General features: G+C 43.7%; 2 protein-coding genes across 3 annotated transcripts; both read right to left on the bottom strand.

Moving 5' to 3' along the window:
* Window positions 1-13,207: 13,207 nt before the first annotated feature.
* asph (aspartate beta-hydroxylase) lies at window positions 13,208-51,005 on the bottom strand. 2 transcript variants are annotated; one of them, XM_085379105.1, is made up of 12 exons: window positions 50,861-51,005; window positions 32,984-33,139; window positions 32,395-32,439; window positions 31,663-31,727; window positions 21,385-21,478; window positions 19,318-19,401; window positions 19,148-19,200; window positions 18,984-19,061; window positions 16,872-17,796; window positions 16,176-16,205; window positions 16,016-16,063; window positions 13,208-15,129 (listed from the first exon to the last, which is right to left on the bottom strand). In XM_085379105.1, exons 1-12 carry the CDS (start codon window positions 50,901-50,903, stop codon window positions 15,122-15,124), a joined length of 1,629 nt encoding a protein of 542 aa, XP_085235231.1. In that variant the 5' UTR covers window positions 50,904-51,005; the 3' UTR covers window positions 13,208-15,121. The 2 variants fall into 2 exon arrangements, with proteins under 2 accessions (XP_085235231.1, XP_085235230.1); XM_085379104.1 differs by lacking the exon at window positions 50,861-51,005 and adding an exon at window positions 34,375-34,629 and having other exon boundaries at window positions 16,016-16,060.
* A 7,069-nt stretch (window positions 51,006-58,074) lies between these two features.
* ttpa (tocopherol (alpha) transfer protein) lies at window positions 58,075-65,637 on the bottom strand. The gene is made up of 5 exons (XM_085377976.1): window positions 65,399-65,637; window positions 63,794-63,947; window positions 62,717-62,910; window positions 61,088-61,198; window positions 58,075-60,994 (listed from the first exon to the last, which is right to left on the bottom strand). Exons 1-5 carry the CDS (start codon window positions 65,576-65,578, stop codon window positions 60,761-60,763), a joined length of 873 nt encoding a protein of 290 aa, XP_085234102.1. The 5' UTR covers window positions 65,579-65,637; the 3' UTR covers window positions 58,075-60,760.
* Window positions 65,638-70,273: the final 4,636 nt, after the last annotated feature.

The following is a 70,273-nucleotide window of genomic DNA, read 5'->3' as shown; positions in this document are numbered from 1 at the left end:
ATTAAGATAAGATGGGGCCTGATTATTTAAGACCTTGTATGTGAGGAGCAGGATTTTGAATTCTGGATTTAACAGGAAGTCAAAACAGGAGAAATCTGCTCTCTCTTTCTAGTCCCTGTCAGGACTCTTGCTGCAGCATTTTGGATTAGCTGAAGGCTTTTCAGGGAGTTTTTAGGACTTCCTGATAATAATGAATTACAGTCGTCCAGCCTGGAAGTAATAAATGCATGAACTAGTTTTTCAGCGTCACTCTGAGACAGGATATTTCTAACTTTAGAGATGTTGCACAAATGGAAGAACGCAGTCTTACATATTTGTTTAATATGTGCATTGAAGGACATGTCCTGGTCAAACATGACTCCAAGGTTCCTCACAGTGTTACTGGAGGCCAAGGTAATGCCATCCAGAGTAAGAATCTGCTTAGAGACCATATTTCTAAGCTTTTCAGGGCCGAGTACAATAACCTCAGTTTGATCTGAATTAAGAAGCAGAAAGTTAGCGGCCATCCAGGTCTTTATGTCTTTAAGACATTCCTGCAGTTTAACTCATTGGTGTGTGTTATCTGGCTTCATGGACAGATAGAGCTGGGTGTCATCTGCATAGCAGTGTAAATGTATGCTATGTCTTCTAATGATGCTGCCTAAGGGAAGCATGTATAATGTAAACAGAATTGGTCCTAGCACTGAACCCTGTGGAACTCCATAATTAACCTCAGTGTGTGAAGAGGACTCTCCATTTACATGCACAAACTGGAGTCTATTAGATAGATATGATACAAACCACTGCAGCGCAGTACCTGTAATACCTACAGCATGTTCTAATCGCTCTAATAGGATATTATGGTCGACAGTATCGAACGCTGCACTGAGGTCTAGCAGGACAAGCACAGAGATGAGTCCACTGTCAGAGGCCATAAGAAGATCATTTGTAACCTTCACTAAAGCTGTTTCTGTGCTGTGATGAGCTCTGAAACCTGACTGAAACTCTTCAAATAAACCTCTGCAGATGATCTGTTAGCTGTTTGACAACTACTCTTTCAAGGATGTTTGATATAAAGGAAGGTTGGAGATTGGCCTATAATTAGCTAAGACTGCTGGGTCTAGAGATGCTTTTGAGTAAAGGTTTAACTACAGCCAGCTTGAAGGCCTGTGGTACATAGCTGATTATTAGAGATAGGTTGATCATATTTAAGATCGAAGCATTAATTAATGGCAGGACTTCTTTGAGCAGTTTTGTGGGAATGGGGTCTAAAAGACACGTTGATGGTTTGGAGGAAGTAAAATCCCCAGTGTGCCCTGGAATGCTGTTGAAGCTCTACCAGCGATGGGAGCTGAGGATTTTGTGGACCGGGGTCTCTGCTGGGTGTTCCCACCCACACCCTCACCGTATGTTTAGGTGCAGCAGGTCTGCCCAGCTCCTCCCCCACCATCTGATGCAAGTCACCACTAGGTGATGATCAGTTGACAGCTCAGTCCCTCTCTTCACCCATGTGTCCAGAACATATGACCACAGGTCTGATTATACGATTACAAAAAGTGATCATCGACCTGCATAATAGAGCGTCCTGGTGCCACGTACACTTATGGAAACCCTTATGTTCGAACATGGTATTTGTTGTGGACATGCTGTGGTTTGCACAGAAGTCCAGTAACAGGACACCGTTTGGGTTCGAATCACGCCGCTCCAGATCTCACTGTTGTTGCCTACATGAACATTAAAGTCTCCCTGTAGGACAAGTCAAGTCAAGTTTATTTATAAAGCACATTTAAAAACAACCGAGGCTGACCAAAGTGCTGTACAATAAAATACAAATATACAATACAATAAAGGGGACAACAGGTGGAGCACTTTGAGGACCCCACCCCGAGACTCCAAGAAGGCGGGGTACTCTGAACTGTCGTTCAGCACAGATGACAGTCAAGATCTGTTTCCAAACCTGAACCCTCTCACCCACAGTTAATACCAAAATCCCCACCCCAGCCCACTGCCTCTCACCGAAGGCAATTCCAGACTAGGACAGAGTCCAGCCCCTCTCCAAGAGACTGGTTCCAGAGTCACCACTAGTGTCACACACTCAGGCTCCTTCCCAAACAGAAAGGTGAATACGCGTCCCAGTCGCCAGCCGGTAGGCGGGGATCAGTCCATATTTGGAAAAATATGTGTTTTTCACAAGACTCCAAGCTGGGGTGAAGTGGTGGTTAGCCAAGCTTCTTATAAAGTAGAGGAAAATAGCTGGCCTTTCCAGGGCTCATAAATCCTGTAACTTATATAAAGTGGACGATCAAAGTCTGTGTTCACAGAAATGTGGAAGGACTTTGTTAGTTAGTTCTTTTGGACAGGGAGGAAATAATGTCCTGTTTCCAGAGTTTCCTTCTTATTGAGGTTTAGACCACTTAGTGCTATTTTACTGTTCGTTCATTACACGAGCCCAGCAGGATCCAAATAAGCAATACCAAAACAAAACTGAAGCTGTAAAGTTATCTTAATCTTGTTATACTTTTAGGGTTTTTTCTATCAGATTTATAATAACTGGAAGATAAAAGATACTAGCTCTTTGTAATGACTGGCAGCAGCATTCATTTCCTGTTTCTATGCTGTACATAGACATTTGTATCTTTTTGCTCATCAGTAAATCTTCTATGCCAAACCGCAGTGTTAGGTTTGGGGTTTTAGCTCTGTGAAAATGCTAAAGTTTAGCATAGACTGCAAAATATTTTGAGCTCGGCCTGGAGACGCGGGCCTGCCTGAACTTTGTAGTGCTCATCATTCCAGTCTCCTCGTGTCATTCTAATATCCTCGGAAGCCAAGCTAACCAAGCTTCAATGAGCAGCTAGGATGAGCCAAGCGAGCACACTATCACTACCCACTTCCTCTTTTTCAGTTATTTTTATAATATAGTTAGGTTGGCTAGCAGCTAAAAAACTGTGAATTGATTGGCCAGTGCTCAGCCTTTCAGCATCAGCAATGCGAATCAGCACAGTTCACAACTCACAATTTGGCAGTGCGCTATGTCACCCCACTTAAAGTCAATAAGAGGCAAGAAAGTTAAAGCCTGAAACTCGAGTGACTCCTGCAGCTGTAGGGCACACTGACATCTGCACCAACCAGATAATCCACATGTCTACAAATCTTTCTGCAGCTAGCACCATCATTTCTAGATGACTGATGGAAAAGGCAGACATAGAATTTAATATCATAGAGAGAAACGGTGTCATGTTCTACATTCAGTGGACATGCTCACGTGTACATGGTATTGTACTGTATGTATACTGTGTGCATGTTTGCTGGGTGGTATGTTTCATGCTCTGTTTCTTTTATTGTTACAGCGTTGCCAAAACAAACAAACAAAAACAACAGCAACACATTTATTATATCATAATTAAACTATCCAGATTTTTATGGGAATAAGTTGCTATTCTTGAGATGACACGACATCGTCACTGTAAAGACGACCAACTTGAATATAAATGTGCGGTGTTCTTCTGGGAAGTTCAATCTTTGTAAAGGTGTGATTGTTGGTAAGCTGGTGTTTTTGTTGTGTCCTGTTTGATTCTGGATGCTCACATTAAACATAATGAGGTCATAGTATGTAGAGAAGGTACAAAAGCTCAGGCTGCAGAATCACAACATTAACACTGCTACTGAGAATAATCAGCATCATTTGTAATTTTAGTATTATTTTCATGTGTTATTTGCTTTGTTGTGTCACATTAGTTAATGCTAAGTGCCAGTTCATGTGTGTTTTATTACCAAATCATTCCCATAACCTGCCTCTGAGACTAAATGTGAGCTCCATGTGAAGAGAATTACTGGACTTGTCGTATCTGTGACTGTAACAACACTTCTAATGAAAACAAGCTCTGATCTGGACTATAGGACTGTCTCTGTGTGCAAAGCAGGTCAATGTTAAGGGTCTGAGTGTATCAGAATGAACAGATATGAACTGAATTTGTAAAGAAGTGGAACATTGGCAGTTTGCTGATAATGATGTTCTGCAGTGGTGTCTCTGTAACTAAATAAAGCTTTGATATCACGCTGCTTGGCTTTCTTTTATTGTACTGGCCTGTTGATGCTGCATCTATAGGACACAACTGTTTCTGCCCACTTTGATTGATTGATTGGTAATTTATTTCAACATGTGAACAATATACAGGTACACTTTTCACAAACACAATGTGTAACAACTAGTGCTGTCAATAGATTAAAAAAAATTAACTAACTAATCTCACAATTTTCTGTTATTAATTGCGATTAATCTCAATTACTTTATTAATAGCCTGGCTCCAATTACATTTTTTTATTCTTTATATTTTAAGTAATTATCGTTGTTCACCGAAGTCCAGTGGTCTCCGGTGAGAGCGACATTCCTTACTTGCACAAGCTTGCTGGACTGCTGAGCCCTCTGGTCCCCATACAAAGTGTGCAGTCTCGACACAATGGTTCCTCTCGAGGGCAGATTGTAACACTCATCTCCTGATGCAGCACGAATGACTTCTCTCAGTCCATCATCTTCTACTATGCTAACTGGTCGGCAGTTTTTAGCTATCCAAACAACCAAGGAATTGGTTACCTTTTCTCTCACATTTTTTGTTATTCGTCCACAAGCACCATACTCCTGAAGCGTAGACTGGCGAGGTCCCGTAGAGGTGGATTCAGTTGGGTGTTTTGCTCTCAGGTGATACGCCAGTGATGAACTGCTTCTGTGGTACTTGAATTCAGCGTTGCAAATTGTGCATCTTACTCTCGTTTTGTCCAACAAGCCATCAGGCAACTTCTTAAAGAGAAACTTTCCACCCAAAAGTCCGCCCTCGTCCATGCTTGCGTGTGTTAGCTAGTGTTAGCTAGATAGTAGCATGGTGTCACTTCTTCTTCTTCTTCTAATCATTTCTGTCAGGCCAAACGCCAGCATAGCACACTGTTGCCCCCTCCTCCAGAGGTGCTCATGAATTTAAAGGTCTTAGATTACAGGAAATTAATAAAAAAACAAAATCAGCGTTAAATTTTTTTAATGCATTAAACATTTCGCGTTGATCTTAACAATTAACGCGATAATTTTGACAGCACTAGTAACAACATATTCAACAGGATGACCTTACCAGGGGTTCAGATACCACAGCAGAGAACTGGGCTCCAGTAACACTGAGAGGAATCTTGGAGTACTACCTTCGACTCCATTAAACCAATCTCAAGGAAAACCTTCATCTGCATGGTTTTCCAAAAAAGGACGCGTCTGTTATCCATCCTCATCCTCTTGATCTTCTGCACCTCACAGTAACCTAGTGTCCTTTGCTGCGAGGCTCTTTAAAACTGAACAGCTTTACTATGACTGCAAAAGAAAACACGTAAATATATATATATGCATGCATCATTGTGTTGTTTAGTAATAATATAATGTATACCATTCTATAAAATGAGCATTGATCATTTAAATACTGGAAGAACAAACTAGTGTTACCACTTTGTGAAACAGCAGCTGGCGACATGTGGGACTGAAAATTGCTGCACAAATCTGTTAAACACTTGATTTCTGCATAAATATCAGTTTTCTTTCTTATTGGTTAAATAATGAAGTGAGTGTGTTTTGTTATAGTTATTACTGTCTGGCAAAATGAGGCGGTGCAGTTGTGGTGGTGTGGAGAGGAAAGGGAATAGAAGCGCGTTTACAAGAGTGTTTCAGCCTGTTAACGGCTTATTGAGCGACAATAATAAGGCCTAGTTCGAACATTTAACATCCTGATCACTTGTGTGTGTGTGTGTGTTCCTGTCTAGCTATCTTTGTGAGGACCGAAATCTGCATTCTACTACACTTGTGAGAACCAACAGTCACTTGTGAGGACACACACACACCGGTCCTCACAAGTTTGAATGTAGTTTTAGTGTCAGCGTTACAGTTAGGTTATGGTTAGGTTTAAGGTAAGGGTTAGGCATTCATTTTTAATGGTTAGGGTAAGGGGCTAGGGAAAGCATTATGTCAATGAAGGTCCTCACTAAGATAGCTGAACGGGCTTGTGTGTGTGTGTGTCTGTGTGTGTGTGTGGGGCCCGGGTGGAGTGGAGTGGGAGCATGGGATGTTTACTGAGGATATTCTCCTGTTTGTGTGGAGTTACAGCATTAGGGAGCATGAAGAAGAAAAGGCAGCAGAGCAGTCAGCAGGAAAGTCAAGACGGTTAGCGACCTGAATACACACACACACACACACACACACACACACACACACACACACACACAACAGAGAGACAATGAAAGGAGGGAGTGAGGATGATGGCGATGGCTGGGTAATCATTTAAAACCATCTCACACTACATCCTGCTTCCTTTTACAGTAGCTCCTCGCCCTCCGTCTCGTCCTCCTCACTGCTGGTGCAACCTTGTAATCTCAGCTGAGTTTCCATGGTAATGCCATGAGGGAGAGGAGAGCAGATAGACTGGGGGTGGGTACTCGATACAGAGGGAAAGAGAGCGATCTGGGCTTTATTATACACTTCCATGCAGACATGCAGTGTGTGTGTGTTTATGCAGTATTTATATAGTGGGTCCAACATGTTACTTGTTATGTGTGTTTTTGCACAAAACACTGAAATATTCTGCAGACAAAACTTTGATTGGTTGGTCAGAAAGTCACCATGGCAACTATGCCAGAGAGCTCAGCATGAATGCAGCACACTGGAGCTCACACACACTAACGAATGCAAAATGGACGTGTGACCGACTCAGGGTTAGTCGACCAATCAGGATTTGTCCCCAGAAGGGAACTGCAGAGGCGTCTGTAGTGTGTGACAGTGATGCACATCAACCATGAGGACCAAAGACACAACTCTGCCTCTTTGACCACATCGTGTGTTTTGAACCTGCACTCACAGATCTTTGGCGATTTGGAGACACTTGTTTTAAATACAGCGGGACGTTACTGAAAACTCATTTAAAAGTCAAGATTTCACAGAATCTCATAAGGTTTGAGTCATTCTTCGATGATCACATCATATGCTGTGTAAAACCATGGACATATCCTAGATCACAGCAGTTTTGCCAAGTGGGGCTAATGTGAGCATTAATACCCATATGCCTGCAACAGAAGGGTTCAACCTTGCACTGGTCAAGTGGTTATATGTTAGTTTACTATGACAAACTCTACATACAACCAGTCACTTTCAACGAACTAGAAAAACCAAACTATCGTCTTTCTTCATGCCGCCTCCTTCCAACATAGAGAGAACGCTGCTGCCACCTGCAGGATGGGCGTGCAGCAGCTTAGCTCATACATGAATAACATGCAGAATTTGCTTCAGCTGACTAGTATATCTCATAACTAGTTGGACCAATAGCTAGTTGTGCACATATGGGGTGATTGGTTCTTATACAGAACTTTAGCTAGCTGAGCACCTAAAGCACTTTACACGACTTGCCTCGTTCACCCATTCACACCAGCACCTTCCTCTGTGCTCTTCCTCTCTAACATCCTCACACCATCATGCTGTGATGGATGCATCAGAGAGAGACTTGGGGTTAGCATCTTGCCCAAGGATATTTGGCATGCAGACTGGAGCAGACGGGGATATAGGATTTCATTTAGGAAGTGGTTATTTACAAACTGAGGAGACACAAAGTGTCATCAGCATGCTGAATCTAGAACAGCGCTGTCTTCCTTTAGCTCTCTTTTTGGTTTCCATCTACTTCTTGGAAAATTTCCCTTTAGCTGAAAAATGCTCCGATGTTTTCACCAGCAAACTGCTGTCTGTGTCAAAAACAGATGGCTTCTGCTCAACAATATAAGTGACCCATTAAACACTGTAATTTGATTACTCTTTGAAGTTTTCAAGTTTCCTGACATCCCAACATTGGTTGGTTGTATTGTGTTGGTTCCACTGATGATTCTAAATTATGTGTGGATGTTGTTTGCAAGTGGCTCAAAAGCAACAGAAGAGGGGCCTGAAAACTGAAGGCTCTGCCTCCCATTCTACTTTTAAATACTCTAGGAACAACAAGTAGGCCTGCAGAGCGAGAGCGAAGTGCTCTAATAGGGTGATATGGTACTACAAGGTCATTAAGATAAGATGCTTATCAAGCTAAGCTCATGTCATGAGCTAAAGTTGATAAAATAACAATAGGTGTGGATAAAGGCGAAAGTGTTTTAGTAGAAATGTCTACCAAAAAGCAAAAAAAGACTCTTTCTCCCTCGTATTAAGTAATAATTCCTTGTTCTGTAAGGTTCCCCTTGTGTCTCTCTCCTCTGACTCCCTCTCTGTCAAGCTCATGTGTCCCAGTTCATGTCTCTCCATGTTCCCTGTTTTATTTTGAAAGTCTTGTTCAGTGTGTTTAGTTTTGCTTCCCCTGTGGCATCATGTTCATTTGTGTCAGCTGTGTTCCCTATGTGTTTCCACTTCCTGCAGAAGTCGCAGGTGCCAACAGACTCACTAAACTGATCACAAGGCCAGTAATGTTGTGGGGACGGAGCTGGACTCCCTCGGGGTGGTGTCTGAGAGGCGGATGCTGTCCAAGATAAGGACGGTGCTGGATTATACCTCCCACCCACTCCATGATGTGCTGGCTAGTCACAGGAGCACGCTCAGTGAGAGACTGAGATTACCCATAATGCACCACTGAACAACACAGGAAATCATTCAATGCACATATGTAAGACTGCGTTCTTCCATTTGCGCAACATCTCTAAAATTAGAAATATCCTGTCTCAGAGTGACGCTGAAAAACTAGTTCATGCATTTATTACTTCCAGGCTGGACGACTGTAATTCATTATTATCAGGAAGTCCTAAAAACTCCCTGAAAAGCCTTCAGCTAATCCAAAATGCTGCAGCAAGAGTCCTGACAGGGACTAGAAAGAGAGCAGATTTCTCCTGTTTTGGCTTCCTGTTAAATCCAGAATTCAAAATCCTGCTCCTCACATACAAGGTCTTAAATAATCAGGCCCCATCTTATCTTAATGACCTTGTAGTACCATATCACCCTATTAGAGCACTTCGCTCTCGCTCTGCAGGCCTACTTGTTGTTCCTAGAGTATTTAAAAGTAGAATGGGAGGCAGAGCCTTCAGTTTTCAGGCCCCTCTTCTGTGGAACCAGCTTCCAGTTTGGATTCAGGAGACAGACACTATCTCTACTTTCAAGATTAGGCTTCAAACTTTCCTTTTTGCTAAAGCATATAGTTAGGGCTGGACCAGGTGACCCTGAATCCTCCCTTAGTTATGCTGCAATAGACGTAGGCTGCTGGGGATTCCCATGATGCACTGGGTGTTTCTTCTTTTGTCATGATGTGTTAATGACCCTAACCTCTCTGCACTGAACCATACTTGTTATTAATCTCTGGCCACGGGTCCTGTGGGGCTTGGCGGTGCTACTGCCGTGGGTCTGGATGGGTCTGGGCCCCCTGGCCTTGGTGGGTTCCAGAGGGCGGGGGTGCCTACTGTGGTCAGCAGGGGAGCTGACCCAGGGAGGGGCTGCTTGCCCCTCCCTTATTTCGATCCCCAACTGCCTCCCTCTACTCGCTCCACCACACCCACCCACACATGCAGGGCCTTGGGGTGCAGGTGTGTCACCAGCAGTGTTGGTCAAGTTACTTGAAAAAAGTAATCAGTAACTAATTACTGATTAGTTCCCCAAAAAAGTAATCCTGTTACTTTACTGATTACTTATTTTCAAAAGTAATTAATTACTTAGTTACTTTTTAAAAACACGATTTACAACCTGAGTAGGTGATAAAGCGATAGATCTTTCAGCCCAATTCTACTTTTTCTGCATAATCCATCACACAAAATGTAATCAAATGGAAAAGTCTCTTTTTAACTTGTTTTATTAGTTTTAATCTTTTAACTTTATGCATCAAGCAAACATTAAATTATATGCAACATTCTCTGACTGGAAGAAATTAGTTTAACATTTAAACCTATTTTCTGCACATAAAATAAAATATTTTTTGTGTTTACACTCAGTCTTTCAAATAGATGCAAGTAAAACACAGCAGAAAATAAATAAAGTCAAAGACTCAGCGGTCCTGTTGCTCTATTTTCACCTGTAAAGCAGGAGTGGGGTAGGCGGAGGTTTACCCTGGTGCAGGTGTGCAGCGGTCAGTGGAAGAATCCACGAGTTTCTCTGTGAGTTTCCCATTACGTCGTAGCTACTCGGTGCTTGTTGGAAGTTTAGGGGTTTTTTCACTGTAAAAAGAAGTTTTCTTCCCACGCACAGCGGACACTAATGTTTTTGTCACTTTTTATGGAATCAAACTCAAAGTAAGGTCAGTACTTCCACGCTTTAGACGCTGCACGCTCATACTCTCTCCCACACTCGATATATGATCCACTGTTGATCTGCACACAGCTGTTGTCACGAACGTCGTGCTCGCTTACGTCACTGTCACGAGACACTCTCGCAAAAAAATCACGGTTTTTGTAACGCAGTAACGCAGCGTTCCTACGGGAAAGTAACAGTAATCTAATTACCGTTTTTGCAATAGTAATCCCTTACTTTACTCGTTACTTGAAAAAAGTAATCAGATTACAGTAACGCGTTACGCGTTACTGCCCATCTCTGGTCACCAGGGTACAGGGGAGACACTCCCCACCGTCTGTCCCCTTCTGGCCACCTGTGCCTCAATTTTATTCCACAACTTAGACATGCACATTACTCACACTCTCATAACACACACATATTAGTGATGGGATTTCCGGCTCTTTCAGCTCCGAACCGGCTCTTCAGGTTATTTTGTTGCTTTAATTAATTTATTATTAACAATAATATAAAATTATGTACAAAAGGAATTACTAATGTAAAAAACAAAAGTGGTTTTATTTATATATGTTTATATATAAATATTTACGGTGGCCCCTAGAGACAAAGCACGTACAAACTCCAAAACACATTTCTAGCATGAACTGAACTTCCAAAACAGAGCTACTAGATCACTTAAATTACACAATTAAAAGCATGAAAGCATATGTGTATTGTTTGTGTATTTATACACAAGCATTCATATATAGTCAAATAATTCTGAGTTTGTACGTGCTTCGGAGTTCGTACGTGTTTTTACGTGTTTTGGAGTTTGTATGTGTTTTGTCTGTAGGGGCCACCGTAAATATACTTTTATTTATTCACTCCACATAAAATTTAATAAATAAATCATATAATACAAAAACCAACTATTCACATTTCAACTTTTAACTATTTAAATCCATCCGTTCGCTTCCACTTATCCTTTTCAGGGTCGCGGGGGCGCTGGAGCCTATCCCAGCTGTCATAGGGCGAGAGGCGGGGTACACCCTGGACAGGTCGCCAGTCTGTCGCAGGGCCAACACACAGGGACAGACAACCATTCACACTCACATTCACACCTAGTGGCAATTTGTATTATCCAATTAACCTATCCCCACAAGCTGCATGTCTTTGGACGGTGGGAGGAAGCCGGAGTACCCGGAGGGAACCCACGCAAACATGGGGAGAACATGCAAACTCCACACAGAAAGACCTGATGGTGGAATTGAACTCAGGACCTTCTTGCTGTGCGGCAACAGTGCTAACCACCGTGCTGCCCCTATTTAAATTTTCGGCAAAAAAAAGTAAATAAATCTGTCTCTCTTCCACAGCATGTCTTTATCCTGACTTCCTTCTCTCACCCCAACCAATCACAGCAGATGGCCCCGCCCCTCCCTGAGCCTGGTTCTGTTGGAGGTTTCTTCCTGTTAAAAGGGAGTTTTTCCTTCCCACTGTCACCAAAGTGCTGCTCATAGGGGGTCACATGATTGTTGGGTTTTTCTCTGTATGTGTTACTGTAGGGTCGACCTCACAATATAAAGCACCTTGAGGCGACTGTTGTGATTTGTTGTGTAAATAGCACTGCATTGAATTTCATTACAGATCACAATGTCATCTTCAAACATGATTGATCAGGCCAACGTATCACCACTGTGAACATGACCGGGCTCAGCGCTGATCCCTGATGTAATCCATCACTTTCCACATCTAAACACTGTTTTGCTGTCCTCATACATGTCCTGCACCACCCTCACATACTTATCTGTTTTTCCTGACTTCCTCATACAAAGACAATACAACTCTGTTACCTTCTCCATACTCCTCCATCAGCAAACATCACATGTGTAGCACTATTTCTTGGTATGAACCCATACTGTTGCTGTGACTTATCAACTTGATTCCTTCTGTAGTTGCTGCATTTCTGTCCTGTTTTTGGAAATCAGCAGCAGCATACATGCTGTCACTGTCCAGGACTGTGTTAAACAATCTGGTCTACAAAAAGCCCACAGTCCCAGATTTCTCCACATGTCATCTGGACCAACCACCTTTCCACTCTTCATACATGTCATCACTTGTTCCTCTGCACTTTCATACCCACCATCTGTCCTCCATCCTCTTGTTCTTCATTCATCGGCTGCTAAGTATTCCTTACATCTTCTTAACATCCCCTCGTCACTTCAGAGGCGAGGCTGCCGGACACTGGCGCCACCGGGCCCTCTGACCACCACCAGTAGGCAACGGGTGAAGTGTCTTGCCCGAGGACACAACGGCCGAGACTGTTGGAGCTGGGGCTTAAACCGGCAACCTTCCAATTACAAGACGAACTCCCAACTCTTGAGCCACGATCGCCCTAATCTGCTAGAGCTTGATCTGCGAAGCCAACTGATACAAGTCATTTTCTCCTTCCTTCCACAGCTCGGTATAAGCCTTTCCCTTTGCTAGACTCCACCTTCTTCAGCTCCAACCAGCCCTTTGAATACTTTCCTATACTAAAACTAAAAACATTCCCATTCTTCTCACGAAATAAAAAAAAAAAAAAAAGTATTGTGCACCTCAGTCTGCTTGATGTCTCCACTCTGAATCATTTTCACTGGGTGAATTCTGTGCACGGTGCTTCCAGCAGTGTTAATACCATTTCCTGTGCAGTCACTCTGCATTAGTAAATAAGATGAGATAAAATACGTCTTAAACCCATTTTTATTCTTTGGCTTTTGGCCTCAGCGAGACTTAGTTTGATTACAGAAAAAACTAATTCATTTCGTACTTTTTGCTTTACATCTTATGTATTTGTATTATTTAGTTTTGATGTACAGCACTTTGCGTCAGCTGTTGTTTTAAAGTGTGTTATATGATGATGATAAAATTCTTATTCTTCTGTTTTTAAACTAATTTCAACAACAAGTTTCTGCAAAAAGAAAAAGAAACAAACAGAAAATTGAACATGGAGGAAAAAGATCATTGAAATTCTGTAAAATAGCCATAAAGCACAGAAACACGGATTTGTTTCTGTGACAGGACAGTGGGACATAGAGCTGTTCAATAATCACACAGTGACCCACTGTGGCCGTTTCACACACAGCAGTCTGACAGCGCTGTGCAGCTCGACGTCACATGTTGGAGGATTTTCTCTACCATCACGGCATCGATTAGGAATACTAAATAAGTCTTGTGTTGTGACGAGGCTTCACACAGGTAAACAACAGGTAAACAACAACAACAACTAAATAAACAGGCACTGCTGTGTTGTCCCAAATCTTTTATTGTAGCTCCCAGAACAGAAAAACTTCCCACTTCAAATCTCCGTCAGTACTTCATGATCATTTAGTCAGCACAGTGTCACACCTGCACACTCAACCATAATCTGAGGGTTATGGCTCAAAGACAGCATGTCATCGAAGACGTGGCCACGCCCCCTCCGCTCCTCTGTCATCATTGATACTTTGTTGCATAGTGTTCATCAGAAGTGGCCTCTGCTTAGCAACAGCGCTGCCTGTGCGCCACAACCATCTGAGACAGGAACGTGACCTGTGACCAGGGCCGAGTACTGAAAACCCAACAGTGTTTCTCTTGTTTGTGCTTCACAGGACAAAGTCAGCAACAGCTTATGGCTTAGTACAAAGCACCGCAAGCATCTTCTGGAAATAAGAATTCTTCTCATCTCTCCAAATTCTTTTTAAAAAATCTATTAAAAAATCTAAAAGTTGTCTCTCAGTAAAGATTCTACTTTTCAATGTTACAAAGGTTCAGTTCACATTGACTCAAAGTTTCAGCAAACAGAAACACCAGCTAGTGTTACAGGAGAAAGAAAAATCAGACATATTCACACGGCTGTTGTTACAGTAAGTGAGGACCACACGTAGTGTTTACTGATTCCTACAGCATTTTCACCGCATCATCATACATCATCATCCTCGAGTGAAGCGAGGTGATTTATTTTTACAGAACAAACAGAAACGATGTTTGAGTCTATATCTGGCCTTCAAAATAAGATTTGACATTATTGTGTGTGTGACAGGGTGGCGTTGCGCCTCTACAGAGAGGCTGGATTTCCACAGGAAGGAGCCACTGTTATAAACGTGGGGGGGCGCTGCCCTCACAGCTCAACAAGCTGAGGTTCAGCTGTGCAAACAGAAGATCCAGCTAGGAGCCGACAGAATACAGTTTGATGTAGTGAGATAACAAAACGAAAAGAGTCAAACACAGTCTGCAAAACTAAACTACAGCTCACACAACAAGAAGGATAAGCAAAGATCTGTCCGCACATAACAACGCATTACTCACAAACACACACACAGTTCATGTGTTAGCATATGGCTCATCCTGGAGTCGACACTGAGTGGTAAATTCACCTGATGCTAAGGAGGAGGGGAGGAAGGAGGTGGGCGACACGCGTCACGCCTTTGCATAGAGTCCTCTCTACACTGAGCAGCAGCTTCGGCTCTCAGCCGGCATTTGATTTGGTTGCTCCGACACTTTAAAGTGTGAAGCTTCTTAACGTGCAGCTACAGCTCTTTTTGCTGAGAGGTACAAGACTGTGCGAGTGCAACACACACTCGCACGTCACAGGGAGTGGACATCAGCCCAAACACACTCAACTAAAACACCCTGAAAACAGGAAAACAAAAGAATGAGCCCAAACCTGAAAGAAACACAACAAAGGTAAAGGAAGCATGTTAGTGAACATCATCTCACACACTGACACTAAAAGGGAGATTTAAAGGGAGGGATGAAAATGGGGGGAGAGGGGCGATTGTTGCCGTGACAACTCAATCATTTCTCTGGAGAGGGGCATCATCATCTGAGCTCAGATGGTGCTGATGCAATGTCAGTGGGTCCCTGCTCCATCACAGCGGTGACTGCCGTGGCCTACGTTTCTGTGGACGCAAGAGCAGAGAGACGATTGGTCAGTGTTCACAGGTGACCTGACAGGTGATCACTCCCCCTTCATCTCTTATGAAACGTACGTTCTGATAAGGAACATCTGCAGTCACACATCTGTCTGCTCCCAGCTGTTGGCGGCTAATCTAAGCTTTACATCACTCCCACTTTCCCACGCCGTCAGGCTGATTGTCACGTCACTGGTCTAGGCCCTCTGGCCTTCTTCACGTACTTTAAATCTCACTGTGCATCTGTCATTGTTCCTTGCAGACATCTTTGTGCACCCCACCTCCTCCCCATCGCTCCATCTTCATCTCCACCCCAGCGTCTGGACTCGGGGGTCCCACCCTAATCCTCATCACGTTCTGCTGTGATGGTTCCCTAAGTCTGACCGCCTCACCTCAAACTGAGCTATGCACATCATTCCTGCTAATGATCGCTCTTTATCGCAACCCTGTGGATGACAGAGGGGCTGAATCAGGTGACCATGAAGCACCCCACATGTGCATTTAGTTCCTCAGGTAGGTGATGTCAAAGAAAACAGACTCAGCCTGGACCGGCCTCTGCCACTGCTCTGTGGTCCAGTGTGATGCTCCGTGCACACAGCTGCAGATTAACATCCTTCTATCACAACCAGCTACAGTATGTGCAGCTGTTTAAACACCAAACAGCTGACCATGACTGCCTCCCGACTCATCAGTGCACAGCTAATGAAAGGTCACACAGCAGCTGTGTGACCTTTCATTAGCTGTGCTAAGACTGATTTCCCTGTTCAAACTACGACTGCAGGGAGTCGGGCAGAGATGCATTTTATACGTTCGATTTAGGGAGTTCAATTCTTCAAATCTTCTAATGGGACGTAGAAGCCATGAAACTGGTTACCTGTAGGCTCGTCTTTCCACAGGTCCTCCATCTCAGGAGCCCTTGCTGGTGCAAAAACAGAAACACACATGCTGAAGTAGAGCGAGAACAACACTGAGTCACAGCCCTCTGAAGGCACAGCGAAGGTCAGCTTTCAGGAATGAGATGTGTACCCACTCACCACCACCATGTGCTGCTTCTTCTTCTGCGACTGTAAAAAACAAACATTGAAACAACATTATTCTCCTGCCTCAGCACTGTGTCAGTGCTGTTGGTCAGCTAGCACACGTGCTGTGAAGCACAGGCTCTCAGGAGCTTGCTGGACTTTGATCTGTCCTGATGGCTCAGCTATCAGTGCTGATGGAGACATGAGACAGGCTCAGGCTTGTTACAAGTGACCTCCATGACCACTCAATAGTTCCACTGAGGTTAAACTGGACCCCACAGACAGCTCACTCTGAGTGTCAGCACCCACACCTGAGCCATGCTGCTGATGCTACCTTAGGCAGCATCATTAGAAGACATAGCATACATTTACACTGCTATGCAGATGACACCCAGCTCTATCTGTCCATGAAGCCAGATAACACACACCAATGAGTTAAACTGCAGGAATGTCTTAAAGACATAAAGACCTGGATGGCCGCTAACTTTCTGCTTCTTAATTCAGATCAAACTGAGGTTATTGTACTCGGCCCTGAAAAGCTTAGAAATATGGTATCTAAGCAGATTCTTACTCTGGATGGCATTACCTTGGCCTCCAGTAACACTGTGAGGAACCTTGGAGTCATTTTTGACCAGGACATGTCCTTCAACGCACATATTAAACAAATATGCTTTCCTGAGTTGTACTTTTTCTCAGGAGCTTCAGTCTTACCTGGTTCTGTTTCCTCCTCAGTTATTTCTTCCTCAGTGGTCTCTTCTGTAGGAGCTTCCTCTACTTCAGCTTGCTCCTCAACAGCTTCTGCTAAAGGAGCCTCCTGCTCCTCTACAGGAGCTTCCTCAGCAGCTTCTTCTGCATGTGCTGCCTCCATTTCTTCTGCTGCAGCCTCAGATTCTTCTGCAGCTTCTTCCTCCTCAGCAGGTTCCTCTGATGGAGCAGCCCCCTCCTCCTCCTCTTCTACTGCTGCCGTCTCCTCATAAGCTTCTTCCAAGCGAGCTGCCTCCTCCTCAGGTGGCTCCTCAACAGCTTCCTCTGTAAGAGCTGTCTCCTCAGCCACCTCCTCGTCTGTGTCCTCCACTGAATCAGCGAGAGACTCTTCCACCTCTGCTGCAGCTTCATCCTCGGCCTCCTCCACAGCCTCTTCTGTGGCCTCCTCCGCGGTCTCCTCTGTAGCCTCCTCCACAGCCTCCTCCGCGGTCTCCTCTGTAGCCTCCTCTGTGGCCTCCTCCACAGCCTCCTCTGTAGTCTCCTCTGTGGCCTCCTCCACAGCCTCCTCCGCGGTCTCCTCTGTAGCCTCCTCTGTGGCCTCCTCCACAGCCTCCTCTGTAGTCTCCTCTGTGGCCTCCTCCACGGCCTCCTCCGCGGTCTCCTCTGTAGCCTCCTCTGTGGCCTCCTCCACAGCCTCCTCTGTAGCCTCCTCTGTGGCCTCCTCCACAGCCTCCTCTGTAGTCTCCTCCGCGGTCTCCTCTGTAGCCTCCTCTGTGGCCTCCTCCACAGCCTCCTCTGTAGCCTCCTCTGTGGCCTCCTCCACAGCCTCCTCTGTAGTCTCCTCTGTGGCCTCCTCTGTAGCCTCCTCTGCGGCCTCTGCTTCTGTTTCCTCCTCCTCCTCTGCAGCTGGCTCTTCTTCAGCTGGAGCAACCTGAATCAGCACAGTCACATTAAACCATATTCAGACATTATATGGCCCCAACCAATCACAGCAGATGGCCCCGCCCCTCCCTGAGCCTGGTTCTGCCGGAGGTTTCTTCCTGTTAAAAGGGAGTTTTTCCTTCCCACTGTCGCCAAAGTGCTGCTCATAGGGGGTCATATGATTGTTGGGTTTTTCTCTGTATCTATGAAGCGCCTTGAGGCGACTTTTGTTGTGATTTGGCGCTATATAAATAAAATTGAATTGAATTATAGTTTTGCTGCATCTTACCAGCAGGCTGCACCAACTATAGAGAGGGATTCCTGTCACTACAGCGTTACCGGGTCTTTAACCTGAGCCGTGTCTTTATCGCTCAGGCTAACGTGGACGCCGGGCCTTCCCTGCACATGGACCAATCAGGCTGTCAGCATGACTCTGGACCACAGAGCTTCTGTTTATGCAGGGAAAGCCTCACATGAGCCGGTGAACAAACGAAGAACATGGCATTCCCATGGAAGGATGAACTGAGCAGAACATTTATTTATTTATTTATTTAGGACAGTGCATGTTAATGAACATAAATGTAAAAAAAAAATTACATGAATGTAAACATACCAGATTATAGCCAAGGGCTAATTTCCATCTGTTGTCCTAGAGGACACTGGCATTGTTGACCAGTGTTTGTGTGTTCCTATGTGCTGGATGTGTGAGGGTGTTTCTGTCAGACTGGTTGGGGGACACAGATCATCAGAGACACACCGAGTTTGTTCTGCATGATGTGGCTCAGTTTCCTTCAAAGCTCGCAGAGCCAGGCCTGCCCTCCTGCAGCCCACCCAGCAGCTTTGGGAAAGACACTCATTTTGGACTTTTTACTACATGTTCATAACGTTTAGAACTTTTTCTGTTAATAAAAACACCCCTGGGTCCATTCATACGCCAACGCAATGAAGTGAAAGGTAAACAGCTACATGACAGACGTTCCTGTTTTTTTACCATCTACCATAGAAACATGGATTTGTTTATATCCATGTTTCTATGGATTAAAGAAACAAATTCTAATCTAAAAGTTTCAAACCGAAGTCAAATAAAAGTGAATAAATGAACCTTTTCACCAAAGTGCAGCTCAGAGTTTCAGAAAGTGAAAGAGTCTCTGCTCGACACACTGACACGGCAGCACACTAATAACAAACACACATCACCTCCTCTTCCTCAACGGCAGCATCCTCCTCTTCTGCAGCAGGCTCCTCCTCCAGCACCTCTGGCTCCTCCTCAATCACCTGAACAACAACAGGTAGACCACCAAAGTGTCATCAGCAGGCAGGAAGCGCGACAGAAATAAGAGTGAAAGGTTTGTCAGTATAACCTCATCGGCCTCAGGAGGAGCCTCAGGAGCTGATTCTGATGCAGCTTCAGGCTCTGAGGAAACAAAGTTCCCACTGTCAGATCGTTAAGCACTGCCTGTGCCTGATGTGCCTTTACACACCGAGTATATCTCACTATGACCTAACAGCTGACTCTGCTGTCCACACATACCTGGTGGTGAGGGTGCAGCTGTGTCTTCTGCCACAGCAGCTTCAATCACATCTTCCACAGGAACAGGGTCAGGCTCCACAGCAGCTGAGGAAGCAAACACACGTGTAGATCACAGAGGGGCCTTCATGTGTAACCAAGGACGCTGTGGAAGTGTCCTTAGTGTTTCAGTCCTCGTCGGTCACCTTCAGGGTTGTGTTATCGCACAAAGGCCAACACAGACACTTATTTAAAGCTCTGGTAGGTCCCGAGCCCGCCGCAGCGAGGTCCCGAGTCTGCAGCGAGGTTATTGATGCAGCTCTCAGTCACAACGAGGATCGACTTCAGTCCTCATCACTCTCCTTGTTCAGTAACAGGAGTGCAGGCGAACGGTCTCACTCCCAAAGCGTCTCATTTTTTACGCTCGGTGACAAATCGTCGCTATATTACGCTTCCAGGCATCAACACGTCCCAATGTTACGAGATCGGAAGATGAGGAAACATGAGAACCGTTTGGAATGAATCTACACATGTACGTTTGTTTTACTTAAATGATGGTGAGGGATAAGGTCGGGCTGGAATACATGGCTGGGACGTGTACGCTACTGGATCTCATCCATAACTCGGTGCGTAGCATAAGAACGCACAAGGTCACCTTTGGCGTTCCTCAGGAATGCCGCGGGACGTGACGAATCGTCGGGATGTCACGCCTCTGGAGTGAGGACGGACTGTCGCTCTTTTGAATGGAACCGAGTTTGTGGTGTTTGATAGGCATATCCCTCGGGACCAACCAGCCGCTCTATTTGGCCCTCGCCAGCTTCTGACACTGTGAGCGATCTCCGTGTTTTCCTGGACTGTTCATTTAAGCTGGATAACAAGCGTCCTCAGTAATCTTTTACCAGCTGTGCCAAACCTATCCATGCTTTAGTGACTTCCACATTAGGTTACTGCATTTCCCTTCACCCTGGTCTCCAATCCGTCCACCTTCATAGACTTCAGCTTGTTGAAATCCTCAGCTTGTCTCCTAACTGGAACATTTGCTTCCATCACTCCAGTTCTTGACTTACATCGGCTGCCCATCAAATATTGTATTGATTTTAAAATCTTGTTGCTTACCTTTAATATTATAAATAACATTGCGCCCAGCTATCTCGCCGACCTTCTTAGCTTGTATACCCCTGGTCGAGCCTTAAGATCATCTGGTGAACTAGTCTTGGTCCAGCCCGGGTCCCACCTGAAGCCCGGGGCCCACCTGAAGCCCAGGGCCCACCTGAAGCCCGGGGCGATCGTGCTTTTGTCTCAGCTGCACCGAACCTCTGCAACAGTCTTCCTGTTACTATTCGTGCCTCAGACTCTATTCAATCTTTCAAAACACGGTTAAAAACGTACCCATTTCATTAGTTTCACTAGTCAGTGCCCTTATTTCATCTATTTTAACTTTTTTACTGCATTATTTCTTATTCACCCAGATAATATTTTATATTTATGAACCGATCTGTGAACCGAGGCCCGATATCCATTGTGTTTAGCCCACTCTCCTGGTTTAACGAGTGCTTAGTATTAGTACTAGTGCTTGATTTTGCACTCTGTTGATGTTTGATAACAATGACTTACTGTATTATTGTGACGCACTCTGGGCTACCTTTGGTTTTAAATGTGCTATATAAATAGTGCGAGTAGGAAGCACAGCCGTTTGCATCCACATACTGACACGCCTGACTGCACAGGTGGAGTAGATAACGTCACACTGGTAACAGCTGTGTGTGGATGCAGTCCAGCTCTATTCAAACCACGTCAGCTGTGTTCCTCTGACCCTGACACGTCCTCCACGTGTCTGCATGGATCCAGCACAGACCATCAGATGTGGGACTTTGGAATAATGTTGTAAATGCATACAACCTTTGCTCCATATTTCAGTCACAGGTGAGTGAAACATGATTGGTGCTGTGTGACCATGTGAACTGGAGGACACGACACACCTCACAGCTGTGTCTGTTCGGGCCCATAAACATGAATAATAATCTTTCTGTGAACTTGTATAATTCTCACTGTGCTCACAGTTGTACTGTCAGTGTGTCTTTTGTGCGCTACCTTCAGGTGTGGCTTCAGGATGAGCGGTCTCCGCTGGTGCAGCGGCCTCCGGGCTGCGGGAAGTGACGACAACATCCTTCTCTTTCAGTCCTACGTGGGATGATGCACATGTGGTTTGCAGGAAGCACGTGTGTGCACAGTGTGTCACAGGACATGTACTGTATGCATATGTGTGTACCCGGCTGCATGTGTCAAACACGTGTATGAATGTGTTACAGTTCGATCAAAGGTTTGGGTTTCATTTGCTGACATATTACAGTTCATCTTAAACTGACAAAAACCTCCAATAATGACCTTTGACCTCGAGGTGTGTATAGAAAACAAGCATTTCTTTGTCCTCAACTTTAACTGGAACCAGCAAAGTTAAAATGTGAACATTAAATAAAAAACTAACAGTTTAGAGCACAGCTCATCAGCAAAGGTCAAAGGTCACGGCTGTTAACCCCAGACGACTCATTAGAAAAAAACATGTAGGTTTAGGTGTGTTTAACCCTGATAGCCACGCCCATTATTCCTGTACAGCCTGTGGTTAACGTGCTACATCAGGGGGGCCCAACTCCAGGCCTGGAGGGCCGGCGTCCTGCAGGTTTTAGATCTGACCCTGGGTCAGCACACCTGATCACATGATTAGTTCATTCCCAGGCCTCTGGAGAACTACACGACATGATGAGGTCATTTAGCCCTTTGAATCAGCTGTGTTGGATCAAGGACACACCTGAACCCTGCAGGACGCCGGCCCTCCAGGCCTGGAGCTGGACACCTGTGCGCTACATTAATGACACTGTCGGTGTTTCTCATCCACAGGTGACAAAAACTATCAGTGGGAAACATGTCGTCCTTTTTGAGCACACTTCTAATGTGTCCAGTATGCTCTCCTCACACTGACTTCTTGACCTTTGACCTCTTACAAATCCACAGACAAGCGTTTGCTTTCACCTTTAAAACAGTGAGACTACAAGGACCCAGACTCTTTATTGACCAACGACAACGTTTGTTACAGTTACACAAACTTCTCTAAACTCAGGGGAGACTTGCATTTTGCAGTACGACACACACAGACACACACACAGACACACAGACACACACACAGACACACAGACACACACACACACAGACACACACACACAGACACACACTCACACACACGCACACACAGACACACAGACACACACACACACACAGACACACACACACACACACACACAGACACACACACACACACACACACAGACACACACACACACACACACACAGACACACACTCACACACACGCACACACAGACACACACACACACACACACTCACACACACACACAGACACACACACACACACACTCACACACACAGACACACACACACACTCACACACACACACAGACACACACACACACTCACACACACAGACACACACACACACACTCACACACACAGACAGACACACAGACACACACACAGACACCACGCTGCGTGACCTGGTCCCTGCTCGTCTGCAGGACCAGCTCACAGTAGGTGCTGACTGTCCTTATTGCAGACAAGCAGCTGAACTATGTGAGGTTAACAGCAGCAGTGCAGACTAAACTACAGGCACACGGCCTGACTGAATAGAAGAAGCAGTGAATGATGTTTGTGGCTCCAGCCGCTGTGAGCAGATACTCAGCATCATGTGACTGTGTTTGAGCACTACTCTACTTTCCCTTTGTCAGGTTTCTCTGCCTTAGTCTTCTTTCTCTTTTCAGCTGCAGACTCTTTGCCTGCCTCCTCCCGTTCTTTCTTTCCCTGCCCCTCCTCCTTTTTCTCAGGCTTCTCGTCTTTTTCCGCTCCTTTCTTTATCCTCTTCTCCCCTCCCTCCTCCTCATCTGTCCCTTTTGCTTTTTCTTTTCGTAGCTTCTCCAGAGCCCTCTCCATCTCTTCTTTCTCCAGCCTGTCCTCCTCCTCCTTCAGCCTCATAGCCACCCTCTCCTTCACCCTGGCTGACATCTCCTTCCTCCCCATCTCGAGCTCCTTCTCCTGCTCCTCTTTGGCTAGGAGCTCTCGGACTTCAGCCAGAGCCAGTTTGGCGAGCTTCTTGGCCTCCATGCGTTCATGGATGATGGCGACCTGCTGCTTTAGAGCCTCTCGGAGCTTCAAGCCCACATTCTTTGGAGAGCTTTCTGGAGTAGATGATGGTGATAGTCATTAAAAACTCATTACAGGAAGAGCCATGCTCAGACTCACTCTGTTATCAGAGGTCACCACACAGCAGGCCAGCACGAGCATGGCATTAGGAACATCTGTCTCAGGCACGCCGCCTCTCATGCTCCCCTCTGAGGAACGAGCAGTATTATATTCTTTGTTAATATTCAGATGAAAACAGGAACTCGAGCAGCTTCTTACAGATGCATTACCACAGGCTAGCTTTGATAATCGAGCACCAACGTATCAACACGTATCTGCAGGATTTTAGTTTGTTAATCCAATAAACACATGCTCTAATGACCACAAACAGCTGAGTAGCTCAAATTTCATTGATCAGTCTGACCCACACTGCAACACAGCACAGCTTCATGCATGCAGCTGCACATCGATACCTTTCTTAGCTCCTCCCCCAGGCGCACATCCAGGTTTTTCATCTGATGTTACACACAAACAAGATCAAAGTCATGGTGCTGCAATGCTTTTAATTGTAACAGTTTAAGTTGGACCTACAGCGTTTGCACTTTACGGACCGTTTGAAACGATCCACAGCCCACCAAAGCTGCTTGAAGCACACCTGACCTCACCTGCCTTGGAATTATGCTAGACATCAAAAATAGATTCAACTTTATCTCACTGTAATCAGTGCTGAGTGTGAATTCACAGCCATGCTATAACAGCAACACTTTCATGTGCAGCACAGGGAAGACAAACAGGTGTAGTGAGGACCAGTCTGAATCTGTTCACCTGCGGTATCAGTGTGAGACTTCTGCATGGCGTCTACAGCTCCTGCCTGCCCTGCAGGGTGACAGCGATACCAAGTGTCCGAAAAGACCGACACAAACATCACAACAACCCTCCAAGTAAGGACAACATAACAAACACTGACGAGACATTCAAAGCATGGAGCAAGAGACAACATTAGCAAGCTAAGCTAACCTTAGCCAGTTATCCACAACACTGAGCATGAACCAGTTTATTAACATTAGCTAGTGAGCTCACGTCTACAGACTACAGGACCACCAAACCCTCCCCCGCATCCTCTGATGTCTCCTTCCTCAACGAGCTCAACAACTTTTATGCTCGTTTTGAGCGAGGGAACCCCACAACCACAACCAAAGCAGACATGACGCCAGACCACCAACCTATGACTCTCTCCCCCACCGATGTAGGAGCGGTGCTGAGCAGGATCAAGGCTGCAGGTCCCGATGGCATCCCCGGGCATGTTCTCAGAGCGTGTTCTGGGGAGCTTGCAGGAGTGCTCACAGACATATTCAACCTGTCCTTGGCCCACGCTGTGGTACCAGCCTGCTTCAAATCCACCTCTATCGTCCCGATACCCAAAACTCCAACCCATCTACCTCAATGATTACCGCCCAGTAGCACTCACCCCCATCATCACTAAGTGCTTAGAGCGACTGGTCCTAGCACACTTCAAATCCTGTCTCCCCCCCACCCTGGACCCCCACCAATTCACATACCGCCAGAACAGGAGCACAGAGGATGCAGTCTCCATCGCAATGCACTCTGTCCTCTCACACCTGGACAACAACAACACCTACGCCAGAATGCTGTTTATAGACTTCAGTTCAGCATTCAATACAATCCACCCCTCACAACTCATCAGGAAACTGACAGACCTGGGCATCAGTTCCCTCATCTGCAAATGGTTACTGGACTTCCTGACCAACCGCCCCCAACATGTCCGGCTGGATAACCGCTGCTCATCTACCATCACAATGAACACCTGTGCACCACAAGGCTGTGTGATGAGCCCTTTCCTCTACATGTGCAATGACAATAAAGTTGAATTCTACTTCATTCCCAGAGTGGACTCCAGGATAAGTCTGGCAACGTAACAGACGGACAGCTAAAGCTAGAAACACACTGACCATCTATGAGCTAAGTTACTACTAGCCAACTAAATGTGCCCTGCTTGCTAACATTATTGCTAGCCAACAATCTGTCTGGAGCTAGCTGATATGCTCCATGATAGTAACTTGTGTATGATGTCTAACAGTACTGATGTTAGCCAAAAAGAAAGGATGTTTAACCAACATTAGCATCTACAGCATTGACCACAGGCCAGTTCTGATAGCTGACAGTGACATACTGAGTCTATTCTGAGGTAAACACTGGAGCAGGAGTGAATACTTAGTGGCCCAGTAAGCACAGAGGGAGTGAACTGGTCAGAGTGGACATGTTTCAGTGAAACAAAGACTGAACTCACAGGTCACTGTTAGGCAGTGTAAGAACAACAGCTGACAAAAGAACCTGCTTATGTGCTCATATCAGATTATCTAAGTAGTTTTTAATCGATTCCTGCTGCTGCCCAGACTGACTCACAATCTACGGTCTGAAAATCACCCAACAGCACAGAAAAAGGAAGTATTGGAAGTAAACTTCCTGTTACTGATTATTTTGTTTGGGTACCTGAAGTTGTAAATGCACTGACATCTGCACAAAGTCACGTATCACACAGAGGATTACTGACTATATTCTGACCGTTAGGCTGCACGAGGGAGCAGGAACAGTCTGGTTTCCAAGTTCACTCGTTACAGCAGCGGTGGACACTTTCTGTCAGAGACCAGGCCGACTCGGACGCATCAAGCAAAGGGCTGGACACCAAATAACACGATTGCTGAAATCCATGAATTGATAAATTCATTCAAACATAGAATTTGTACATATATATATGTTCTAATTCATGAATAAGAATTAAACTCCACTTTCCTGTTCTGACCTGAGCGAGACAGCTGTAGCTCGTCACCTTATTTCCAACAACATCACTGGAACAAAGCTCAGCTCATATTTATTACTTATGAACTTATTCTGCACACACAGTGTTTATAATTAACTTAGCAGTCAGCAATATATTAGCCCACCTAAGAACATTTTATAATTTATTATTTTTAACTATTCCACACTTTTATTTTGAAAATTCAGAAACTGTTGAGCTACAAAAAGCACTCCAGGTGTGAGCTGAAGCTCCACATTAGTCATCTTCAGCATGTTGGTGGACACACGGCGATGGGTCCAGGCCCGGCGGCTAACAGCAAAGAGGTGAGACGCTACCTGCTCTGCACTCGCGTCTGGGTCACAGACGGTTTTTGTGCTTTGACAGCATTGAGGATGTGAGTCGGTCTCACATGCCAAAGTTGAAGTGTGTCCCCCCCGGAGCAGGAAGAGCCTGTTTCATTCATCATGTTCAGTGCAGGCGCGTTAACACACTTACACACACATGCACGAGTCGATACAGCAAATGTGGGTTTCACATCTCGAAGCTTGTGGCTGATATTAGTCGATTCAGCTGCAAACAAACACGTTTGCCTGCATTAGTCACACAAACTGTTACCTACAGCATGAACTTGCACATGTACACTGTCCCAACAAACGCTTTATTGGTGTCAACTCACAACTGCTGGTCGCTGAAACACTTTTCTTTATTATGGAGTAAAGGAGACGAGGAGGTGGACAGAACGAAATGTGACACTGCTGAGTGCAACAAGGGCTTAAAGACAAACATGGCAACCTACAGTTGGACAAAGGCAGTTTAACAAACACGTAACTACCAAAATGTTCTTATTAACATGTAACCTGCATACATGATGGAGTCAACAACATCCAGGGACGAGCCTCTTATTTCATGCACGTGTGTCTTTAATAAGTGTGAACTGTGTGGAGGCTTCATGAAGAAGAACTGCAGTCCGACCAAAGGCTGCATGGAGCTGCATGTTTCATGTTAGCTGAAGTTTGACATCTGCACAGATGTGTACCTGTTACACAGCTGGAGTACCTGCTGGAGGTAGCGCGTCCTTTAGTCCCACTAACCAATAGCACCAAGTGTGTTCTAGATCCAAATTCAAAGTTGGAATTTCCCAGTTTGATCTGGGAAATTCCCTCACTTGGATTTCCAGCTCGGAGCAGCCTGATCAGCTCCATCTATGAATGTGCTGAAGTGATGCTGTGATACTGAGCTGTACTGCTAGCAGGGCCCACCTGAAGCTAGCTCACTTGCACCCAAAGGTGTATGAAACCTGATGGGTGTGTGCCCAATGTTACAGAAACATAATCATTAATAAGGTGATGAGTGCTGGTGGTGGCTGCACAGAGAACGTGGGTGCGACGATATCTGACAGCTACAGTCAGGACGCCACGAAGACGCAGTCAGCAAACGTAGGACGATGAGGCTGTGGCTTGAGATCACCTGATGGACTCTTCCTGCACTTCCTGACTCCCATTAACATGGTTATGTGTTGAGCAGGTCCAAAACCATAACGAGGGCAATTGTTGGTTTAATTCATGCCATTTAAATTAAACCAGTGACTGTTAGACCATGTGAGGGACACGTGAGCCGCTGTCCGAGTGCATTTTGTGTAATCTCACACAGCCATTGGCTGCTGCCAACAGTGCTGTGCACTCAGTGTACTCGCCCACTTCTAAAAGTGCTCCTGAGTATCCAGAACAACAGAAAGAGTTTCTCCTCAGTTTGAAACCAGAACCGAGTTTGTTCCGGTCACAGAGGATGAAACTTGGGTGTGGACACAGCCAGGCTGGAGACGAGGTGATCCAACGTTTCCTAGCTGTGTAAAATCTACCAAACATACTGACACCATGGCTCCGGCTCCTGCATGGGCCCTCAGATCACAGATCAACACATTTATCAGGAATCCGAGGCTATTGGTTATGGAGGCCAACAATCACAATCTTCTGCCCCTGATTTCCATCGTCTTTCGCTTGTCGTCTTCCTCTGACCGCTTCCTCGTTCTCATCCTCCTCATCCTCTTCCTGCACATCCTTTGCTCTTCCTGAGGCAGTGTGTTCACCCTCCTCTTCCTCCAGCGGCTCCAGCGGATTTATCAGTCCATACAGGAACGTGAAGAACCCGTTTAACCAATCAGAGCCGCCCTCCTCCACTTCTTCTAACCAATCCAGAACCTGGGATTCACCCTGACCATCGCCCTCACTGGACAGGCCTACGCAAATGAGGGGGGGCGGGGAGGATGGGAGGAAAGTTGAGGAGCAAAACGTGGGAGTGAAGGAGAGAAAGGAAGTGGTGACAAAACTAAGAAAAAGGAGAGTGTGAAACCAAATGAAGGAAAAAGATGTGCAGGAGGAAAGAGAGGAAACAACAGGAGAAGGTCAGAGAAGTTTGCAGGTTAGACAGCAAGGGAATCAGACTTTATCAGCAAAGCCAGGCTGTCTGCACATGACTGCAGAACAACGCGTCATCTACTGGTTTAGACGTGCACTCTTTAAAGATCAGAAACTCGTGCTGCATGCTCATCATGTGCAGATAGCCCAGAGGAGGAGAGGGAGCACTGACGCTGGCTTTCTGTGGGAAAGCTTCTCTAATGAAACAGCTTCAGCTTTGGAACCAGAGTTGTCACAGTGCTGCATCTCCAACAGCAACACAATAACCTGAGACATGTCGACAACTACAGGAAGTAATGAGAGCACTGAGCAGAGGTCATGTGGAGGCAGATGGCCCAGGACCACACACGCCCCCACACATCTGTCCAAGTATGAACAAGGCCATAAAAGCTTGTTCAGGCATGAATACCACATGTTTAAAATGTGTCGGGCTGTCCTCCTCGGCTTCTAATACTGTATACATGTGTACTAATGAGAGAGCCTGCACACAGCAGGGTGAGACCTGGGAAGCCTTTACCACAATCACCCTCATTTAGGGTTAGACAGCATGTAGCCACAAACAAAGGCAACCACAGTTTCAGACACCAGTCAAGTCTTACGTGCATTTGGTGTCCTGGTGTCAGATTTCTGCTTTGGTGCAAATGAACAGATCTACTGTGGCTTTAATGTGATCCTTAGGATGAAGACCCGGGGTCAGGGTTCATGTGAAGTCCAATGATCACTGATGACTCTGAGGGGGCCGATCTGACACATGGAGGATTTATTTCCACACAGATAAAAGGGGGATAAAACATCCCCATGAAGAAGAAGGATGGTCATCGTCAAGGTTCTGGTAGTTTTAACAGCTTCAGATGAAGACAAGTGAACCTGGAGATGTTCCCTTCTTATCCGAGAGACTCGTTCAGTTCTAAAACCAACAGTGGGAGCCCCCGGTGGGTAGTGGGCGTCGTCCCTCAGCAGCTTCTCATTGACCCACCATTCGTCATGTGCCTCATCACATGAGCCAAGATGTGGAAAAAGGTTTGGTCATTACATCCAGAGGCTTTGGGCGAAACCACTGTGAGACCTCGCCCCATCCTGTCACGTGACCTGCTGAGATCACCTGACCAAGATGTGAGTGAGGGCTGAGGCTGCAGTGCAGGCGGCAGACAGTCGCTGTGATAAACCACAACCACGGTCGGTCACAGTGGACACAGATGTTCTCTTTTACTGTCAATCTGTGAACACTGGCATCCTCCAAAGAGTGACCTTTGACCTTTAGGTGCACATGTACAGCCGAGTCTCGTCATGTCGAGGTGGCTCCAGTGCATTGATGCAGCGGCTCCAGTGCATTGATGCAGCGGCTCCGTTGCATTGATGCAGTGGATCCAGTGCATTGATGCAGCGGCTCCAGTGCATTGATGCAGCGGCTCCGTTGCATTGATGCAGTGGATCCGTTGCATTGATGCAGCGGCTCCAGTGCATTGATGCAGCGGCTCCAGTGCATTGATGCAGCGGCTCCGTTGCATTGATGCAGTGGATCCAGTGCATTGATGCAGCGGCTCCAGTGCATTGATGCAGCGGCTCCGTTGCATTGATGCAGTGGATCCGTTGCATTGATGCAGCGGCTCCAGTGCATTGATGCAGCGGCTCCAGTGCATTGATGCAGCGGCTCCGTTGCATTGATGCAGCGGATCCAGTGCATTGATGCAGCGGCTCCAGTGCATTGATGCAGCGGCTCCAGTGCATTGATGCAGCGGCTCCAGTGCATTGATGCAGTGGATCCAGTGCATTGATGCAGCGGCTCCAGTGCATTGATGCAGCGGCTCCAGTGCAGAGGTCTGCGCACTCCTTGCTGCACTTCACAGCACACACTGTGTTGCTAGCTTGTGTTTGGGATGAACCAGGTTGTGTGTGAGTGCGTGGCTGGGTCTGAAGTGCGCTGGGATGCCGTGCTTGGAGAAGACTCTCCTGATCTTCTCTGATACACCTGCTACATCAGGATTGTTTGTCCTGCTGAGGCTCCCTAGTTGGTGTCTGACCTTCTTTACTCTGCACCTGTGCTGATTGGATGAAGCCCAACTGGGATAACTACATGTTTTTTAAACTTGTGTGTTTTCTGTCCCTCCTGCCCGCAAACACACACCACTACCACATTCTCTTACATTTTCAAAATCCAGTGAACAAATTAGAACGTGTCTCAGAATAGTGGAAATGTGGATGGTGAAGGGGGCAACAGGGGAGATGCTCTGAAACTTAAATATGGGTTATCCCAATGTAGCGACGACAGAATACATTATGATTTCCAAAAGACTGGAGCGGGCACATAAGATGAAACAGCTTAGTTGCCTTACACCGTTTTCCTGCTCCAGAGGCCAAAGCAGCACTAAGACTCATCTAGTTCGTCTGCTGACATGATGAAAGTGCTGAAATCCCAAATTCCCTTCGAATATTATGCACCAGCTGCAAAATCTGCCAAGCTGCTCAGAGACCCAACAAAGGGACTCAGATAACCCTGAAGTGTCTACAGATGACTCCTGAAACAGACACATGCTGCCTGTGTCCAGGCTGAGCACCACAAAAGCTCCTTAAAGGAACCTGTTGCGTGAGCGAATAAAGAACAGTAACGCCCTCTTAGATACCCGACGGTGACGAGCCTCCATTCAGCCTCTACAAGCTGCCTGATTGGCCGAGCAGCTACCTTTTCATGTAGAGAGCTAAGCTTTAGACTGCATTAGCCAGTGTTTGAGGCCATTCAGATGTTCATGTTGGAATAAAAGCCAAACAGGGAGCTCTGAGTTCTTGTTTCTAATGAGTGAGCCATGCAAAAGAAACCCAAACTAGCATTTTGTCTACTTCACAAACACAAAGCCATCACAGCTGGTAAGCAGATGTTGTGATGATAATATTCCTTTTGTTGTAGTTGTGACAGAGACAACAGCTGTGAATCGTAGTTTGATCAACTTGCCTAGCAGAACTTTTGCGTCCTCGACATCGAAATCTCCGTCGCCGTCTGTGTCGTACGCCACCAGTTTACCTACAGCAGCAGCAAACACAGTTAGACACACTTAGACAAATTCTCATACGTGTACATTAAACATGTGCTTACTGTAATTATTCTAACTGTATATCATGATATAGAAATGACTTTAAAGGCAAATGTATTAAAGTCAAACATGGGTGTAACAATGCTTCCTTTAGAGAAAGACAGTTTACCAACCACTGCTCCTACATGATGTCTGCGTTTCTAAGATCATACATGAACACTGCAGCTGGAGACCAGTGTGACCACACCAGTCACACCAGCTGAATCACACTCAGGAACCAACGCTGCAAGGCTGTGCACTCCTCCACCGACCACAGCCAACTTGTTGCTTACATATGTGTCCTTAGTGACCAAGGGTTAGGGACGAGCCTCCAGCCTGTGTGGCAGCTTGGCTGCCTTCACTCCACCTTTCTCTACAGCTGCTGATTCCTGTACTCCTGTGGGCTCTGAGTGCTACATGAAGCGTGTCACTGTACACAGAGGTGCCAGTTTAGGTCGACTATAAGGGCGTGTTGAACTGCATACGTAGTGTTTGTGGATGTGTGTAGCGCTGCAGATGTTCCTGCCAAACACTACACGACTCAGGGCTCTGCAAACAGTGTGTGTGACAACAGTCATTTTTGTTCACATATGCAGAATATACATTATGGGTTTTTACCTTGCAATGCTTCAGACAGGTTAATTTGTAAGCCCTTAGCCTTATCTGCATGCAAAACAAACAAATAATAAAACACACATAATGTAACAAAGACAGGGTTAAGAGATAAAACACAATCACATTTCATACACACAAGAATGGACCATTTATCATTAATGCAGGCGGCTGTGGTCAAAGACAGGCAGGCTGCAGCAGCTTCAGCCGTCCTCTACACGCGTGGCTCAGCAGGCAAAGTCTGCACCTAGCTTTAAGCTAACTTACAGAAATGCTGCTGTGTTAGATGCAACCATTACAAGCTTCATTTCATCTGACTGGCTTTAATGTGACTGGCAGGCTGTTCACCAAAGTATTTGGTTTAAAGTGTTGAGACAGCAGCAGACTGAGGCTCACTAGTAATAACTGCTGGTCTGAATTTAATGCTCCGGTAACGACAGTTAGACTGGTTCTTATTGCAGGTGGAGGTTTACTTTAGGCGTAGTCTGTGGACAGATGACAACAAAAGCCAAACTGGTTACTGCCACACCTTCCCAGGAAGTTCCTCTAGGCGTGTGTGTGTGTGTGTGTGTGTGTGGGGGGGGGGGGTACCCACCAAGAACTCCCTGATAGTCAACCAGGTCAAAGTAGACCACAGCTACAGACGTCCAGACGCCCAGCAGGGCCAACACGATGAACCAGGTGAAGAAGCTGCTGCCACTGGAGTCGGCCTTCTTCCCATTCTTGTTAGACGGCTGGCTTTTAGCACCATCTGGAAAGACAACACACGTGATGTCAGGTTCAGCTGTGGCCCTCACAAACTTTTCCTTTACACACTCAGAACATTGAAATAGAAGTTGAAGTACATTGACCTTAATGCTACTTTAGAGTTACAAGTGTGACTAATGATGAGAGCGACGAAACAGCAGTGAACACAGCGAGGAGCTTGAAGTCCTCCTGTGTGTTTATGAAGCCCAACTGCACGGCGTGAACACACCTGCAGGACGAAGTGTTCAAAGAAATGTTGAGGACAGTCTGAGCTTTGGACGTACATCCATAAACTGCCCTCACTTTGAAACTCTGAGCATGCTTAATCCCAGGAAACACGCCCCCACAGGATGCCCACACTGGGCGCCGCACGGCCCCCACACTGCGGGCTGCTGTGGAGCGTGAACCAGAATGTTGCTTAAAAAAAGAAAGGGGGGGAAAAAAAGCAGATTTTAGCTCCACCCTTATTTCCAGGAGGTCACCACATAGTTCAGGTGTTTGGACACCATGCCCTTTCACCCCTCCCACCACTGTGTGTCCACTCAGAGGAAACAAACAGCAGATCTGACCCTTCAAAGAAAGCTTGTGTGAGTGGATCAGGGCCTGATTCTGCTGCTCTGCAGTAAATCGATCAGATTCAGAGTTCTTCTCTCTTCCTGAGGCTGTGAATCACTCGCACCCTCAGATTTCTGACGGTGCATTTTCCACAGCAGTCACATTTCCCTGGTGTAAATAATCTGAAATCATTTGAGGACATTACTGTGCCAGTGCCGTGTATGTGGTGCTGGGACAGTAGAGTGTAGCCAAGGATCTATTCTTGGAGTGACAAAGACACGCTCGCTGTGAGAACATGGTGGCAGAGAGAACGAACAGGTGCTAAAGTCCGCTACATGCTAGGTCAAACCTCCTTCCTCTGCACACCTGAAACATGCCAGGTCCCCAACTCATCCAACCTGTGCTGTGACATCATCTTTTCCTCTGCAGACGTTTGTGTGTTTCTGGATGAATCCATACGTGGGCATGATTGCAGCTGGGAGTGTAAATCTAACTCACAGCAGGCAGCAGCAGCAAAGGCGTGACTACGTGTTAGAAGAAGCTCTCACTCAGTCACACATCTGGATCACAGCATCGTAACACACCTGGATGTTAAACCTGGACACTGACTGAACACTCGCTCCTCCAGCAGGTATTAAATACTCGTCCACCCAGGCCATGCTGCTTGGTATTCGATAGCCTCACCTTGGTTTTCTGCAGCTAGCACTGCGGGCACTGCTGTAACACCAGGAGAGGCGGCAGACTCCAGGGTCACTGGATCACCCATCTATGGCGTATGGTGGACCAACAGGAGGTTAACCGGCCAAAAAGAAGCGTGCAGCCCAGCGACGGCGAATATCAGCTCAGCCGCTCCCTCTATGTGGCCCCGCCCTCTCTCTCTGTTTACTGGCTTTCTTTCTGTTGCTCATCCAGCGTCATCATGCGTGCCATTCTTCTCTCTGAGACGATATGGCTTCTAGAGGTCATACACAGCTATTAATAGTGCTGTTAAACCAGCTGGCCCTCGCACAGAGAGGGGAGGACATTATTTAAACGCTCCCTGCTTGATATTGTGAACTTTAAAATCCTCCATGTTTACTTTGCAGGGTGCACCTGCCGACTGCACCTTCAGTATTCTTACAGCAGCAGTAAAACAAGGTCCTGGAAGGATGTCAGAGCAGACAGCTGCAACATGTCACACACATAACAAACACGTAACTACATGAAGAGACATTTGTGCCACTGCATGTAACTGGGAACAAACCACTTCACCAATCACGGGCTTGTTGGTTAAAATGAGATGAAACTCCAACCATCAGCATGGACTCAGATCAAACATCTCTGCCATGAACTGAGGGGGTTCCAGACGCTACAGATGAACACAGCGTGCAGCACCATCAGTCACGGTCAATCATCAGGAGGCTTGTTTTTCTCATAAACTGGTTTCAGTTGGTTTGTGCTACTGTAACATGTCCAAATAAAGCCCCACCAAATACTAACTTTGCTTTTTTATGTCTGAGAACTTAAACATTGACAAATTCAAACTATAATGGATCCAAACTTGGTGTGGCCTCCACAACAGTCCCAGTTTGCTGAGCTAGAGCCAAGGTAAAGAAACACCGTGTTGTGAGCAGCGTCTATCAGGGAGGGTTACATTTGTCAAAGGTTTCAACAATCATCAGGCTGTTGATTAAAAAGCTTCATTCACTCTCGCACTCTCTCCCATAATGCATGTTTTGACCTGTCTCCCGTACTTGTCTTGTCCTCACCCACAGCTGGTGGCAGCACATTACAGCCCCTCCCTGAGCCTGGTTCTGCCTGAGCTTTCTCCGCTGTTGTCGTTGCTTCTTACAGGGATCGCCTGATTGTTGGAGGATATCCTTACACTACGACGGCCCAGGTCCCTACCACATGGTAAATGAAGTAGATCTTATGTTTAAATGGAAGCCCCATAAAGACTCCTTTATAAACTTTAGTGCACGTTTGTTAAGTTAATGAATATTTGTCTTTAACAATGAAGTCTACCAAAATAAAAGAATGTTGGGCTTTCTGTTTGTTTTTCACCAAGCAGGCATGCTGCATTGTGTCTTTGGAAAACACAGCCCTCTTCCCAGCTGCACAGTTAAGCTACGTCAGCAATTTATCAGATCGTTTCTCCACCCGAGGCAGGAGCAACCCCACATAACTTCACCGAGTGAGCCACAGGTGCCACTCTCACAGCCAACACAGGAAAAACGAGCTTTCACAAAGGCTTTGACACAAATGAAGTCCTGCTAACGTGCTGTTACATAACCGGCCTGTTTGAAGCTTAAAGTTAGTGCATGTACCAGCAATTACACACAAAACCTTAGAAACAAGAGCTCGGCAATATACTGCACATGAAAACTGGTTCAGGGCTGAGAAACTTTAAGCAGCCTCAGCAGAATGCAAATCATGAACAAAGAAATCCAAGAAATCCAGTGATTGTTGTATTTGGCAAATGTGTTGAAAACTGTCACGACACCGTGAGGTCCTTACCCAGTGACTGCAAGCAGAACAGAACAGAATAGAAGAGAATAGAACAGAACAGAACAGAAGAGAACAGAACAGAAGAGAATAGAACAGAACAGAACAAAACAGAAAAGAATATAAATGAAGAGAATAGAATATAACAGAATAGAATAGAACAGAACAAAATAGAACAGAATAGAATAGAATATAACAGAAGAGAATAGAATATAACAGAATAGAATAGAACAGAACAAAATAGAACAGAATAGAACAGAACAGAAGAGAATAGAACAGAACAGAACAGAACAAAACAAAACAGAATAGAAAAGAATATAAATGAAGAGAATAGAATATAACAGAATAGAATAGAACAGAACAAAATAGAACAGAATAGAATAGAACAGAACAAAACAAAACAAAACAGAATAGAAAAGAATATAAATGAAGAGAATAGAATATAACAGAATAGAATAGAACAGAACAAAATAGAACAGAATAGAATAGAATATAACAGAAGAGAATAGAATATAACAGAATAGAATAGAATAGAACAGAACAAAACAGAATAGAACAGAATAGAATAGAACAGGACAGAATTGAATAGAATATAACAGAATAGAATAGAACAGAATATAACAGAAAAAAAACAGAATAGAACAGGAAGGAATTGAATAGAATATAACAGAATAGAATAGAATAGAACAGAACAGAACAGAACAGAATAGAATATAACAGAACAAAACAAAACAGAATAGAACAGAACAGGACAGACCAAAGTAGAACAGAACAGAATTGAATAGAATATAACAGAATAGAATAGAATAGAATATAACAGAATAGAGTAGACTAGAATATAACAGAACAGAATAGAACAGAACAAAACAAAACAAAACAGAACAGAATAGAACAGAATATAACAGAATAGAATAGAATAGAACAGAATAGAGTAGACTAGAATATAACAGAACAGAACAAAACAGAATAGAACAGAACAGGACAGAACAAAGCAGAATGAACAGAACAGAATAGAACAAAATAGAACAAAACAAAACAGAATAGAACAGAATGAACAGAATAGAATATAACAGAACAGAACAGAATAGAACAGAATAGAACAGGACAGAACAAAGCAGAATAGAATAGAACAGGACAGGACAGGACAGGACAAAGCAGAACAGAACAGAATAGAATAGAACAGAACAGAACACAATAGGACAGGACAGAACAGAATAGAATAGAACAGAATAGAATAGAACAGAATAGAATAGAACAGGACAGAACACAATAGGACAGGACAGAACAGAATAGAATAGAACAGAATAGAATAGAACACAATATGACACAATAGGACAGGACAGAACAAAGCAGAACAGAACAGAATAGAATAGAACAAAACAAAACAGAATAGAATAGAACAGGACAGAACACAATAGGACAGGACAGAATAGAATAGAATAGAACAGAATAGAATAGAACAGAATAGAATAGAACACAATATGACACAATAGGACAGGACAGAACAAAGCAGAACAGAACAGAATAGAATAGAACAAAACAAAACAGAATAGAATAGAACAGGACAGAACACAATAGGACAGGACAGAATAGAATAGAATAGAACAGAATAGAATAGAACAGAATAGAATAGAACACAATATGACACAATAGGACAGGACAGAACAAAGCAGAACAGAACAGAATAGAATAGAACAAAACAAAACAGAATAGAATAGAACAGGACAGAACACAATAGGACAGGACAGAATAGAATAGAATAGAACAGAATAGAATAGAACAGAATAGAACACAATATGACACAATAGGACAGGACAGAACAAAGCAGAACAGAACAGAATAGAATAGAACAAAACAAAACAGAATAGAATAGAACAGGACAGAACACAATAGGACAGGACAGAATAGAATAGAACAGAACAAAACAAAGCAGAACAGAACAGAACAGAATAGAACAGAACAAAGCAGAACAGAACAGAATAGAACAGAACAAAACAAAACAGAATAGAACAGGACAGAACAAAGCAGAACAGAACAGAATAGAATAGAACAGAATAGAACAGAACAGCCGTTTATTGTCACTGTGTTTTGTTTTCTGTAAGAAGCAGGATCTAATGCTATCCACAGGTTTCTGTAAGAGCGTACGTAGGCTGCCATGACAGACCACTACTTCCGTTGCCCGGTTTTATACTTCCGGTTACTCAAAGCGAGACCCAGCGTTCAGTCGTTGCTAACAACAAAATCAGTTACTTTGTGCGGTAATAAGTGGCTTTACCTGTTCGAAGATGAGCTCGGGTTCAACGTGTGCTGTCGTCGGCTGCCACAATAATTCAAGAAAACTGAAAAACGCATTAGAAACATTTTGCCTTGAGCATCAACAACTTAGAAAGGCCTGTCCGTGCCCACCGCCCTACGCACTGCACTCTATGCCGCGGAAGGAGGATCGGAAACTGGCGTGGCTGGCAGCTTTAAGACTCAAACACCCTCCAAAGAGAGTTTATGTTTGCTCCTTTCATTTTATCGATAAAAAGCCCACAGAGCTACACCCCGACCCGGAGCTTTATCTGGGCTATGACCGACCCCCACCGAAGAAAAGAAGAAGGCTCACTCGGACCACTTTGAGTGTGACAGCTTCCAGTAATACGAACAAAAACACAGAACCTGTACCCGGTAAGTGAAAGTGTAAATGTGGTTTGCCACCGTTTCGCATTTTAAACACGCAATTCTTTACTTTTACTAAATAATAGCCTATGGTGAATGGCGTTAGTATCAGCACTAGCTGGTTATTAGCAGCAAAGTCTAAATTTTAACGAAAGTTTATAATAATAATAATAATGCCAAAAGATTAGCTCCAAGGGCTGTAAAAGTCTTAGGTTTGTGTTTATAAAGAACATGTTTTTTCAAGTCGAGAAAACTCAAGTAAAAACGTTAAAGGCAACCTTTGCAAAATACCAACAGTTGTGACTTTTTTTAGAATGTAAAATAAAATCTAATCACATTAATTGAATAAAATTGTGACAAATTTTTAGGGGACTTAGGAACATTTTATGTTGACATTTATGATTTTGCATTTGTGTGAAAAAATGTAGAATGAGAAATTTCACTCAAATATAATAAGCTAAGTGACACTTTACAGTTTCTCTTATGCTAACAGTTTGACTGTACATCATATTTTTGTCTTATTCAGACTCCACAGTGTTACGTTCAGTGGAATTAGACCAGGCCAGCATCTCCACACAACCCCCTGAGCCACATCTGCACTCAGTCCACACACAGTGGGAGGATCCTTCGCAACAAGACCATCAATACTGCAACAGGTCTCGCAGAAAAGATGTGCAGGATAAGATGACTCAGTGTGATGAAGTTGCATATTTCATTCTCAAAAATGATGCAGACGCTTTGCTGTACACTGGGATAGCCTTAGAAACATTTAACACACTTGTGTCGACACTGGAAGGATATGACAACAATGAATTTACCATGCCTGTCCGAGATCAAGTCCTCATGACACTTATGAAATTAAAGAGTAACCGTGTAATAGGTGACCTAAGCCGCCAGTTTCATATATCACAAAGCATGGCCAGCAAGATCATCTCACACTGGTTAGACAAGCTGGAGGAAGTTCTCCGACCATTAATTCCATGGCTGCCAAAAGAAACTATTCAAGCAACTATGCCTGAAGCCTTCAAGAAGAACTTTCCAAATAGTACATGCATTATAGACTGCAGTGAGACCCTTTTACAGAAACCCAGAAATCTGGGCTCAAGAGGGGAATCATACAGCCATTATTATTCACACAACACAGTCAAATATTTGGTTGCTGTTGCACCATGTGGACTAATCATGTTTGTGTCTGCGGCATATGGCGGCCGATGTAGTGACAAATTTATCACAATGGACTCTGGAATATTAACATACCTAAAACCTGGTGATGAAGTCATGGCAGATAGAGGTTTTACAATTAAAGACTTACTCTTTGAGAGAAAAGTTAGATTAGTAATACCCGCTTTCACAAAAAAACATAGACCGCTAACTGAGGAACAGGTAACATACACACGTCGGATTGCAAATGTAAGAATCCATGTTGAAAGAGCAATCAGACGCTTGAAAGTCTACAAAATACTTTCACAAATTGTTCCTATAAGCATGGCTCCTAAAGTAGACAAGATACTGAGAATATGTGCTGCTCTAGTGAACTTAAGAGAGGATCTCATTCGTGATACACAATAATTGTGTATGTTATGAACAATTGTGGACTCGGGGATATTAAGATGGTTACTCAGGACATAAAGTTGCATAGTGTAATGTGATTATTTTCAAATTTGATGTACATATATGTAGAGAGTAAATAATTCCAGGTCTCACTTTTTTATCTTGTGTTCTAGATGAAAGGTTATGTGATACAGTGTGTGTGTGCGTATGTATGTATGTGTATATATAAAACAATTGCAATCAATCAATTGAACAATTATTACTTTTTTATTCAACCACAATGTGATAAATTTCTTAAATGAAAAAAAATGTTTTTCTCAAATCTACAATAATTAGTTGTGCATTCTTGACATTTTTTTGTGTTGGAAGATTACAGAAATACAGAACTATTCACAACATTTAATGTTGTCAGTTTGTCATTCATTTCCCACCATATGTTACAACTACGTACATTTTAGTTGTATTGAAATATTTAACAGATTTCATATTGAATGTCTCCTTTCATTCACAAGACAGAGACCAAACTCTGCAGACATGTTGGTGTCTGACTGTCCCATTTATAGTTGTAACATGTATTAAAGCTTGCCCATTATCTTCAAGTATCTCTCATTTAACTGAAACCGTCCTGCTGCATACTCCTCTACAAGTCGAGGTAAGAAATATGAGAAGTAAAACCCTCTCAAGCGTTTTACTTGTTCCTTTACAAATGCTTCATCATATTGCACTGTAAATGAAACATGCTCAGTAGGTGTCCAGATCACAAGTGTGGCAGTCTTGAGCCCTGTGCAAAACATTGTAAGTTGCACTTGCATGTAATAGCCTCTGCTGCCAGTTTTCTGCAGCTGCAGTTCTCCATCTACCAGTTTGATATCGCTGCATTTCTGGGTAAGCTGCTCCGTGAGTGAAGGATAAGTCTGCACAGGACATTTTATTTCTAGAAGCACATCTGAGTCAATGACCCCGTCAGGACTCGCAGAGAGCCATGGCTCCTGGATGCTGATAACACTACCCATGTGAAGGATGTTCATACCCTGTTCTTTCAGCTGATGACAAGCTTTAACTTCATTTTCTTTACCATAGTTTGTTTCATAATTCCCACGAAAGGAAGGGTACATGTGCTCAGATAAAAATTTGTCATTTTTTGTGGTGGCACGTACTGGAACTTTTTTAGCAGAGCTTGCTGCAAGTCTGATTTTCCTGCAGTTGTGCCACAAATCAGATGCACTTTGCTCTTTTGTTTCTTCTTATAATTGTTCTGCTTGCTCTTCAGAAACTTGAATGTATGCCTGGTAGAATGCCCTGCATGGATTACAGCTTAGTTTGTAACTGTGTGCTTGGTGTGGCTGAAAAAATTGCTCATCAACTTTACTGTTGCGGTGAGGACCTGCAGATGGCGAGGCATTGTAACACTTTCCAATTAATGTGTTCTTGAGGAGGAAAAGTGGCTTCACTGGTGCTTTGCTAACACTGTCAATAAAGTCTTGATGTGTAAGGTGATATGGTGTGTTAGGGAGAGATTGTGTCACTGCAGTCCGGGAGTTCACATCGTACTGCTGCTCTGCCCTGTGATGTCTGAAGTTTATCTGGCTCAGACGTTTAGGTTCAAGGTTCTTTGCTGTCCCTGCATTCCACCTGCGCTGCTCGTCTGTACACGCAAGCCCTGTCTTTCCACTGATCGCAGCATTCTGCACCTGTAACAAACATTAATAGTTTTTTCTCACTGTCAATACTCAAGATTTAACATAACGAGGAAGTTTACACTAACAAAAGCAGTACACGGTTGGTGTCCTGCATGTTATAGATATGACCCTGGGTCAATACACCTGAATCATATCCAAAACAGATATAAACACTGGCAAAGTCACCCATATTATCCATTTCATATTAATAGTCAGTTACTTTTTGATGCAGAAATATACATCCACAGTCTAATTTTTTTCAAAGTAGTGTGTGTGTACAAATATACATATATATAAACAAACATGTATTATACTACTCTGTGTCACTTCTTATAACTATAGTTGTTCTTGTCTTGTAAATTTGACCTTAATGTTCAGTCTTTAATTTTTTTTATATTTTATCTTCATGTGATTGTACAGCATACAGCCCACACAAAGTTAACGAGTGGCTTTCACATGTAAACAGTGCTCCACGTAATACTTGGCTAGATGGCAGTAGCGTGACTCCTTAATCACAGCCTTTGACCAGTCCAGTGTTTCTGTTTCAGTGATTTAAACATTGTGATATCCAGATAAGTGATATACCTTCCACAGAATAGCAGCCGCATGGCTACATGATCTCCCTAATCCGGCGATACAGGAACAGCCGACTGTCTCCACTACTCCGCTTTCTCTTAGCATTGCCCATGCTAAGTGTTTCGCTTGATTAATACTCTGGCTCGGCTCTACAGCTGCTTTAAGAAAAATAAAGTCGCCTTGTTTGTTGAGCAGTACTTTATCAATTTTGTTGCTGTGCAGGTAATTATACGCCTCGGTGCTCTTGTAATTACGTAATTCCTCGCCATCAACGCCTTCGGAAAATACAAGGTAATTAATAATGTCGATGTAGCTAACATCGGGCCATAGTTTCATGTCATCTACCCACTCCGTGAGAAGTGACGGGTGAGGCACTGCAACTGAACTGTCCTCGCTGCTTTTTAAAACATCTCTACTGTGTATCCACCTTCGATGTGTCGCCATTTACTCCAGGTAAAACAAACTGCAGTGAGAGAAATCTTTATCAACAGTGAAGGTGTAACCCCGCAACTGTCAACAACAGCGCAAGCGGAAGTAAAAAACCGGCTTCCGCTATGAATCGGGGTAATGGCGCGAAATCAGAAATACTGTGGATATTCTGTACTGGTACAATTGCACAATAGCATTGCTACAAGCAGCTATGTGGCAACATTGTGAACACAGCGAGTATTTCCGGTTTCCACAGGCATGTTCTCCTCGTTGGAATTATTAAGACTTCCAACAGATGAAGGGAATGAGGGCTGACGACCATCCTTAGTCTTACTGACCCAACTGACACTGGATATGCAAACAGTGTGGCAGAGACACACCTCTGTTTGCTCACTTGTGATGTTACTCTGTGATGCTGCCAAAACATGTTCAGTCCATTATGCCCACAAGACGGCAAATGAATAATATGAGACAAAACAATTACATAACTACATGTTACAAAATTAACATTAGAACATGTAAATAAACAAAGAACTGGCACTGGACGACCTCTGCAGAGCAGTTATTATCTGATCCTCAACATCAAACATTCATATGCACGTACCACCAGTCTGAGTCCACAGGCCCAGCCTTTGGAGCTACAGCAGCTTCAGTTTCTCTGAAAAGGCTTGAAGTGTGTTTATGGAGCTCTTAGCCACTCTAACAGAAGCACATCTGTCAGGTCAGATACCAAGTACACTAAGAACCAGCTCCCACAGTGTCTGGACCTTGGAATGGTCTCTATAAGCTGAAGCATTGAGAGGTCCTTCACTGGAACCAAGTATGAACTCCCAATCCCAGACTCAATGTGTTCTCAATCCAGAGAACAGCGTCCACTGATCTAGAACCCAGAGGACCTGTGCTGGCTGATATACGGCTTGGATGCAGGTGCTTGGCCCACTCTGTGTTCAGTGCTCTGGTAGACCTTGGGCCCTGTGGTGACCACTGGGCCCTCAGCATAGGGCTCTGTGACGTGGCCTACTGCTTTGTGGCTGAGCTGCCGCCGTCCCCAACCGCTTCCACTTTGTTGTGATAACACCAACAGTTGACTCTGGAATTTCATGAGTGGACTTGTTAGTGTCCTATCACAGCACCACGCTGGGATTCACTGAGAGCGACTCATTACAAATGCAGCCTGCCTGGTTTTATACACCTGTGGCCATGGAAGTGATTGAAACACCTGAATTCAGTGAGATGGATGGTGACTAGAATAATTTGGGCATCTTTACAAATAACAGCAGCTGAATGATCCAGAGAGCCCGCTTTCAAAATCTGATTATATGACCACACTTAGAATATTCATGAGCAGCCCGCTGCTACACGTGTTACAGAGGATGAGGTATACACTGATAGATACGCTGAAGCGGTTCTCCTCGTGCCCTCATGCTGTGACAGAAAACAAAGCACAAACTGGACGATCTCAGAGGATTACTTGTTGCTTTTAAGTATCCAGTAACACAATTTTACCCCAAAAAGGACTAACAGGAAATCTGAGGCATATCCATTTGCTGGGATGCATCCAACAGCTCCACATGAAAAGAAAACGTCTGAAAGCATGCAGTAACACACCACTTTGTTGTTGTGTAAACTCCATGTTCATATGAGCACGGCACAAACACGCACATGCACAGTGCTGTCCTCCAGAGCTCTGCAGAGTCTCTGTCACATTCTGAACACACTGTTCAGCCCGAGCAGCTCCTCTTATATAAGGGCTGCTGTGCACGCCTTCAAACTTACCTCGATTCCCTCAAGCTTTTAGAGTGTGTCCAAGCTCATGCACGTCCACATGTGCACAGCTTTGTGTACTACAGAGGACACTGGAGCTCTGCACGGTCTCTGCAGAGCTCTGATCTTCAGCCAGCTTTTACAGGAACACTTTTTCCTCATTGGGGCACCATGTTTTCAAACACACACATTTTAAAAGCCACGTCATACGACTGCAGCTGCATGCACTTCCTCAGTGCAGCAGGCTGGTTCAGTTTGTGGCGCCAGGATCTGCTGCAGTACGCAGCACATTCCACTGATGGTGGCAGCGACCTATGTGCAGGAACCAACCCCACGCCGGGCTTTGTTGTGACAGATCCCCAGAAAGTCACTAGCATTAGATCAGACTGCTGTCTGTTGAAGCTAGCGTCGAGCTACTTTGATTAGATCACAGGGACAAACAAACTAGTCAACTCTGAGCAACTGTGCAGTTCCAGGTGTCCACAGGTAGGGCTGCACGATTTTGCATAAAATGAGAATCACGATTTTTTGGCTTAGAATTGAGATCATGATTCTCTCACGATTCTCTTTTCCAGTATAAATATTTATTGCACTTATTAACTGCACATCAACTTCGTAACAGTTGAGACTGAACATAAAAACAATAAATAAACATAAAAACAACAAAATGTTGTCCTGCTTGAAATTCTGTCTCCACCGTTGCTCGACGCTGCGTGTACAGAGCAGGTAGTGCAACAATAGAAAAATAGTTGCGGGACGGCACTGTGTAGTGTTTGTCTAGGGTGTTGATCATTTTCCTAAATCTCTCGTTTTGCACAGTGTTGATGGAGCCATATCTTTGGTCAGGTGATAAGTGATAGCCTCCGTAGTTTCTTTGTGCCTGCGGGAGGTCGACGGGTATAGGGAAGCGCTGTATAAGGTTCCCGTTATTGATGTTTGGGTGGTTGACTGGGACGGATTTTCTCCTGTCACTTTCTCGTCATCCCTGACGTGCTCTCCGTTGTTTTTTCCTGCTAATTTTAGCATCACACTGCACAGCTTCTGTATCACGTGGTATAAGGCTCCGCCCTTGTCATTTGTTGAGCAGGAAGAGTGAGCGCTTGTTTTCATGCAGATTACGTCCCGGATCAAAACGCGGTACAATCGTCGTCTTTTTTTTTTTTTAATCGTTGTCATTTGGAAATGAGATTGCACACAAGTATGAATCGAGATCGCGATTTTCTAACGATTAATCGTGCAGCCCTATCCACAGGTGTCTTTACAACCTCTCTAACCACATTTCAACTGGACTGGAAGACAAAACATCAGACTGAAAGCCAATGGATATGAAACATTAATGAAAAAGACATTTGAGTTTATCATTTAAAGTTAAAGAAAGACGAACTGACTTTGTTTTTCTTTGGCTCTTTCTGGTTTCTTTATTAACTTCCATTATATTCGTCTATATCGAGTCTTCAGCTCTTGTTGGTCTTATTTAGGCTTTGAGGGTTGCTTTTAGTTTCCTGTCACGTTCCATTTCTGTGTTTGTCCTTCGTCTTCCATGTTTCCCTGTCTTATCCTCCTCTCGCTCCATGTGTAAAATGCCATTCCAATGTCCGTTATGTCTCCCTTCCTGTTTTATTTTGGTAGCACCTCTGCGCCTTTGTTCCTCACTGTGCCACAGCTGTGTAACCTCTGCATTATGCACCATGTGTCTTTGCATATTAGGAGTCTCTGGCACTGCCACTGTATTCGTGGTTTTGAACTTATTCTCTGGACATCAGCATAAAATGCTCATGTTGAGTTAAATTTCTGCATCATGCATTTGGCTCTGCAAAATTAATCACACATCATATTATGACGGCTCCAAACCAAAACACGATACCTGACACAGATGCACAAACGCTGTGCTCTCATGCAAGGTTACATGGAGCCACCGCCGTGCTCAGGGTTGGATTTAGAACAACAACACGCTCAGCAAACGCAAAGGACACAAAACATCACACATCAGCCCCCGAGGAGCAGACGCAGCCATTACCCTTCCATCTGAGATCCCAGCCCTTTGGAGAGGGGAAGCAGCAGCCCTGAGGGACGGTAATGTGGAAAAGTCAAGAAGGCATGTGACAAGGAAACATAATGAGAAACATAATGAGAAATGGGAAAGTGCACATTTCAGCAGAAACACACCAATGACAAAGAGGACGAGATCTAGCATCCAGGTATGATCACATGCTCCAAAGTCCCGACAAGCACGCTTCACTGTCCCCTCTTTAATCTAGAGTCAATATTAAGTGAGCAGCTGTCACTGTTTGATCACATGAGGTAACAAAGTGCACACGTCTTGCAGCCATTGGTTAGCAGTGAAAAGGACCTGCCTGAGTAAATTTGGAGGAAGACATGGCTGACAGACGGGTGGTTCTGCTCCAGTCTACATGCCAAACACAACTGGGCAGGACACGAACCCCAGTTTCTCTCTGATGCATCTACTGGAGTATGAAAGGCTGTGAATGGTTGATAAGCGCTTTGTGTGCTCCAGGAGAGGAGACAACCAGCCCAAATCTCTTTCTTATAACCAAGCAGTCATAAATATGGAGAAAGCTGAGGAATCGGAGTGATTTTAACCAGGACACATCCTTTCTACACATATGGAACAAATAAAACACAAATGTGTAGGACTGAGTTCTTGCATTCAAATCAACAGTAAACAGACCGGTTCTGATACATCACTTTTCTGCTCTACTTCAGAGCACTGAAAGTGCATGATACGACACGCCTCTTTCACCTGGTCATAGTTCTCAGGCTATCATGACTCTTCACAATCTAGTGAAGTGAATCACTCTGAATGTGACTGTATTTACTTACAGCAGTTAGAAGCCTACAGAGTCGCGGCTGTTTTTAATGCACTGAGGGTCTAAAGATCATGGACAGGATCATTTGTGCCATTTTGCATCCTGTATCAGTGATGCTGAAAAAAAATACTTCATGCATGTATTATTCTCAACTATTGTGATTCGTTACCATCAGGTTCTTTTACAAACTCCCTGAAAAGCCTTCAGCTAATCCAAAATGCTGCAGCAAGAGTCCTGACAGGGACTAGAAAGAGAGAGCAGATTTCTCCTGTTTTGGCTTCCTGTTAAATCCAGGATTCAAAATCCTGCTCCTCACATACAAGGTCTTAAATAATCAGGCCCCATCTTATCTTAATGACCTTGTAGTACCATATCACCCTATTAGAGCACTTCGCTCTCGCTCTGCAGGCCTACTTGTTGTTCCTAGAGTATTTAAAAGTAGAATGGGTGGCAGAGCCTTCAGTTTTCAGGCCCCTCTTCTGTGGAACCAGCTTCCAGTTTGGATTCAGGAGACAGACACTATCTCTACTTTCAAGATTAGGCTTCAAACTTTCCTTTTTGCTAAAGCATATAGTTAGGGCTGGCTCTCTAACTATGCTGTAAAAGGCTGAGCCTACTGGGGGCTTCCAGTGGTGAACTGAGCATTTAAATTTGTCAAGTTTGATACAGTTTTGACTTTGTCTCTTTGTCTCTTTGTCTCTGGAGTGGTGACGTCCATGACACAGTCCACTGTTTGTACGTGGGATAACATAAGATTGCAGAGACCTGGTAGCAATGCCCTCAGTAAAACTGACTACAACATTAGAGGTCTGGTGATAGAGGTAACTGTATACTTGGTTAGGCTGAAATGGGACAAACAGGCAGAGTTTAAAACCAATGGCAGCACAAATCTGTTAAACTGACTTAAATGAAAAGCAAGAACTACATTTGGGATTGCAGTTATTTGTGTTATACACCAGGAGCCAGTGTGTAAGTCGGAGCTAAAACCATGTTACTAATGTTATAAAGAAAATAGTTTACCAAGACAAAAGCACTGACGGACGGAGTTTTCACTTTTCCACAACATGCTGACAGCCTGGGCCAAGTGCTAACACTGTGGTTTGTTTGCTTTGTCTTTTTATGAACAAGTTCTCAGATGCATTTCTGCTTCAAACACTGAACATGACCTTAATGCATCTTTCAAAGCTGCAAAGAGACGATATTTCTCTCACCCAACAAGAAAACCCTGGAAAAGCTGCAGATGGAGTCATTAAACTACAAGTCACATAGCAACAGCACTTTATAGAACATTCTAAATCTTTGAATTTTGCAAAAAAATGAATAGTTCGTTTACGATTGTTAAATAAATAGTAATAAAACGTTAGCATTTTTCCAGTGCTTATGCCACACATGCCTTGCCTAGCTCTATCTACTCTTATTAATAGCAGTTTATAAAGAGATCGGTTTATTCGAGCAGCGTTCCACGACAGTCCAGTTTCTCGTGCAGCCCTCTGAGCCCACCCCTGGGCTACAGGGATGTCGAGGGAAGGGTCAGGAAAAGCATTAACCACCAAACAAAAATGGCTGCTTTTGCAGTTCTTGGGATTCCCCTGCAGGTCAATACCTGGACCTCACACACATTCATGTGTTCACCTAATCAACTTGGAGCTATGCTTGGACTTATCAAAGTACAGCTAAGTTTCCCTATGTTGACAAAGAACCAACTCTAGTTGCACACTCTGTGAAAAAGACAGAAAAACGGAGGTATTATCTGCAACAATTAGTCAAACTATGAAAATGTTTTTGGAGACCAAAAGCACCGGTTCTATTCTGGGCCACAGGTTTTTCTAAACGTCACACTGCCTTTGGATTTACTACAGCATGCAAAACTCTTCAACACGTCTGCTACATCTACGTGCTGTAAAATAGAGGCAAACGTAGTATTACATGCTTTAATTAAGTGAATTATGCAACATAAGGAAGGATGGAGAGCGTGGGACGAAGCAGGTTAGACACGGAGTGTTTTAACAGGCACTGAGCTTGATGTAAAGAGACATGTTACCTCTACGGAGCTGTTACAGATCATATTGAAACGAGGGGGGAAAATATGGGATTTTGCACTGCTCCAGTAGTGAGCATGCCCTGTCCTCTTTGAGATTCATTCACAGTCAGAGAGCTGGAGAAAAGTGGGGCAAAACAGCAAGAGTGGAGTGGTTAACTAACAATGAACTAAACATTTTTATTTTCCATATGTTATGTTGGTCTTGTTCTTTCCTGATCTGTGCCAGCTAAAAAAAGACAGCTCAGTATAAGCTGTCTTAGTGTTTCAGGTCTTCAGCACACTAACCAGATGCTCATCTCCCGCTGTCACCACATCGTTTGCAGAACACTGTCATGACCTGCTCGTATAGTTTCCTGTGCTAACCTTAACCCTGAGATGTGCAAAGGGAGAACTGTAAACGAGCACAGTGAGGACAGAGTGTACTCTGCATGTGAGCCTCAGCACATGGGGCCCTCATCGGCCTTTGACTCATCACCTTACTCAATCATAAAGTACGTTAAGATGTGACAACGAATATTTCATTTTTTTGCACCTCACATGTTATTTCCAAAAATAAACAAAAACGGGACTGAGATTAAACAGAAGACTGCGCAGGCTCAGCGACGGGCCTGAAACTACAACCATGGAGGAGAGCCTTTGGATGGAGGAGAGCCCCGGGAGCCACGTAGGAGCCCACCGCGGATACTGACACGTGAGCAGAAAGTGACGGGGATAAACTGGGGGCGGGGTCCCGCAGTCCACACTGACTGGCCCAACAGGCCTGCCAACATCACCAACGCAACGAAGCCTCACGAGAGACGGCTAACGTTATCTGTCGCGTGCGAGGCAATGTTGCCCGGTAATCCCGGGAGCTAGAGTCGCCATGGTGAACCGACCTGAAGGCTGGGTGGAGCGGCCGTGTCAGGCAGACCTGCGCTGTTGCGATAATTACAACTATCCGCGCTGGAGGCAGCGCTAACCAACAAAAGCACTCAGGTGTCGCTCAGCCAGCAGTCTCTCAACACCGACTCCTGAACCACGGCTAAACCATCCCCGCGCGGAGCAGCTAGCTAGGATGAAATAACAGAGCGACAGCCAATCAACTTCCAAAGGCCTGCCAGTGAAAGCTGGCGGCTACATCATCCCAGCCGACGCTATCGTGACAGAATCAAACCCACCTTTTGGTTTTGGGTTCCCTTTGCTGCCCTTCTTTGAAACCATAGCTGAGTCCTTGGTTGCAGGACCGGAAACGACGGGAAGATGGGAACGACCGGTGCTTGTTGAAAGCGGAGAAGAGAAATCAAAATTTCTGCTCCTATCTGATAAAACTCGCAACCAAAGAAACCCCGCCCGCTTTACCACTGACGGCTCTCTCTGCCAATGAATGCCTTGTTACACAAAGATGGGCGGGGTTTGGAAATGTTATGACCAATGGGTATCGAGAAGCCTTAGGCTTATTCAGCCGTGTGGATAATCTTATCTTTGCCCCTCCCCCTCGCTGCTTTGGAACGTGGCAATATGGTAGATCCCCCTCACTGCCATGTTTATTCCACTCACCATCTAAACATCTAAATGTCAAAATATGAGCATAAAACATTTCTCTTAACAACAGCGTAAAGATCTGCGGCCTTTAAAATCAGTGTTTACAAGCAAAACAAAGAAAAGCAGCAGCGAGCACATTCAAATAGTTTCTGCTGGATATTTGATCACAGTGCTAACATATTACGTTTTACATGATATTCCATAGTACAGTGTTCTATTACACGAAGAAACAATTAGTAAACAGTAATACGAATAGTAAATAGCATAATACTACATTTACTAATGCAATGGTTTCAGTCAGCCAGATAATTTGCTAATAATTTAATTGTCCAGTCTGACTCCGGAGGCAGCACAAGCGATAACTCTCTGGACTCATTAACTCATTTCTGTTTCTGTCGTTTAAATGCACACATTTACATATGTACCTCCTACCAGTGCGTGGCGGTAGTGTACCAATTCGTCGTTTGCCAACTGCCAATAACGAAGAAGAAAAGTCCGCCGCTGAGTATCCCAGGTGCATCGCTGTTTATACAGGATGTCACAGGAGATGCAGATGCATCCCTCAGCAAACCATCTCAAATATTTCCTTGTAACATGTGTGTTGTCACTAACATGGCTGGACACATGCTGCACAGTTATTTGTCAACAGAAATTCTTTGGATTGAGCAGCATTGCCACAGCCACACTGTGGTGCAACATAAATATGCTGTCATAACTCAGGGGCGTCGAACGCCAGGCCTCGAGGGCCGTGTCCTGCAGGTTTTAGACGTGTCCTTGATCCAACACAGCTGATTTAAATGGATAAATGACCTCCTCATCATGTCTTGTAGTTCTCCAGAGGCCTGGGAATGAACTAATCATGTGATTCAGGTGTGCTGACCCAGGGTGAGATCTAAACCTGCAGGACAGTGGACCCCCCTGTCATATCTGCTGTAGGCTGACAAGTCAGATTTGGACATCTGTGATATCAGTGATTCCTGAAGAAGCCAGTCATGCCCAACGTACGCTTCGACAGGAAATCTATGTCATAGCCTACCCTGTGACCTACGTCGTGACCTGATGTACACCTGAGAATTTTAAGCACACATCGGATTGATGCAGCCCACAGCTGTTGTGACTGGCCTGTACTGTTGATTCATGCTGTGCATTTGTTCCACCCAGTTTTGGATTTAATCAGTGAGAGAATAACAATCATAACCTCAGCATAAAGAATAATAACGTCAGTTTAAGGATTCGGTAGATTCCTGGGTGTCAGTGGTGAAACCATCAAAATTCACTGGAGGGAACGTACAAAAAAGCATAAATCCCCAGTAAGAGGTCGCTTCTCCTGGGCACGTGTCAGTTGTTGCAACAATAAAGTGGATAAAAACGATGAGAAATTCATTAATTAGCTGCTGAAAATGGCTTTTAAATATTCACAGGTGTGTGATGTATAGACATATAACGTGCACGTCCAGCCTGTCACAGTGCCCAACTTCACACTCAGCAGTTTTATGAGATTTTTCTGGTCAGCGCAGACAGAAGAACCCAGACCTTGTATGTGCTCCTTTCAAACTTGGAGGTGGTTTTTCTCATTCCCGCTGCTTCACAGTCAGCTGTGAGACAGTCCCTCAGGTCACCACCTGAAGAAGCAAGGTGAAGCACAGCATCCACAAAATGTGGCCCCGAATTTATCCTGTCCATTAAAATGTTGAGGAGCAGCCGTGGTGAAGTCCATGTATGCTGGTTAGGCAAAATCCCACACTCAAATATCTATAAGAGGATACGGTGAGCTTCTAGGACCACAACGAAGGCCGCTTTGTTCCTCCTGTGAGGTCTGGCTCTCCTGTATCCTGTACAGAGCCTTCTCAGGGAGGCTGCGTTGGAATTTGCACACAAAATCCTTAAAAGCCCAGAACAGACTTTTTGCCAATCAGCTTCTTTCTCAAAAAACAAAAACCCAGCAGTGTTTACATTTTCACACCAAATTCACATCATGTTTTAATAAGAGATTTTTGGGATTGCATCCAATGATACCAAATTTGTTTAAGTTCAATTCAATGTTATTTATACAGCACCAAATCACAACAGCAGTCGCCTCAAGGCGCTTTATACTGTCAGGTAGACCCTACAATAATACATACAGAGAAAAACCCAACAATCATATGACCCCCTATAAGCAGCACTTTGGCGACAGTGGGAAGGAAAAACTCCCTTTTAACAGGAAGAAACCTCCAGCAGACCCAGGCTCAGGGAGGGGCGGGGCCATCTGCTGTGATTGGTTGGGGTGAGAGAAGGAAGACAGGATAAAGACATGCTGTGGAAGAGAGACAGAGGTTAATAACAGATATGATTCAGTGCAGAGAGGTCTGTTAACACACAGTGAGTGAAGAAGAAACACCCAGTGCATCATGGGAATCCCCAGCAGCCTACGTCTATTGCAGCATAACTAAGGGAGGATTCAGGGTCACCTGGTCCAGCCCTAACTATATGCTTTAGCAAAAAGGAAAGTTTGAAGCCTGATCTTGAAAGTAGAGATAGTGTCTGTCTCCTGAATCCAAACTGGAAGCTGGTTCCACAGAAGAGGGGCCTGAAAACTGAAGGCTCTGCCTCCCATTCTACTTTTAAATACTCTAGGAACAACAAGTAGGCCTGCAGAGCGAGAGCGAAGTGCTCTAATAGGGTGATATGGTACTACAAGGTCATTAAGATAAGATGGGGCCTGATTATTTAAGACCTTGTATGTGAGGAGCAGGATTTTGAATCCTGGATTTAACAGGAAGCCAAAACAGGAGAAATCTGTCTTTTATAAAATCTCTATATTATCAAAAAATGAAGATTTGTCAGCGTCTTCAGGTTCTCCAGTTACTCTGGGTTTCAGGAAAGACAAACATGATAAGTGACAATAACTGTTGTTTGCACCCAACAGTGGAACAATCTGAAGTACAGCAGGTAAGTAAATCTATTTCTATATATGCTATTGACATGAAATCATTTTCAGTTAGTTGCACGATTGTTTTCCAGTTGCTGGTAGATTCCAGCCGGTGCCAGCACGCTCCATGCCTTTTTGTATGCTCAATACTTTTCCTTGTGTCATTTCTCACTATTGCACATAACTGCACTTATGGACATCTGTGGTTTGACATCCGGTTAAAATTTTTTAAATTAAAACAATGTTTTTCATTTTTAGGTGTAGCTCTCTTCCGCCCCCTGCTGACAGCACAGAGACACTGTTCTAGGATGACCTGGACTTCTGGACCCATTGTAACACACACAGAAAGATTGTAGGTCTGACCAACTGTCTCAGCTGTGGGCAAATAGATGGCAGTCAATAAAGTTCTAAAAGGTAATTTATTGACACAATAATCAAAAGAGAAAAGATAAAACAGTCCAGTGTCGCATTTGCAGATCAAGTAAAAAACACACAGTCCCAAGGCCAGAGCCAGCTATGCTACGACACCACATGTTGACTTCAACAGTTGTCCTCGCAGACCCACCACCCTGTAAGCAGATCGCCAGTGATCACTCCAGCCTCTGCAACTCCGCTGCCTTTAGGCTGTGGCATATAATAGGCCCCGGCCTGCACAGAGAGACAAAATAACACAGCAGTGTTTGTTGTGTGTGCTAGTGTATCAGTGCAATCAATTACACCTGCCTCTAATTAGTCCAACCCCAGTATGTCCAGTATATGTACCCAGTACGTGAGATCAGTTTACTTCATTTATGCAGCAGCAAATCACAACAACAGTCACCTCGAGGTGGTTTTTATTATAAGGTAGACCCTACAATAATACAGCGGTCAGGTAGGTATAAGGAGACACTGCCCCCCAGTGGACGGATCTGATTGACAATAAACATTTATTTTACATGTTTAATCTGCATGTACTCACAGCTCTACCGGAGCAAGCATGAGCACACTGTCTTCTTTTAAAGATGTGCACACGGGCTCACACAGTACTCACTAAACCAGTTGGTTCTACGGATTTCCTCCCAGAGGAATCCGATTTACACACACTGTCCGTGAAATCAGACTTGGATGGATTGAAACAACCAGTGCCAACGACAGTCGTGCTGTTAGCTTCACTATATGCTTTGTGTACAGATGAGCTGACCATGTTTAGAGTCCACAAGACTGGAATAAAAGCTAAAAGAAACGAACACATTGCACCGACTGAAAACACAGAGCTCGGTGTCGTCACAGGATCCTGTAGTTTTTAGACTCTAAACGTAATAAAAGCACATCACACTGCATTAATTAAAACGATGAACTTGCTCTGAGTATGTCGTAACTACAGTCCATGCATTCATCTGAAGTTATGGGATTTCTCCACAGTGGGCTGAGCCAGATAAAAACGTTCTTGCAGCCTCTTGTTGAATTTCCAAAGTTTTCTTTTAGAGGCTAAAATGAGATACGTGTGGTTTTCAAAATAAAAGCCCCAAGTTGTTGCAGAAAGTTAGTAGTATGCATAAAAGTATGAAAGCCATAAAAATGTTTCCTGGATGCTACAAGCAGAAATATACTGACTTTCAAAATAAAACTGCAATGGATCTTAGGCTCTTTTTAAAAGAATGCATCTACCCTCAAAAACAAAGTTCCTTAAAGTTTATTATGTGTTTTTGATAACACTATTGTATTATTAGCAGCCTGCGAGTCTGAGTGGAGCTGTAGGTGAGGCGACTCGCACACAGAGGAGCACGATAGCCTTTGTACCACATTGGAAAGTTAAATATGTGGAGAAGAGTTCAGTGGGAGCACAGCAGCATGTGGCCATGACCAGAGACACACCAGCACACAGAAGGACACACAGGAACCCTCGACCTTCTTGAATGCTCTTAAAAAGCAGGTTAGCAGCAGCTGTCCAGGTGTTCTGCCTGAATGTTTCCTTGTTACTATTCCAGAAAGCTGCTTAGAGAAAACTTGCCTAATAGAGTTCAGAGTTCACATGTTGAAGAAAAATACCAAATATTGACTTTCAGGCTTGTCATCATTGTGCAAACACTGATTTGCCTTATGTGCTGTATTTCCACGTATGTTTGCACATAAAAAACAGCTGTTTCCCACGCTGCTGTGGAATGGGACGTGACAGCAGCACACGTGAAACACACAAAAATGCATCTGAAATTCATCAATGAAGATTTACTCCAGCTGCTGAGCAGCTTCAGATGAAATCCTGCCAGCATGTCGCTCGCTCTGTGACGCGTTCAATGATTAGCTCTTTGGGTGTGCACAGGTATGTTTCATCAAGTTCTGTATTTACTGTGGGTGGTGTAATAACTACACATTATTGCAAGACCACCTCAAAACAAAGTTAGTCGTTGGACTTCATGTAGTTAAGCTGGAAATATTACTTTAACTTTAGCCCCCAATAAACTACAATCTCCTGCCAACAGATAAGGACAGATAGGGAGGTCAGGGCCTGGGATTCATCCCAACAACAAGCTTTTGATCAAAGATGTGATAAAGAGCTTGCTGTAGATCACCTCCTGATTTTCACTATTGATTGGCTGCTAACATTTGGGTTTGTAGTGTTGGAGAGAACACAATGTTCCCTGAACTCTGCCGACGCTGATATGCATGCTGACTGAATGCTGATCAAAGGTCTGTGGTACGAGCACACAAATCTCATATTTTTATATCGACAAAACAAAGAACTGCTTTCTTTTTTTTTTTATTATGCTGATTTATTTCAGATGATCCAAGTGATGAAATCTTTAAAGCCGAAGAGTCAGATGTGCCTGCTGATTTGGACTGGTTAGAAGAATTGTCTGAGTGGGTGTTTGCTAGTTTTTATTTTTTGAGAACTATTGGGCAGTTAAATCCAAATGGCAGTGTGTCTTGTATTCAAAACCACGGTGCTTGCTTCGGTCAGATCTTGTTATGCAAAGCAATAAAGTTCAATTTCTGTTTTTTATTTCAGCATCTGTTGAAAGTCTGTTGCATCATATACTTCTATACATGAAAGACAGTCTGTGAATAATAGTGAGTGTATCTAAAAGTTTGCATCACATAAGGAGCCTTTTCTAAATGTAATTCTGCATCTGCCCCAAGAGAGGATGATGGTGTTGACGATGGTGACCTTGCGGTTGTAAGAAGAGGAGTTCTGCCGAGACAGCACGGATGTTCAAGCTGAGACGAAACCTCGACCAGCTGGACTGCTTTCACCGACAGAAGGAGCATGACGTGCTGAAAGCCAGGTCTGAACCTGGCACTGACAGACCTCTAGAGCTACAGAAGCTCCTTACCTACATTTTGTGAACCTTTCTAGACTCCACACAAACCAGTACCAGTAGAAAAGCTTTTTTATGAGAATTTAAAAAAAATACACAGGCTTTTGCCCAGTCTTTTCAAAAATGTTCCCGTTTTATTCCATTTTTTTCTGCTCCTGCCCTTTTCACACAAGGCCAATCATATCTGTTCCAACTGATTCGGCAATTTGTAGAAAATGATTTCAGCCGAGGACAGAACATTTCTTATAATGTCCTTTCTCCCCACTTTCCTTCCGTCTTTTTATTTGTCTGGACCATGAGCCATTGAGCACCTGATGAACTGTGATGCAGTTCCATGGAAAATGTCTGTCATCTTCCTTTAGCACTGTGTCTTCTTTATCCTGTGTTTTTTGTTCTCCAGAGAAAAGCTAAAACTCTGTCAACAGAATATTCAAAGTTTGTTGGAGCAGAGGGATAACTTGGAGAGAGAGATAGAACAACAGAAAGTAACAGACAACTGCTTTCATGATAGCTCCTGTCTGACTGTCACCACACATGACCAACTGTTGATGGGATTTAAGCCTCAGTCTAACTGAAATGCTGTGGCAGGATCTTTCAGAGCCACGTGGAAGAAAACGTTCACAAATATCAATGAACTGAAGCCAAAGAAGACTCGACCAACATCCCCCCACAACGATGCGACACTCATAACTCACACAGAAAACAGGAACTTCAAGTTATTGGTGCTAAAGTCAAATCAGGTCTGGACTCAGCTGATATGTGCCTACAGAGCTCGTGTTCACTGAGAGAACAGAGTAAAAGCCCTTTATCATATATTTAAACCTCACATTAGGATAATCTGACTGCAGCATCACTCTGTGGCCTGGATGGGCTTCATTTTATTAGTGTTCAAACATCCATTTCCCCTGATGTGAGTTCATCGTTTTATCAACTGTTAGATCAGTGGTTCTTAACCTGGGTTCGATCGAACCCTAGGGGTTCGGTGAGTCGGTCTCGGGTTCGGCAGAGCCTCCGCCATGACGTGCACGGCTCATTTTGTGCACCAGTAAAAAAATCACATTTTAATTTTCACTAAAGAGGGGTGAATGCGCATATGAAGCTGGTGGGGCTCGCTCCTCCAACAAGCTTAAGAACCACTGTGTTAGATGGATTTGAGCCTGACACAGAAAACCTCAGACTTTAATGAGTCTAAAGAACACTTTCAATGATATTTGGAGCCCTTTATATTTTCACAAATCTGCATCGTTTACTTGTCAGAACATGTGGCATACAATACTAAAAATGCCATCAGTGCTAAAAATATTACAAGTTTTGAGCCAAGCATATTACAAACTGTGGATTTTATATATATTTTGCCTACAAGGCCAAGAGAGGGAGGCTTGTCCCCTCTGAGGTTTGGCCCAGTGTCCACAGTCTGACAGCCTCTGTGTGTGTGTGTGTGTGTGTGTGTGTGTGTGTGTGTGTGTGTGTGTGTGTGTGTGTGTGTGTGTGTGTGTGTCATATACTGTATATAAATAGTGGATGTCATCAGCATCATGCCTCCACTGGTTTCCAGCATCAGCACTTTGAACACCATCGTGTCTGATGACCACAGAGTCGTTCCTGCGAACAGTGAAACCTTGACACTGAGGCACAAACCAAAGGTACATAATATATCATTTATCAGAGATTAAATGTGCTCTAACACAGGGCTGTCAGCATGCAGCTCACGGACCCGTGATAAAGAAAACGCTGCTGTGACAAAGAACGCTTTCAAAAATAAAAGTGTTACCATCAACAAAATGCAGTGAATGAACAACAGAGAATCACATCCATGTTGGTGGGACCGCCCTTTGCCTTCTTCTAGGTCCATGTGCACAGTTTGAAGGAACTCGGCTGGTAGGTTGATCCAAACATCTCAGAGAACTCAGCACAGCTCTTCTGTGGATGCAGCTTCCTCACATCCTTCATGTAATCCCAGACACTCCGTGATGTTGGGATCAGGGCTCTGTGGGGGCCACACCCTCACTTCAGTACTTCAGGTTCTTCTTTACACTGAAGACAGTTCTTGATGACTTTGGCTCGTTGTCCTTCTGCAGAATACATTTGGGGCCAGTAAAGTTCTTTGTTTACAGCTGCCTGAAACCTTTGCACACTCGTATAGCTGAGAGCCATTAATACCTGACATATGAAGTTATCCAAAAGGTAACAAATGACATGAACATGTTGGGGATGTTCAGCAAGGCCGAGCTGGCAGCTTTCTTTAAATCTTACTAGAATCTAGATGAGCGAGTTAATGTGCCTTTGTTATAAAGCACCGAGACCAAAGCCGTCTACATCAGCGGTCCCCAACCTTTGTTGTGCCACGGACGGTTTATGCCCGACAATATTTTCACGGACCGGCCTTTAAGGTGTCGCGGATAAATACAACAAAATAAAACCAGTACCGGTACCGAAAAAAAATAAGATTTATTCATAACACAGGTGAAAAGACCCAGGAAAACTGAGTAAACGATCAAAACGATAACAAAATAACACTGAAAACCGATAAAGACCCTGAAAACCAGACATTTCACACCTGAGCCTCAACTCTCGCGGCCCGGTACCAAACGACTCACGGACCGGTACCGGTACGAGGCCCGGGGGTTGGGCCTCGGACCGGTTGATCCCATGTATGCAGTGTGACTGACACAGATTTTGTTGCCCTACTTTTACACCTTCCACAACACTAAGAGTAGAGCTTTTTATTGCAGGATCCTTTGACTAAACATCAGCGTGACTCATCGTTTACAGTGATGGTCCCGGAGCAGCATTAATATGACGATGAAATTACAACACAGCACTATTCCCAGATACTTACATCAAGCTCCTAAATGCTTGAAAAACTGAGTAAAACCATAAGCATTCACTATAAAGCCTCAGTGATTGGGCCCATGTCAGCTCGGTGGTGATTTGTTCCTGGTGCCAGAGGGAAGGTTTAAAACTGTCTGGGAAACAACAATCAGCTGATTATAGCTGAGTTGGGCAGAGGCTAAATAAATAAATAACTACTTATAACATGATGTGAGTAATGTAACAAATAAAAAATGATAACAGAAACAAAAGCAGCAGATCGATCAAAATATGATTTTAAAATCATGACATAATAATATCAGCATTGTTATTGTTCTTAAAAATTCCAGATTGGTCGGCTGTGGCGTAAACATGAAACAGCACGGCCATTAAGGATCTCGTTTTCAGCTCTCTCACTTCAGCCAACTTCCACAACAAGCACTGCAGAGACCGTAGACATGTGCACAAACCCGCCACGTATACGCGAGTCAGCCACCCAAACGTCCAATCATCATCTTTCACAGAGTCCCGCCTTCCTCTGTGATCAAACAGTCATCAGGGGTCATTGTGATGTCACCCGTTGGGTGGGCAGCAATCTGCTGCAGGAGGTTCTCTGATTGAAGCAGGTGATTGGTCCAGCCTTGACACACTTGTGTTATTCCAGGCCCATGCCCTCCATATTCTGGAGGCAGAACGTGTGATGAGAAGAAGCCACTTAAAGAATCTTGGAAATCAGAACCGTGCATATGGATCTACAACAAAGAGGGTGAAAGGATGTTTCAAATCCACAGTTGTTATCTGTCATCTTCAGTATAACCAGTACGTGAGGTAGCGCGGGTACTGACCCTCTGCTTGATTTTATCAGGCAAGAAGGGACGAAGCATAGCAAAGACCGGACGGAAGAACATCGGTTCATTGACCAGGTGGATTCCTCTGACCTTCAGTGGGAAAGAGTCCTGAACATACACATAAACAAGCATCAAAGCATATTTAACAAGTTGAAAACTTAAAAATATAAAAATACAGAAAACTCTGCACATCAAAGTTCTACCTCTGAACTTCCAGCCGGTCCCTTAGGGGCAAGGTTACGACTGAGTTACAAATAAGCAGTTTTAGGAGCTATAAGATGCTACCTTTCACAGGAAGTCTCTAACAAGCATTTGGCCTTCAGTTTAAGCTTTTTAAGGACATTTCTATAGAAAAGGGTCGCTGTAAAAACAAACAAAAAAACTGTCTTGAGTCACCTTTTTTCCATTTTGAAAGGAAAAGGAGAAATAGGTGCAGTCGTTTCCTCAAAGATCTGCACACACGCACATATCAGGCAAAAACAGAGTTTGCTCAATTCTAACAAGCTGGAAAGTCAAAGTTGGCATGACCACCTTGAATTTTCAACACGAACTCTCGGGCAGCTTTCTTGTAATTAGCAGTCTTCAGGAATAACTCTACAGGCTCCTTGAATTCTAAATCTCCACTCTCTCCCACTCTACCTCAGTCATTGTGGTCTGGGTTCTGGGGAGGCCAGTCCAGGACGGTCATGTTCCATTGTGTGTTTCTACCCAGGAATGCTTGCTTGGTATCATCATCATGCTGAAAAGGTTGCAAATCAGACGCTTTCCAGGTGGAACTCCAACATCTGACAGTAGCTGTCCAGATTCACAATTCCATCAGTTTTGACAGGATGCCCAACACCATCCCAAACCCTGACAGACCCTCCACCGTGTTTTACTCAGTATCTCCTCTGTTTGGTCCAAACACTTCACATGTGGATTCATCTCCATAAGGACTGTTGCTCCTGATTTTCATATCAGTTCTTGTGTAATTTGGCATGTCAGCGTTTTCTCTTCCTCGAGGATGGCTTGTTGACCGCCACACTTTCACTGGGACCAGTTGTGCTGAGGCTTCAGCAAACAGTAGATGGTCCAGATCCATCTCTCAGGCACCGTGTCAGGTCTTTAATGGATTGTTCTGTCTCTCAGATATTGCTGAGGAAGGTTTTTTAGGCATCCACATGTCCAGTAAAGCTACAGATATGACAGCAACATGTGCTGATGAGCTGTAAACTCGATACAATGTAGCAGCTGGCTGAGGCAGCTGGCCCACTCTCCATGGCAACGATACCTGCACAAGCTGGGCTGAAACTAAAGGGGGCGTGGCATGTACCAGGCCATTTAAAGGCTTTTGTAACAATTTTGAAAGAATACAAAATCTTGTGTTAACAAAACTATTAATATTTAATAGCTCATTCAGTCCCAACAGGCCAGAACACTGAATTATTATTAACATGACAGCCTGCAAGAAGTGAGGGGTGACTCAAGACCCTGGGCTTCTGGTCATAGAAGGAAAGGAAAACGCATCCGGTTCAGTGTGGTGCAGAGTTTTGTTACACTGGTAAACATATTCATAATAACACACATGTTCTGTTGTTAAAGAACAAACGATAGGTCGTCATCTGCACAGCTCGATCTCAGTCCTACCGAAAGCACAGATGAAATCTTTCTGGCAAGCGAAGGGTTAATCTGCAGGGCATGACTCAAACTCCACCCCGCGAGGTCAAATATGGCCTTCACACCCTGCCTTTGTGTCTCGTTCTCCCTTGAGATGATCTCGGATGTCATCAGGCTGACTCTGAATACCTGGAAGGCTGACCAGTCTTTCGGGTTCCACTGCCCTGCAAACAAGCAGACATTACTCTACACGAATAAAACATATTTCAGAAGAAGGACCACAGCATCATCCTGTGGAGCACAGTTAATATGCTAATCTCTGAATCGGTGTCATTTATACATCATGAACTAGCAAAGCCACTTTTCAAAACACACCAATGTTTGCCATTAAAATCTAGCTTAAAATCAACTAAAACCCTGAAATTGTGCTGTGCAGTCCTGGAACTGTGCAGCCATCGCGGTCAGAGACGATACAATAAAACGAGACAGTCCTCGCTAATAAATGAGAGCCAATAAACCGTTTTTGGACTGACACGTGCACAGTAGAAGTTTCAGCGTATGTCTCTGCTCGTTATCGTAGCACCGTTGAAACGCTCGTCAACTTCTACTCTGCACATTCAGTCACGTTTCCTTTTTGTATTGTTCCTCTTTAGAATTGTGTGTGAAGGACATTTGATTATTTGAAGCTTTTGCATGTTTGAAAGAGGAAGAGTTCATCTCCGTACCATCCCAGCAGGCTGCCTTTACTGTCAGTATGTTTAAAATGTTGAGAAACAAGTTTGAGAGTAGGTCAGTGGTGACAGACATGAGGGGGATTTCATCTGTGGCCGTACTGATGGAGCAGAGCTCCTGTCCTATGGTGACAGGACTGAATGAGTTTAATGTCGACTCAAAGAGAATGACCAGCATTAAACAGCATCTTAGTTTTATTTGTGTAACCCTATAAAACTAGATAACAATTTAAGATCAGCTTCTTTTAAAAGCTGTTAAATCACTGAGGAAACAGACCAGGGAGGCTTTGCCTGCTTATCGTAGCTCGTGTTGATGTCGTTGGGGCTGCTCCTAGCAGGCCCTTTCAATAATCCATCCACACCCAAGCATACTGACCAATCCTGTAGATGAGCACCCTGCTGCCTGTGCAGTCTCGCTGCGGGAGCACAGCGTGGTACGACGTGTTGAGGAGGCCGAGCACCGAGGAAGGAGACAGACAGCTGCTGATCTCAGGACTTTCCCTTCGCCACCGCTGGTAGTTGAGCAAGAGCTGTACAGGACACATTACAGAGGGACTCATTCTTATACTTCCCTCACACAGTCACACCTTTTCACACAAGCACTTTCCCATGTAAGTGCTCTCTATCCACACACATTCATAGTCTGATGGATGCATGGAGAGCAACTCTGGGTTAATATCTTGTCCAGGGATCGAACCACCACTCCACCCCGGGGACATTAGGGAGTTCCTAGGACTCTATGAACATGGTTCAAACACGTAGTTAAAAGGTTAATACTTCATCACTGCATGCAACAAAAACAACCACACAACACAACAAAATGAAGACTGCTGCATTCAGTGTTGGCTGTGAGCTTGCAGGGCAGAGCACAGCCAACAGCCAGATTACCAGTGTGATGGAGTCTTTTGCAGTTACCATAAGTAAAGGTGGAACTAGGTTGGCAGTCTGTCACAGACTGACAGCTATCAACACCCACAGTCATTTTAGGATCGCTAATAAACCTGAAGTGCATGGAACTGGGAGGAAGACCGCACAGGGACGTGCAAACTTTGCACAGAGAAGCCAGAGCCGATCGTTAGGCTCAGACGACCATGACCTCCTTGCTGTGAGTCAGCACTGATAGCCTTGCACCAATGTACAAACAGTAAATAAGACATTTATGACCCGGCTGTTTATCTGAAACAAAGGCAAATTCAAAGAAGTGTTTATGTGATAAAAGTCAGATTGACTGAACGGCAGAGCTTTGACCCACATGCCTGAAATTACTCAACTATCCTGTGGAGCAAAGTAAACGCTGTTTTTAAACTGCACTGATTCATTTAACGTGCTCATGAAGAACAACGTGACCACAGCTCTGCAGCAACTTTGAAACCAGCAGACCTTCTTACATTTGTTCAGGGAGCAATCGTTGAAAGCCAAAGAGGACACCTCAGAGCCCACGCAGGAGCACGTCTGCTGTGATGCAAACACACTGCGGTCAGACACGAAGAGAATAATAAGGCGAGGCAGCGCAGACAGTCAGGTGACAGAGAGACAAACAAAAATGCTCATGTTGTCAAAGCAGGAACAAAATGATCATTTGAACCAACCCAGCAGAAAATGAGCTGTTCAAGATCACAGCAACCGAGCTTGTGTGGACCAACACCTGCAAAACAGGAGCAAACTCAATCACGTGTGAGGCTTTAGCTTTACCATTGGATAGGCTAGCACAGAACAAGGCTGCATATTATTTTAATCCATGTGTTAACGTACATGCAGTTTGGTAAGAACAGTGCCAACACTCCACATTAAGTGATTTTGGAAACAACCGTGAGCCTCCCCACGAGCCCAGCTCAGGACTGAACTGCTCAGCTCAACGTGGGTGAATGATGATGATGGTCAGCACGACCAAACGTCTTCCTCACGGTGTGGTTTCTGTGAGCTCTCCTGGACTCTCCTAAACTTCAGCATGTTTCCCCTGACTCTCAGTGACGGCTCTTACCTTGAGGGAGAGCTCCGTGTTGAAGTCTCTGGCCCGCAGAAACCTGAGGAGAAAGCCGCTGGATAAGCTCCCGACAGCGGACAGCTCGCCGGCCCGCAGCGCACCCCGCCTCAGGCGGCTGACGTACGGCCTGAGCTGCTCCGAGTCGTCCGGCAGTTCGCTGAGCTGAGGTCCGTTCATGCTGCCCTCAGGTCCGCTTACATTTGACTGCTGGAGGCAGCCTTCAGCCAAAGACAGGAGGAGGAGACAGCTGTGACGAGCAGCTGGACTTTGAGTGTTTGCTCATTGCGATACTGATGTTGGTATCGATCCCAACACAAGACCTACAGGAGCAGTGGCCAGTGTTGCCAACTCCTCAGTAAGGAAACTCGCTATTTTTTTCTTTTTTTTCTCTTTTCTTTTCAAACTTTATTGAAATTACAAAGTGAACAGCCAGTCATTCCAGTTCAGCCTGAACAGTAGACATACAAGGCAAGTAAAGGTAACAATATACAGTACGATGAAATAAGAAGGATGAATAAATAAAGGATAAAAAAAAAGGGGGGGGGGGGGGGGGTGACAGACTTGATAATTTAGTACTTGTGACAGCTCATTTGTTAAACATTTCTGAATGAATTTCAATCAATGATAAACCTTTTTTATTGGAAGTTAATTTAAGAGAGTTTAAGTAATATTCAATTTCAATCAAAAAAAAATTAAATGATGGGGTTGAGTTTTGAAATTTACATTTATGTATGTGGAATTTCCCTAATAAGATATAAAGATTGACAATGGCACATTTTTTTTCTTTAGTTTCAAAATAAGTGATAATGTTCTTCCCTTCAATTTTGATTTCGTGTGTTGTCTTGCACAGTATATAATTTTCAAGCTCTCTCCAAAATGTAGCACTATATGAACAGCCATAAAACAAATGAGTAACACTTTCAAGTTCAGTTTTACAAAAGGTACATTTTCTATCAATGTCACAGAATCTTGAAATGTACATGTTGGATGGATATATGTTACGTAATATCTTCAAATGTAATTCTCTAACTTTGTTTGTAATGCAAAATCTAAAAGGAACAAACCACGCTTTATCCCAGGTGATATTATCAAAAATAGCATTCCAAAAAAACTTCCCTCTTGGAGTTATTTTCTTCGCAATATATACAAACATTCTCTAATATGTTTATTGGTGCATTTCTTGCTTAAGAAATCAATACCATTTATATAAAGAGTGTTAACGGATGCATGTGGTGTGTTCTGTTTTTGTAGCCTTTCATTAAATCAATCAGTCCGCTGGGAACGGACTTTACTACAGAGCTAAAATCTTTAAATTTGATAGGGAATGCTTTTTCTGTAATAAAGTCATTGTAACTAAGTAGCTGGCCTTCAGAGTCAAATAAGTCTTTTAAATAGATTATATTTTTATCAATCCAATTCTGCAAATATAGTGATTTGTTCCTCTTAGTAATACATTCGTTATTCCAGATAATAGATCTATGTGGAGAAAAGTTATGTGAATAACATAATTTCCAAGCCAACAATGCCTGTTGATAAAATGCAGACATTTTAACTGGTAACTTTGATATACTGTAACTACAAGACAACAGGAAGTGTAAACCTCCAACATTTCTAAAAATGTTATGTGGAATGAAATGCCATAATGATCCAGGAGATTTTAAGCATTCTTTTAGCCATTTCACCTTAAATGTATAGTTCAGGTCCATGAAGTCCAGAAGGCCAAAACCACCTTTGTCTTTAGGTCCACAAAGCAATGATTTTTTTAGATGCTGGTGCTTATTCTTCCATACAAAGTTAACAAATAAGTTATTAACATTTTTACATGTGGAATCAAACACATTAAGGGAAAGGGCTGGATACACAAATCTGGAAACACCTTCAGCTTTAGTCAAAAGGATTCTACCAAAAATTGATAGGTCTCTCTGGAGCCATCAGTTCAGTATAGTTTTCGTTTTTCCATCCTGGGAGAAAAGTTGAGTTGTTGACGCTCTGTGTCATTCTTACAGACATGAATACCAAGGTATCTAACACAGTCTTTGACAGGAATATTGTGTAAGGATTTGACATTTGATTGGTACAAACATAAAATTTCACATTTAGATTTATTTAGTTTTAATCCAGAGGCAATTGAGAAATCATTTATTAATGAAATAGCATTTTCAATCTGATCTTTGTTTTTTAAGGATAAAACGGTGTCGTCTGCTAGTTGAGTCACTCTGATTTCTTTACCAAAAATAGATAAACCTTTAATGACTGGGCTATTTAAAATGTGTAATGAAAGTAGTTCAGCCACAATCAAAAATAAAAAGGGTGAAATTGGGCAACCCTGGCGAACAGATCTCATGACTGGAAATCTTTTAGTAGTATTTGGATATAGTATAACACAACTGTCAATATTTGTATAAAACATTTCGATAGTTGACACAAAGTTTGGACCAAAACCAAAGGTTTTGAGTGCTTTAAATAAGAAATAATGTTCTACTGTATCGAAAGCTTTATAAAAATCAAGAAACACAATAAGGGAATCATCATCTATATTGTCAGAGTAGTCTAATAGGTCAAAAATAAGCCTTATGTTTGAACTGATATGGCGGTTGGTCATAAATCCGGTTTGCGTTTCAGCTATGATCTCATCCAGATTTTTCTTTAATCTTTTGGCATAGACCAATGACATGATCTTATAATCTATGTTCAAAAGCGTGATAGGTCTCCAATTTTCTATAACAAGAAGATCTTTATCAGGTTTAGGAATTAAAGTTATAATACCCTGTTTCATGCTTGTGGACATTTCTTTTCCATCAAGGCATTCCTTAAACATTTCTAACAAAGGATCAACAATGATATCCCAGAACTGTAAATAAAATTCCACTGACAAACCATCATTGCCTGGAGATTTGCCCTTTTTCATTGATCGAATTGCCTCTGAAATTTCTGATTTTGTTATGGGGCGTTCACAATTAGTTTTAAAGTTTTCTGAGATTGTTGGTGCAAAGTTTTTAACTGACTCGATAAATCTATCACAATCATTGATATTACAATTTGATTTGAATATATCTTTGTAGAATGAACCAACATGTTTTGAGATATCTAAATAATTAGTGGTTATGTTATTATCAATCTTAAGAGCAGATATATTGTTTCTTCTTTGGTTTCGTTTCTCAAGAGCAAAAAAGTAACTAGAATTTCTTTCACCTAGTTCTAGCCATTTTGCTTTGGACCTTATAAAAGCCCCTTTAGCCATATTAATATATCCATTATCTATTTCTTCCTTTAGGCTTTTCAATTTAATTTCTTCATCATCTGATAGAGCATCTTTCTTCATTAATATGTTTAATTCCTTCATAATACTGATTTCTTTAGTGTCATTTCTTTTTTTAATTTCTTTGCTTCGCCTTATTGCCGCTTTCCTTACCTTGAATTTGAAAAATTCCCATTTTAGTGTGTGATTCATATTGGTAAACCCCCGAATATCTGTTCTGCCGTTTTTTCCACTATACTACAAAATGTATCATCATTCAATAAATTATTATTTAGCTTCCAAAAACCACGTAGTTTACTTTGACTTTGTTTATTGCCAACTAAGAGAATTGTGATGAATTTGTGATCAGTTAATGGAGCAAAATCATGAGAAGATTCTGAAACAAAATGTAAACACGAAGAAGATATTAACCACAAATCAATTCTGGATTGTAGAGATCTATTTGCATTGCTCCAGGTAAACTCTTTTGTATCAGAGTTGAAGAATCTCCATACATCTATAACTGCAAGTTGTTCGCAGAAAAATGCAGTGCTTTTAAATTTTGAGTGTTGAGATGTTCTTATTGGTACTCTATCTATAAGATCGTCTGGAGCATCATTATAATCTCCTCCAAGAATCATGTGGGCTCCCTTATATTTTGATTTTAAAAAATCAAGTTTCTCAGATAATTGTATGCACATAGATTTGGCCTGAGTTGTGTTATTATGACTGTATAAATTACAGACTATAAAGAAGGTGTTGTCCAATTTGAAAACCAGAATAATCCATCTGCCTTCATCTGAAGACAACGATTCAATAATATTACCTTTAACACTAGGAGTCCCAGGCTTCTACCTTTCTACCTATAAAACCCGCCACCAGCCAAATGGCTGGTAGGCTTTTAGCTAAGCTTTAGCTTCAGCCAAGTGGAAGCTAAATTGGCTAGTCATTCATATGTATATTAGGTAGTTAAAAAGGAATTCAGGAGGGAGGGGAGTGGGGGTGTGTGGATGAGGGGGTGGGGGAGCTGCTAAAAGCTGTGAACTTCCTTTTGTGTTTCATCTTGATGCATTCTCAATCATCCAGGGAAATAAATCTCCAAAAGTCACCAACTTGGAGTGTTTCAGTTTGCCATCTTAGGGAGAAATCAACACACATGGGTGTTTGTCCTTTGTTGCTGAGATTTATTGATAAAAACAGTACAAAAAACCAACCATTTGTATACATATTTACAAATAATAATGAGAAACAAACTTACTAATAAGCTGTTGAACTGCCGGTCAAACAGATATTTCTACTGTGTCAGAGATGATGAATGTTTCCGTGTTCCTCTTTATATTTTCCATCAGTACACACACGTCATGACATTGCTCAGTCAATCAGCTGCACAATATACACAATATAGAGTTTAAATGTAAATTAAAAATATAAAAATGTAAAAAGCATTGGTCAACAGAAAGCTTGTTTGAACAGTAAAGTTTTTAACTGCTTTTTAAAAGATTCCACAGAGTCAACCAAACGTAGTTGTAGAGGTAGACTTTTCCACAGCATTGGTGCCACAGACCCCTTTCGTCTTCAGACGTGTTCTGGGAGAAACAAACAAACTCTGAGTCTGTGAGCGGAGACGGCGAGCA

The sequence above is a fragment of the Diplotaxodon limnothrissa genome, linkage group LG18 (genome assembly GCF_057381915.1).
Source record: "Diplotaxodon limnothrissa isolate DT_005_m linkage group LG18, D_limnothrissa_male_GT1.1, whole genome shotgun sequence".
NCBI classification, from domain to species: domain Eukaryota; kingdom Metazoa; phylum Chordata; class Actinopteri; order Cichliformes; family Cichlidae; genus Diplotaxodon; species Diplotaxodon limnothrissa.
The sequence above is the reverse complement of the archived record's forward strand: the minus strand, read 5'-3'. Positions and strand labels throughout refer to the sequence as shown.

What these genes read in the sequence shown, in the direction of transcription:
- ttpa (XM_085377976.1), bottom strand. Translation starts at nt 65,578, where the DNA reads ATGAACGGACCTCAGCTCAGCGAACTGCCGGACGACTCGGAGCAGCTC. An exon ending in AGATTTCATCTGTGCTTTCG is followed by an intron (nt 61,199 to 62,716) that starts GTAGGACTGAGA and finishes GTGTATGTTCAG; the next exon opens with GACTCTTTCCCACTGAAGGT. An exon ending in CTGATAAAATCAAGCAGAGG is followed by an intron (nt 60,995 to 61,087) that starts GTCAGTACCCGC and finishes TCTTTGTTGTAG; the next exon opens with ATCCATATGCACGGTTCTGA.
- asph (XM_085379104.1), bottom strand. Translation starts at nt 34,456, where the DNA reads ATGGGTGATCCAGTGACCCTGGAGTCTGCCGCCTCTCCTGGTGTTACA. An exon ending in CTGCCGTTGAGGAAGAGGAG is followed by an intron (nt 17,797 to 18,983) that starts GTGATGTGTGTT and finishes GTGCTGATTCAG; the next exon opens with GTTGCTCCAGCTGAAGAAGA. An exon ending in TGAGGAGGAAACAGAACCAG is followed by an intron (nt 16,206 to 16,871) that starts GTAAGACTGAAG and finishes TGTTTTTTACAG; the next exon opens with TCGCAGAAGAAGAAGCAGCA.